At 40.7% G+C, this 72,089-nt stretch overlaps 1 protein-coding gene across 1 annotated transcript; it reads right to left on the bottom strand.

The window, feature by feature from the left end:
• Positions 1-1,031: 1,031 nt before the first annotated feature.
• HSPA9 (heat shock protein family A (Hsp70) member 9) lies at positions 1,032-23,849 on the bottom strand. The gene is made up of 17 exons (XM_083348897.1): positions 23,678-23,849; positions 21,335-21,393; positions 19,637-19,724; positions 19,364-19,545; positions 18,022-18,146; positions 17,058-17,131; positions 16,029-16,135; positions 15,338-15,500; positions 13,810-13,902; positions 12,092-12,301; positions 10,485-10,712; positions 9,787-9,891; positions 9,137-9,254; positions 7,829-7,923; positions 6,467-6,559; positions 3,507-3,647; positions 1,032-1,905 (listed from the first exon to the last, which is right to left on the bottom strand). The coding sequence occupies exons 1-17, from the start codon at positions 23,738-23,740 to the stop codon at positions 1,813-1,815; spliced, it is 2,037 nt and encodes a 678-aa protein (XP_083205023.1). The 5' UTR covers positions 23,741-23,849; the 3' UTR covers positions 1,032-1,812.
• Between the last annotated feature and the right edge of the window lie 48,240 nt (positions 23,850-72,089).

Genomic DNA, 72,089 nt, shown 5'->3' on the forward strand with positions numbered 1-72,089 from the left:
AATCCAGGTGCCTTTTGAAAAACACTTTTGGGACAACCATGACCTGGATGAGTGAGAATCTCCATAGACAATGGAGATTTTAGCTATTTTAATTTGCTAATCAATAATAGCAATAGCACTTAAACTTATTTCTTTCCACAGTGCTTTACAGCACTCTCTGGGCAGTTTACAATGTCAGCATACTGCCCTCAACAATCTTGCTTTTTTTTTAACCTACCTTGGAAGGACGGAAGGCTGAGTCAACCTTGAGCCCTGTCAGGATCAAACTCCAGACTGTGGAGTTAGCCTGCAGTACTCTAATCACTGCACCACCACGGCTCACTTCATAATGCTTATGATAGTCTGACATATTGGTTACTATCAAGTATACTCTAGATGCCATTTAAATTTCTGATCCTTGCAACATAAGCAAAATTTAAGCTCTTACCTCCACACCAGATTTAAATGGGATGTTTTTTCTACTTATTAAATTCTACAGATTAGTACACATCTAGGGACTACATGGCTACAGCAGTCTTCACTTAATGACTGGCAACTGTCACTGACAGGGTTGTCAAGTATCACGGGATGTATGACTTCTGATCTTATTTCCAATCTCTATTCATTCTACTTGCTAAAACCCAAACACCATATTAAAACGATAAAAAACTATAAAAACAGGCAATGGCCAACCACATCTGAAAAACCTGACCAAGAAAAATGCAGATTTGTTCAGGCAATTGCCAAGTGTCAAAATTGGCTTGAAAGTACGCACACACATGTGCATCTGCTTCATAAAGATACCCAACTTTCTTGACAGCCAGGCTTCCCTACCCTTCCTTGTCATAAATGCAGCACAAAAAATGTTGTCAGATACTTTTTATCAGAGCAAGTTGTATTAGCTCAAAATGTTTATTCTTTTCATTTAGTACATTTGCAAAATTGTATAGCAGATCAGCAACGAAGAATTTTGCTTTTTGAGACACACATTAACAGAGGTGAAATAACCCCCAATTTGTGTCTCATTTGATAAGGACAGTACCAAAGAAGCATGAAGGGCAATATAACTTTTATTTGGATTCTGCAAGATTACATTCATATACATTACCACCTGTGGGAACTACCTATGAAAATGTTAAAAAAATGTAACTTAGGTCTACAGCAGGCATGGTATCTAGGAACATTGGGGCAAGGAAACAAATTTTTACACAGACTTGGTCAACTGAGAACAATTTATTAATAGGGAATCAGATTTCCTGCAAGGAAAAAGACACTGGACAGAGCAGAAAGGCTACAAAAACAATGCATGGAGTATCCACGTTGTCTTGTGGTTGTAGCTATATTAAAATAAGTCACATTTTTTATATTAAAGCTAAGGTGTAGATCTGCTTATACTTTTCCCAAGTAAATTGTCAGGTGATGACCCCAGGTCCCAATATCATCTCTTCCCAGAAGCAGAAACCTGTTCCCAGAGGAGACTCCGTTATTAAGGATGGAATTCACAATTTAGCAGTGATGAATCCTACTCCCACTCTGAATTTGAGACATGGTTTCTAGACCTTCAAATTAAACAAGCCAATTCCTTCTGCTCAGAAGTAAGAGTGCCAGGAATTCTCAGTGAAAACTGTCACTGGCCTCTCAACGTTATCTTGCATTCATTTTTTTTAATCAGATAGCAATTTGACTAAATTTATACATTTCTGAAAGTATGTATAGAATACTGCAAAAACACAGTAAGACATAAATCAGTCCACAGCTGCTCAGGAAAGTCCTTTGGCTATGAAGCTGTGGAATAGTGTCCTCTTTCTGTTCCAGTCTACACAAGACTGCAATTTACTGCTTTTCCTCCTTCTGATCCCCAGAGCTTCCCGAGTCATGTGAGCCCGAGCCTTGTGAGCTTCCAGAACTTTCTCGCTCTGATGCCATCTGTGAAGAGAAGAAAGCACGGTATTGGTTCAGTTTTGTGAGTGTTCTTCTGCCCTAAGGGACAACTTAGGGCAGAAGAATGTGGGAAGAGTCGCCTCAACCAGCGTTCTCTTTTGAAGAGTATTATGCTTGGGATCCTCTAACAACAGAATGAAGACATCTGCATTTAGATATTGTGATACTACTATCACAGAAGCATTCTGCATTTTTGAAATAGAATTCAAACTTGAAGATAAATGAAATTTTAATACTTTAGTTATACATTTGACTGCTGATCTAAATACAAGGTGAAGAGTAATGCCTAGGATAGGATGGATGTTGAGGGTTGCACTTCAGCAACATCTGGAGGGACACAAATGCCTCAAGAACACAGGGACCAAATATATGTATGTTCAGTACTGCATTCTTAACTCTCATGCTGAAAAAGATAAACCATTGTTTTTACTCTGAGTGATATGCAACTGTCCAAAAGGGATATTAATTTTTATGAAACTGGAGATATTTTAAAACCTGTGAGCATGCGCAAGCCAGTTAACCTGTAACTGCAATTAATGTTAAGAGCACTGCTATGGCTCTTACTTTCCAAGCAAAAGACTATAAGAGAAAAAACTCCACCCCTAACAGCATGCAGTGAAAATGTGTAACTAACTGCACAGAATAACATAAAAAAGTATGTGCAGAAACTTATTCTGTGCTATGATTTATGTGTCCTGCCATGCTGTGCAGAACCTTACACAATAGCAAAACAAAAATGTATTCTAAGAATCATTAGTTAAATATGACTTGCTGAATAAATTACTGGCTCAATTTGCACAATAAGCTTGTATCGCATATTGAGTCAAAATCAAGCATGTTAACTACCGTGTTTCCCTGAAATTAAGACCTTGTACGAAAATAAGCCCTAGTTTTGGGGCGAGGCACATACCTAAAAATTAAGCTAGTGCAAGGGTGAAGCTGTACCACAGCCAGGCCTCTCCTCGCTGGCCCACTTCTTCTGTGCCCCCCTTTCCCCGCTCCAGGAATGCATTTCACAGTCAGGCCTTTCTGGAAGCCCTCTGAAGCCGAGAACCAAGTTATGGATTCAATCCATTGCTCAGTTATCAGCTGCAGAGGCCTTCCAGAAAGGCCTGACTGCGAAATGCAGGCCGGAGCTCCATTCTCAGCTGCAGAATGAAGCTGCTCCTTTGGTGGAGAAGTGGGTCAACTGGGCAGTGCTGCCAGTGCCAAGAGATGACTAGACAACATCCCCCACCCCACCCCCCAAAATAAGACCTGGTGCCTCTTTTGGAGACAAAAAACAAAAACAAAACAAAACCTCCGGGTTGTATTTTCGGGGAAACATGGTAACGATTAAGATAATGGACTTGAGAGAAGGCAGAATTAAAGATTATTAATACAATCTTAGGTTCTTAGAGAAAATATGAGATATAATTACTAAATTATCATTAGCTTAGCACATAATGATTAGCAGTGTATTGGCTGTGTTTACATTTCCTTCATTCATTTGGTGTTCCTTTTGAAAGTCATTGGCACACAGTTTTGGGATGTGAAGTTGGGTCTTTCTCTGCCCAGACAGATCCTTCAAGATGTTGTCCTCCTACCTTTTTGTAGGCCATTTCAAAAAGTTTCAGGGATGCTTGTTGCAGGGACATTGCTGCCTGCCGGATGTTTTCGCCTGTTTCACTATCTTTACGAGCCAGTAACTCCCGCATTTTTGCAATTTCTTCCTTCAATTTGCTGCACTATAAAGGAATTGCAATAAATAAATAAATAAAAATGCAGCTTTTAGTGGAATATACGACAAGATCATGTAATATGTATTAGCAAGACACAATCAACTTAAATCACTTTAGAAGGCCACGTAACTGATGATCAGGTGTCACAGATATATTCATAATTGGAGACTTCAGAAATAAAAACTCTTCTCTGACCGTGTCTAATATTCTGATATGAAGTTCTGATATTTAGTTCTTCCTGTTGATTATTGCAGCCCCAAACAGTTGGAAAGTATGTTTGTGAAAGATAAAACCAAAAGTAAAATGTAAGTCTAATTACTTTCAGTAGCCTACAGCTGTAATATCCATAGTAAATTATTGGTTTTGGATGTATGTGGCAGATAAGACGATATCTGGGAGCATGACTTGGGAAATTTTATTAATCAATTTTATAAAGCTGCCTATTCACCAAAGGCAACTACAGGCCTTTTAGGAACATTTCTCCTTTAGCACGTGAACAGCTTTCCTTGACCTACAAGGTACCACCACGCAAAGCCATCTCCTAGAAACACAAAGACTACTTCAAGATGGACAAAGGAACCACCATTCTTCATGTTTAAGAAAAAGCACAAAGCCATTCAATCCCAATTTCCACAGATGCAGAAAACTGAGGATGGGTTCAAAAAAGGCAAGCTTTATTTGCAATCCTGTTGACCGTTAACAGGAAGATTTGCGGATCACATGTAGCCTGTAAGATGGAAGCCCTCTCTCCTCCCAACTCCACCCTAACTCTTGGATACAAGGTAAGAGTCTGGAAAAGCACAGCTGCCTTCATAAATCTAAGCAGATGGATATCTAGCCATCTTGAGCAGTATATAATGGAAGCTCCTGGTGTTCCAATCTATAGAGAAAAGTTATAGATGCCTAATGCAGACCATCTGTTACACTGTAGTGGGTAGATGCCATTTTCCTTTTATTATTCAATGATTCACAAAAAAGGTAAGCTGTAAAATTAGCTTTCTTGGAGAAGCAGTATCAATTGTAGCAAGCATATTGCCTAATCTAATTAAGGTGATCAACCTGGGCTGCATGCCAATGTAGAATACAAGAGGGATTCATACAACAAAATGCTAATACAAAATGTTGATGCACACAGAAAATTAGCTTAACTGGGGAATTCTTCTAGAACATTTTTTCAATGTACTACTTTTCAATATTCTGCATATACATTCATTTGATTTTATGTATGTATGTGTATGTGTATGTGTATGTATGAAGGAAAACTCAAGTGTCACAGAGGATAGTAATCCCTAGGAATCAGTTCTTTGAAGGAAATGCTCTGGGAAAGAATTAAACAAAAAAAGAATTTAAAAAAGCAAATTGGAAATCTTAAGAATAAATTCATGAGTTCAGCTTTATTACAGGTAGTCTTCATTTAGTGACCACAATTGAGACTGGCACTAAGTAAAGCAGTCATTAAGTAGGAAACCGTGTGACTAAAATTGTGTTTTCCTTCTCTCTCTCTCCCTCCCCCCCCTCCCGTGGATGTTTACCCTGATACTAGGATAGTGGCTGGAAACTGAAAAGACTAATCAGTTTCAAATCTTAGGATTTGTTTGCCTCCTATTCACTCCACTGCTCTTTGGACTACTCCCACTAGTGCTAGAATAATTAACAAGGATAGAATTAATGTTTGTATTTACATTCGCTGAGGAAGAGGTTACAAGAGAGTAAGAAGGCACATAATAGGAATACACTGGTCTGTTTGGATAGCACAATTGTGGCTGCCTGTGCTTTTGATGTATATTCCCCACTGTGTACCTGCTGACTCTCTTGTAATCCTTTTTCTCCAGCCTCGAGCTGCAAGAGGGGAAAAAAATGAAAAACAGGTGAGGCATAGGGCAACATGTACTGTATAGCAGTGATGACATGACTGAGAAATGCTGCAAAAGTTGTAAATGTGGGCATTGGTTGGAAAGCTATTTTTTCAACACGTGATTTTGAACAGTTGCCAAACAAAGCAGTTGATAAGCAAGGACTACCCATACCATCAATACTTTTGAGAAAAAGGGCAAGCCTTCTTATCCTAGTTTCATCTGTGGTGAGGCTAAACTTTTGTTCAAGCCCAAATGCGATATAACTATACCAATGGTTTAAATCGGAAAGCTGTGTCTGACCGCTACGTTTCACTCACTTGCCTGATAACTGCGTTACCGCTAGCAATGCAGACTCTTTTGCTCCTAATGCTCTAGTAGCAGCAAAATCAATTAACACTGAGAAAATTATATTTCCTGATGTATTTGGATATCATCGTAATATCAAGATATTTGTGGTAGATAAGGAGAAGAATCTTTCCCTAAGAGAGCAGAAGCAAAGCAATCTGGTAGAAAGCTGGAAAATGGGTAGATGATGGAAAGATTCAGGGGCTCTAATGCTTTTTTTTTTTTTAAGAAGTGAGTCTTATCACCTATAGTATTTTATGCAAAATAAAAATGGAGGAAAACAGACATTGCCAATTCAACTGACCTAACCCATTACGATAGAAAAGCACTATATCTGCAAATATTTCCTTCTGATTTGAAAATGTGAGTTGTCCCTATGACCTTTCCTGTTTTTCTATTATAAGGTCTTCCTATGCACCACAATTTTATTCAATGACACTATCTTTTTTGAGATGAAAAAAATTGACAAATTAGTAATAAAGTAAGTTCCCTAAGTTGCATTCTCAAAACAAATTGAAGATGGTAGACTTACTTAAAACATGCCCAAGCAACACAACACATCCGTACATGTTCATTTTAGATTTTAAAAAAAAACCTTTTATAAAAAGGCAACATTATACTTACTTCATCTGCGGGCAACTGATCTTTAAACTCTTCCATCTTGGATTCTGTGTCGTGGATTATTCCTTCTGCCATGTTTACAGCTTCAACACGTTCCTGAAGAAAACAGTAACTTTGTAAGACGGAACATAAAAAGCCAGTTTGTACTACCTAAGCATCCTACCAACAAGACATTTATTTAATGTTTTGCACAATGAATAAACTCCTGAAAGGGAAGCCAAAACTAGCTAAACATGGCAAACACAAAATTCCATTGATGGAAATGTTTGCATAGTACCATACTACTATTTCCATACTAACCATAGTACTGTTTATTTTCTATAACTGCAGAATGTGTGTGGGGGGGGAGGGTATTTCTGTTTTGAAATTAAGGACAAGCCAGGAAAAGATTTTTTCAAAAATTTCCTTTTTGGGAGCAAATATATATTTCCATATTATTTTATATTATCACAGAAAGCATTAAAATTTCTGGTAGGTGTAAGAGATATTTTGGGCATTTTGTTAAAAAAAAAGTCCTGGGATACGTCAATATGTCATTACTTGGAAGAATGTATATTATTTTTGCTTCACATGGTTAAACACTAAGGATAAATAAAGTTGGGAGTATAAAATAAAAGGCCAAAAAATATTTCTAGGAGAAAACCCATCCTAACTTGCATGAAAAATAGCACCAATCTCTTCAGTTCCTCATCTGAATCACTTTTACTTTTCTTTTAAAAAGCAGTGACTATATAGTAACCCAGTTTGCAATTTGTGTTGCATTCAGCATCTGCATAAACAAGATGTGAACTGAAAGCAGTTCCAGACCCCTGAAAGAATATTTCAAAAGGATGGATATTAGCTTTTTTCATGTTGTTATAATCAGAAATTTGAAGGCTCTTTAAGTCACGTGATTTAGTTTTGTCTACATATTGCTTTGTTCCGGTTTCAAAATACTATATATGTCAATGCAATTTGAGGTAGAAATATTATAGCTAAGGAGTTCGATATGATGCTGAACTATATTCTTACAAGCATGGAATTTGCCATGAGTAATACTGGCTGTGATGCCAGGCACGACAAAGATTACTTTTACGTAAATAGAATCGTATCTTCCTGATTTGATGGACTTTTTTTGTTAGTTTTCATTTTTCATTTGTAACTTTCAAATTATTTTAACATTCATTGTTCCCTATGCAATTATTTCACCATTTAAAAAAGAACATTCTAAAAAAAGCCCAGCTAATAGAAACCAGTGTTCTTAATTAGTACAAATGCAGTTCAGATGATGTTAGCACAGAAGCCATTCTCCATGCTGCCCATAGGTGACTTTTATTTGAAATAAATTTCAGCCCAATAAGCTAGAAACCATCTTGGCAACATTACCTTTTTCCGCCTGTCTTCTTCTGCATATTTTTCTGCATTTTTCACCATGTTTTCAATATCATCTTTACTAAGACCACCAGAAGACTGGATCACAACTACAGGAAAGTAAAAGGATTTCCTTTTTACAGAACGCTGTCATTGAACTCAACACGGAACATGCAGCAGGATTGCAACATTTCATACTAAAGGATTACAATCGCACCTGGGTAAGATTTTATATCAGGAAAACCACCAGTTTGGGAATGCTACTCTAGGTTGACTAAACTAGTCTACATTAATGACAATCTAGGCTCCCACTTAAATCTATTTTTACTAGACCAGTGCTTCTCAACCTTTTCTTCCCCACGGACGCCCTTTTAAATACATTTTATGGCCACGGACCACCCAACTTATTTAAATCATAACATTTCTTCAAGCCTTAGCGGATTCTGTGACATTGCAGCCCCCCAGGGATCCGCGGACCACAGGTTGAGAACCGCTTTACTAGACAATTTACCTGCCAGTCTATGACTGTAGAATGTAAATTATGTAAATGTCTTTTATTATTTTAGCATAAACATAAGCCTTTGACTTATGATCACGATAGGGCCCATAATTTTCATCGTTAAGAGGTGTGATTGTTAAAGGAGGCATCATGTGGCTGCACCCAATTTTGCAACCATTTTTTGCCAGTCATTGAGCAAATAACTCACGATTGTTGAGTAACCATGACTTGTGACCTCCTGCCATTGACCTTGCTTTTTGGAATGCTGGGAAGGTCATGAGTGGGGCGACCACATGATTGCAGGGCAGTCGTATAAGTGTGAGATGGTTGTCAAGCACCCAGATTGCGATTATGTCATCACAGGGACACTGTGATGAACATAAGTGCGGGGACTAATCATAAGTCATTTTTTTCAGCACAATCATAACTTCAAGCAGTCACTAAGGGTCATTAAGCAAGGTCCACCTGTACTGTTTGGTTGCCATCTTTAAGAGCACTATCTATAATTTCAAAATTATACCAGTTATCCACCTCAGTGTTGTGCTCAGTCAAAAATCTTCCACACACTTTTCAGAATGATGTGTTGATAATTGCATCATAGCACACAAAGCTTGATTCTGCCCAACTACTAAAACTCAAAGATTGTATTAAGCACTTCTAGAAAAAAGAAAACTTGGCAGAAAATGCAATGATAAATTATTACTAAATTTTGGCAATTTACTGTAACAAACACTGCTGGATTTATCCTCCTAGCTGGCTTTTGCAATAGTAGGCTCTCAACAATGCCCTTCAATATTTAAAGCAGCAACAATCCAAGTACTCACTCTGTTGTTCTCGTCCTGTACCTTTGTCTTTTGCGGATACATGAACAATTCCGTTTGCATCAATGTCAAACGTTACCTCAATTTGGGGCACTCCCCTTGGGGCTGGTGGAATCCCAACCTGGAATCACAAGATGCAGCACTATTGACTTAGAGAAGACCCATTGGTGTAATCAACTGTCTTTCTGAGCAAACTAGAGTGAAGTTGCTGGTATGACGTATTATTCACTAAAGCAAAAGATTTATCCAATTTGAAGAGAAATCACAGCAACCTAAAGCAAAAGTTATCTTTACTCACTACATATTTCTTTACAATTCTAATATTTGTGCTCAGGAAATTTTTACTATATGTGCCTTCCTAGCACAAGATTCCATAACTTATATTAGAAAAATGTTATCAGAAAAGCATCATGAGGTGTAATAACAGTTAGTTTTTTTTTCTTTAACCAAATTAATGTTATGGCAATCTGCTTCCATACTTATCTGCCAAACCTAATAATTTAAAGAAATTTAAACGAAGAATTTTCATCAAATATACTGTCCTGTTCTAGGGAAGGCTTGTATTTTAATAGGAAAAGTAAAAAATTACTTTCCTTTCATTAATAACTTATTATTTTAGATTTAAAAATACATTCAGGAGAATTCCAACATACCAAAGTAAACTGGCCAAGTAGTTTATTGTCACCAGCCATTTCCCGTTCACCCTGATGAACTTTGATCTCTACTTGAGTCTGCCCATCAGCAGCTGTCGAAAATACCTGCGGAAGCAAAGAACAATTCATGCCATCAATGCTACCTAAAACAATAATATAACTAAGTAACATGGTAAAGTAATTTCCAGCAAGTAACAGAATGGAACCTCAGTACCTGCTCCATGAACTGTTAGAAAACACAGGAAATGCCAGAAAATCGTGAAGTTACAAGTGCCGCACCACCCCCACAGACACATAATTGCATTTCAGGAGTTTGACAACCGGTTGCAGCATCACACAGTCACGTAATCACATTTTGGAACATCTTTCTCATTTTGTGGCAAAAAAACATCCATCGGATAAATCAGATTCGGACTCACAACCATGTGGCTTACTTATTTACTCTGTGATTCACTTAATGACCACAGTGACTCACTTAATGACTGTTGTAAAAACACTTGTAAAATCAAGTTTGGTCATGTGGTGACTCAACTTACAACCTGAACAACTTACAATCAAAATTCTGGACTCAAATATGGTTGTAAGTTTAAGATTATTTATAATGGCAGAATGGTTAGCGCAAGAGAGAATAGGGCAGCAATGACTCAATTTAGATGAGTTTCAAATATTAAGAAACTTTTAAGAACACATCTTCTCACCTGGCTCTTCTTGGTTGGGATAGTTGTATTCCTATTAATAAGCTTAGTGAAAACTCCACCTAGAGTCTCAATTCCCAAGGAAAGTGGGGTGACATCCAACAACAGCACATCAGTGACATCTCCAGCCAACACTCCTCCTTGGATGGCAGCACCAATAGCAACAGCTTCATCAGGATTTACTGCTTTACTGGGAGAACGTCCAAACATATCTTGTACAGTCTGCTGTACCTGTATGGACACATTCATATTTATCAGCAATACTTCCAGAAAATGGTCACCGAGCACAGAATATGGCAGGTGGATTCAGCACTTGAAAGGAACAGGGAATTTGGAGACTCAAGATATAAAAGTATGCAAAACCACTGTAATATCCTACAGGAGTGTTCCTTTTGCCCTGCATTAGGCTAGATGCGGAATGTTTACTCTTTGACTTTGCAGTAAGCTATGCCCAGAATAACACTAGTCCAGTCAACAAAATTAATCCACATGAAAAAAGCATAATAGATGGCCATTTGTAAGAAGATGCTACATTCCTTCAGTGAAATTACTGCTCTTTCCCAGAAACTCAAGAAATAGCCCACCCCTTCAAGCTGAAAATCCCTTTTAATGCTTTAAATATCTTCCAGAATTTACACACTGAATAGATTGCTGATATACTGGCAAAAAAAATCCCACAAAAAATTTAAAAGATCTCTGAAGAAAGTACAGGTAGTCCTCAAGATACAACCACAATGGAACCTACGCATTATAGATGCATGTCCTGAGAGTTGTTAGGCATCTCATCTTACCACCACCCCCTCCCGTCACTGCTCTCCCCAATGAATTGCTAAACAAATGCCCAGGTTGTTAAGTGGAGAACAGGGTGCCTTAGTGATGGTGCCTTAGGCTCCTTTTGGGAGCCTAGCACAGGCCCAGGCCTGCCTGCCCTGGCCCTCCCTCAACCTGCAAGATGCCCTGTACTCCGCTTCCCACCCCCTTGGCTCCCCAGAGGCCTTTTCCCACTCCCACTGGTTTCCCACCCCACCAGGCCAAAGACTCTCCTCCTCACTTACCTTTAAAGAGCTATGAGACCTTCGAAAACACTGGAATGGATTGCTTTTTATGTGGCGACATGGTATGATTCTGGAAGCAGCCATTTTGTCATACCCACAAAATGGCCCCTGCATCTGGGTTGGTGTCAGGTAGCCTAGGGACAAACTGCTTAGTTTTGCCGCCTTACTGAGCTCTGCATAGTCCTGCGGAAGCTTGCTGCAGCGTTCAGCAGACCCTGTTAAGCCAGCAAAATGAAGCAATTTGTCTGGAAGCTGTGTGTCTGTTGGAACTTTGAACATTTGTTAACTAACCTGTTGTATTCTTGAGGACTATCTGTAAACTCATTATCCCAAAGCTATCGAATTTAGAAAGGATAACTGCAATTATGGAAAAATAGCATAATACTGCATATAAAGGGTTAAGGTTAGTTCTACACAGCCATCTCTACTGATTAACACATCTTTATTTTTGCGGTTTTATTTTTTAAGCAAGCAAAGCATAGTCCGAAGGGCACTTGGCCAAACTGCAATGACAAGATCTTCAAGTACACCAAAGTCAAAGGGGAATTATTGTACCTTTGGCATTCTAGTCATGCCACCAACCAAGATAACCTCTCCAATGTCACTCTTGCTAACTTCAGCATCTTGCATGGCTTTCTGGCAAGGCGCTATTGTCCTTTTAATCAGATCTGCCACAATCCCCTCAAACTGAGACCGAGACAGCTTCATATTCAAATGTTTTGGTCCTGAGGCATCCATTGTAAGGTATGGCAAGTTAATGTCGGTCTGCAATACAAAATTAACAATTGTTAGAAATAAGCCAGAACAATTAGAATTAGAATTATACTTATTCAAAAAGTATTCTGTGATGTAGCTATTATTTGATTTTTATCCCTTTGTAGCTTTATAAGTAACTCAAGGCAGTGAACATACCAAATACTTCTTCTTCCTCCTATTTTCCAAATAATAATAATGTCAGGATTAGGCTGAGAAAGAGTGAATTGCCCAAAGTCACCCAGTTGGCTTTCATGCCTATAGTAAACTTTAAGCAGTCCTCCACTCATTATCTAAGCCTAACATTTACCAAAATGCATGTCAGATGGTACTATATTCTTTATTCAATTTTCAAATGCAACTGATTATGTGTCATCAAATTGATGTAGACTCTGCATAGATATGCAACTGCATAGATTTTCTTCAGGTTATACTGTTCCCAGATTCGTCCTTCAGATCTTGCAAAGAATTACTGTTCATAATAGATATGGCAGCCCCCAAGTATAAAGTTTCTTTAGAAAGCCAATTAATTATCCAGAATATATTGTCTTGGTGTGGTTAAGTAAATCTCAATGGGAATAATTCCTAGTTCAGTATATTTTACTGAATGGCTATCAGTTTTTCCCAGAACTCAAAATCACAGCATTTATTACTGGAAAATCACAATACCATCTCACCTGTGACCGCCATCAGTATTTCAGTTTTCCTTTGAGTACAAGATAGCAAGTATCTAAAACCATTAGGGGTTACCTTTTCTGTCACGTATCTCTGAACACTATTTTATTAACTTTGAAAATTTGTATTTTTTCTACAGTATTACAACGGAGACAAGACTCAAAAACAAACTCAGTGGTTGATATATAATTAAAATGGAGTCAATTTTAATGACTAAGTGGGAAACTGCAGGCTTTTCTATTAAAAAGTTGCAATCTCAAAGTATTGATTGGGTCCAGGTATATCACTGAGATATCATCAGGAAAACCCTGTAGGATTATGGACAGAATCTGCGCATGTTCTAAGGGAACATTTTCACTTTTAAGCTTTGCATTATTGAGCTCTATACCCAAACACATTCATTTCTTTGGGAGGAGTGACAGTCATGTGAAAAAATAAGTACACCCTCTTTGAGTTCTATGGTTTTACATAACAGGACATAATAAAAACCCATCTGGTCCCTAGCAGTTCTTAAAAGTAGGTAAATGCAACATCAGATGAACAACAACACATGACACATTACACACAGACACAATCCAATAAAATGATATATAAAATATTCATTACTTACTACATAATAATTTTAAAAATATTAAAAACTATTAAGGCAGAACTAAAACAGAAAATGGAGGGATGTCAATAATAATAGAACCACCTCACAAGTGGTTCCCATCCCTTGCAGTCCTGAGGCCTACTGAAATAACCACCTCATCACCGAGGGAAGATGATTTCACAATGTGGACCCCACACCATAAAAAACCCGCCACTGAGGTTCCACCAAATGCAGCTTATTTTCAGTTTCTCACCTGGACTGAAGAAGAAAGTTCACATTTTGCTTTCTCGGACGCTTCCCTCACTCTTTGCAGAGCCATATTATCTTTAGTCAGATCAACCCCTGTCTAAAAAGAAAAGGACAAATGTTGATGTTCACTGTCTTCTATGTAGTCTCGATTAAACGTTAAATAAATCTGATCATTAGAATAAAAGCTTAATACAGATAATTCACAGCTGATCACACAATCAACATTCAAATTGATTCTTCTTGCATTCTAAGGAAGACAGATAACATCAATCCTTAACACTGCGTAGCCCATTGTTTAAGTGACTTTACAACAAATGTGATGTAACATGAAAGGTTTTGTCTTATTATGACAAATGCTACACATCTTTTTAAAATTCACATTCGAAGAAAAATATTTGAGCCTTACACTGCTCCTAATCCCATACTATGGTTCCCACTACTTATATACATTCCCACTCAGAAATGCTAGATAACCATTTCCAGTTCTATTCTACTTGCATTTGAATTATTAAATTGTGAGCATACAAGCTAGATTCAGAATGATCACAACTGAGAGAAGGTGGAAGCAAATTTATCCTTGCTACTGTATTAATAGTATGTACTGGATATTTTGAAAAAATAAATGCTTTCATTTATATAAATTGATAAAAGTCAAAACGCAAACACCTTATTAAATATCCAACAAGCTCCCTGTAAGTATGTATGCATTTCTCCTTCAAGCAACTTCTCCAAGTCTAGATTTGGATCCTTTTTTTTTCCTTAACAAAGGATAATTAAATGAACAGATAACATCCATAATGGTAGAGATCTATAAGTCTGGGCTGCAATATATACAGTTTAGATACAAAAATTATACTGAGTCGTGTCTTGACTTTACTTCATTACAGTCTGAACACATCTAGGGGAGGACACAAAGCACACAGCACGTAGGAAATCTATGCTACTGAATGTGCGAACACATTTCTACAGAGTAATTTCAGTACCAGTTGCCGTATAATCATCTTCTGTACTTTCCACAAAGGAACTGCATGAAATACTAAGGAAATGCACTATCTGCTTAACGGGAATGTTTTAATCCAATTTCAAAATGGGCAGTTTTGATCTTGTCTGAAGGGTTCTGACCTCAAAGGAGCCCAAACACCGTTCCCAGTAAGGTTAGAAACTGATCTGAACTCTCAATCCCCCAAATTTGAAAAACCTCCTGCATATCTTTGTGAAACTCATCCTGTCATGGAGAAAAAAAAACCCAGAATGGCTACTAAAGAAATCAACTGCTCTGAAGATTAAATATGCCACCTCAAAGTAATATTTATGAGGCAGAGGTAAGCTTTGCAAAATAGCTATTGAATTATACAAGCAGTATATAACGGTACAAAGTGAATACAATAGTATGATGAAAACCAGCAAGCTATTTTGGTTAAGTAAAACACAATTCTGAAATATTACAGTAGTACCAGAGTTTTCCTTTTCAAATTAAATTTACACTTGAAAGAGTTCCCTGAAGACCAGTTTAAAATATACAAAATGCTTACTTCTCTTTTGAATTCTTTTACTATATGCTGCAACAGGGCCTGGTCAAAATCTTCACCACCCAAGAAAGTGTCACCATTTGTGGATTTGACCTCAAACACTCCCTTCTGAATTTCCAAGACAGAAATATCAAATGTGCCACCGCCCAAATCATAAACTGCAATACTAAGGGGAAAAAAAGACACGCATTAGCACCAAATCTACACTTTAACAGAACATTCAATTCATACTAAATTCTTCCATTTGTTCTATTGAGCTATATTTAATCTTAGATTTTCAGAGTTCATCCATTATCATAGCATCTGATAAACTGATCTTAGAAGTTTCTATTTATGATACCTTATTATAATGTTCTTTTGGCATCAACAGCCTTCGCTCTGCATGAAAATGATAGGTAAGTATGTTCAACTCCTTTCTATCTCGTACACATGTTCAACTTTTTACTATGTCTGATAAATGTGTATCACTTGGTTTGTTAAGCAGAGAGGAATTCAACAGAAAATTTACCTGAAAGCCTTCCAATTCCATTACAGGTCTTAAAGAGTGCTCTTTATATAAAGCTACACGTTGAAGCTGGCAGCTAAAGGGATTAGCACATCTGCTGCTCCAGTAGGTAACATAAATCAATGAAGCACACACTCCCACAGGTTATGAAGTAACTCTGCAAATCGCATGGGGCTATTGTATACTTACACTTTGTCTTCAACCTTATCTAATCCATAAGCTAGGGCTGCAGCTGTTGGCTCATTAATAACTCTCAAAACATTCAATCCAGCAATCTGTCCAGCATCTTTAGTGGCCTTTGAAGAAAACAGCAATCTATTAGGTACTGCTTGTTCAACCAAGGGAAAATCCAACACAAGAGGCGAATCCAATTATTCTTGCTTGTGCAAAGGAACCTTTTGTTCAGTCACCTTCCACCCACAGCCAAATGCATTCTCAATCTATTCTAGGAAATTATCCAGAAAATTCTAAAACTATACAAGGATCTGCAAGAGGAAGTAGAATTACGGATTATTTTTACTTATGATTTTAGAGAAAAAAATTCTGATGTAAAATAGTTTTTTAAGAGATGAAGTTGGATTGCTGTAGATACAAGTTGTTATGTGATCTGTGTTCCTACAATATTTGCTTGAAGACTAGGTTTCCACCAACTCAATATGCAGTATTTCTAAAATGAGAGAATCGAGTTTGATTTGCTACAAATAGAGCATTAGAAACAGAAATATTTTCTATTTAATCACTTTTGTGGAAAGCCTTTTTATCGTCTTTCCTTTGAAGAAATACAGTATTTACTTCATACTGTTGAGCTCTCGATGGATGAGCTTTAATTTTACCCTATTTTGTTATATCTTGCTTGAATACTAATTTTTGGAAGAAAAAGTGGGATTGAATAAATAAATTGAATAAATGAAAACAAATACCTATTGTCAAGTAAAGCAAGCTGCAGTACATTCTGATGTCTGACAAAATATTTCCATAAGGGAACATATGTGGAAGTAACCAGTGAGTGGGATTCAGCCAGTTCACACCACTTCGGCAGAACCGGTAGCTAATTTTTTGTTGCCCAGGCCCAGAATGGACTTCAGGAAGCAGCATCCACACAGAGAACTGGTTATTCACATATTTGAATCCCACCACTGGAAGTAACTGTAAACATCTTTCCTTCTGATCTCTCTCCCTCCATCAAGAGAACTGGAACCCCAATTTCGGCAACCATACCTGTCTCTGGGAATCATTGAAATAAGCAGGAACTGTGATGACAGCATTTTTGGCAGGATGCCCCAGGTAATTTTCTACGGAAGAGAGGTCACTATTAAAATAGTCCCAAAATTTTAATCTGGGTAGAAATATAGGTAACTATACCTCAGAACCTGGAAGAGTATTACAGATTTGCTTAATATTTCGTTTCACTAGAATTAAATGTAATTAGGGTAGGGCTTCAAAAGAAAGATGCAAACAAGGCAATACTGACATCCACATTAGTGAGCATCAATAGAATATTTTGTGAAACTTATTTTAATTACAATATCAGTTAAAACTAGTATTTAAGAAAGACTTAGACAGGCAAGCCAATAAGAAGAGGGTCCAATTCTCAGGCTAGCCCTGAGTCTTTTACTTACATGTGCCAGAAAATCCCCCTAAAATATGGTAGGATTGTACAGAAGAAAAGCAGCCCTTTACAAGCACGGTACTTTAAAACAAGTTTAAAACTGAGAATTGGATCTGGAATCTTGCTGACAACTATTATAGCCAGCATAGTTGCTGACAACTATTATAGCCAGGACCTCTCGGACCCTGATAACAATATTTTATACTAATTGCAATGTTGAGCTTGCCCTCAAAAACTACCCCAGGCAAAATATATAGGAAGGATACCAGTCGAAAGTTAGCCAGTGCAAGCTCTAGATTTGCTTCTCCTTTGGAATTAGAATCACGATGTGTTTTAAGAACAGAGATTAATTGGCAGAAAAGATGCCACACCCATCATAAAAAGGTTATAGCTCCCCATTTAGTCCTTCAGACAAATCATATATCATGGCAGTTTTCTGCTGCAAATCAAACTAGCAGAACCCAAAATAATTTAAGTGTGAGTTTGGAATGGCATATCACATTTTACCCATCAGTAAGTTAATTGGATTAGAATAAAGGCTTAGACCAATCACAAAAATTCTGCTGTACAAACCTGCAGTCTCTTTCATCTTCATTAAAATAAAAGCACCAATCTGGCTTGGAGAATAGAGCTTCCCATGAGACTCTACCCAGGCATCACCATTGGAAGCACGTACAATTTTAAAAGGGACATTCTTGCTGAAATAACACAAGTTTTCAGAAGGTTAGAGCATAGCACTTTGTGACAACGCCTAGCTAATTCTGATCTGAAAAGCATAATCACAAGATGACTTGGGTGAGTAATTAAATGAAATTATTAGCAGAACTCCCAGAGCTATAGGCTAAGCCAAGGTTTTTCTTAGGCCACAGAACCCCTGATCGAGAGGGGGTGGGACTTCTGCATGTCAAATGACAAGCCCATCACTTTCTGCTTATCTTAGCAATGGGGGGGGGGTTAAATTTTTTATTCCAAGAATCTTTACTGTGATCCCGTGAAGCTTTTTCCTCCGCCCTCCCATCACTACAATAGTTTTTAAAAGGACTAAGGAATAAAAGTCTTCAGAAGAGATGAAGATGTTTTCCCTTTAGCCTGCAGAATCCCTCACCCCCTAATGCTTTGTGGCAAAAAATTACTGTCAGACCCCAGGAATCAAGCTTGAGTCAAAGGAATATTTACAATTTAAAACTGTCACAACTTTCAAAGAGTTGGACTAATATTATCTTTGGTAAAAGATCAAAGCTAGCAGGCTGTAAAATCTTAGCATATACTATTACTTTAATATTACCCCTAAACCCCGATAATAAATTTTCCCTCAGTGGAAAAAAAATAGCAAGCCAATATTATGTAACTCTATGTTAACTGCTTCTTTATGATCTCCCATCAACACTATTTAGGATTAAATCTGGAAAGCATGTGGATTTTGAAAACTCAAATCCTACTTACGAAAACTCTGGTTCCAAAACAGAGAAATAATAACATTCTGAGTTCCTAAAATTATGAAACTTGTACATGCCACCATGTCACCCAGATCATAACAGCAATGGCACTTAGACTTGTATACCGCTTCATAGTGCTTTACAGCCCTCCCTAAGTGGTTTATAGAATCAGCATACAATCTGGGTTTTTATCAACCTCAGAAGGGTGGAAGGCTGAGTCAACCTTGACCTGGTGAGAATCAAACTCATGGCAGTTAGTCTGCAATACTACATTCTAAATCACTACACCACCATGATTCTTAAATCTCCTTCCAGCAACTATCCCAACAAATTAGAACACAATTGTGGGTGAAACTTCACATACTTCAGTTACAACAACTCTTGTTTAACTTCCTAAGCATAGAAAAATATGGATCATAAGTACATGTAGTTCATTTTTTTTAAGAATTAAAAAAAATAACTCAAAAACATTTTCTCACATATCTTTCTGCACTTCTGGATCATCATATCGCCGCCCAATCAGACGCTTGGTTGCATAGAGTGTATTGTGAGGATTTGTTACTGCCTGTCTTTTAGCTGGCATGCCAACCAATCGCTCTCCATCACCAGAAAATGCTATAACAGAAGGGGTGGTTCTGGCACCTTCTGAGTTTTCAAGCACCTACGTAAGACAAAAGGAGTAGTTGATAGGGGCAACAAATCATCAAATTTATAAAAATCATGACTTGGATCAGCAATCTGATTTGACTCACTTTTGCCTGCTTCCCTTCCATGACTGCCACACAAGAGTTGGTTGTGCCAAGATCAATCCCAATAACTGCTCCTTTGATTGCTTCTGACCTGAAAGGGAAATGTAAGTGGGTTAAGCTTAAAAGGAATTCAGCACCTAGTTTTATTTCCACTTGCAGAGTAAGTGGTGTGTTTACCTTCTACTTCTAAAGCAGGGGTGACAAACTGCTGGCCTGCGGGCTGGTTTCATCATACTGAAGCCGTGCCTACCCCATTGCCGGCAATGCAGTCGCGATACGTCACGTGACAAGTTTGACACCCGTTATAAAGAATTCCACTGACATTTTTTAAAAAAACTAACCAATTAGGGCTCCCTTCCCAATACACACGTATATTAATTAACCAATTAGAACTCCCTTCCCTAACACAGTAATATCTGTCTGTCCATCCATCCATTCCCCTTGTGGTCATAAGTTGAGGCACCCACATGACCAGGCCTGATTTTTTGCCTGTTTTTAAGATGGTTGTTAAGCAAATAATGCAGTCATTAAGCAAATCCATTCTTCTGAATGAGCATCTTTTTTGCTAGAAATTGGTTAAAAAAATTGGCAAATTACTGTCTTGTGACCTCAGGATGCTGTAACCAAGCTGCACACAAAATGCAGTCATATGACTGGGGGGAGGGGCATTTAACAGCCAGACGTTTTACAAGCTGTAAAACAGTCTCTCCAAGGCCACAATCTTTAAACGTTAAACAACCAGTAATAGCTTGAGGACTACCTGTAATGCTTTGCCTTTAAATTTCTCTATTACCTTGCCATTCCCATCTGTCTCCTTTGACCTCTGCTTGCCCAAACTTCACTATTCCTAGCAGTACCAATGGCACCACCCTTTCTCTTGTTTTTTATGCATGCCATTACTTCCCGGACAGTCTGTGCAATTTCAAATACTTTCTGAAAATTCAAATTTTCTGCAAAGATTGTGACAAAACTTGTAAGTTTTATTCCCCACTGAAGATATCACTTCCATTTTAATTCTTTTGCTCCATTCATTCATCTTTCAGGTCACCTCAATTACAAAAACATTTATACTGAATTATACACTCCTAGTGGATGGTTTGCTGTCTTATGCTTTGTAAATATAATTGTAATAAATTTCATTTTTCTTTTAGATGTAATTTATAATCGAGTCATAATCTTTTGATATTAAATCTTTGTGTTATCTCCAAAGATTTCAGAAAGCTTAACATCAGCAAACTGAGTCATTTTTCAATTCTAGTCTTGAATTTGTATTTTATCAATGCCTTTTGTTTTCCCTTTCTCTACTATTGTCCCCTATTTGCTTTTGTATTTTCACATTTTATGTTATAAATGAATAAAACTTATAAAAAAGTACATTAAAAAGCATTTTTATTTTATCTTGTAATGTTGGCTCATACTCGTAAATACTGTGGAAAATAGTAAGAAAATATACAGATGCACATTTTGATTGGATTCAGTCAATTATATATTCATTCCCAGATTTCCAGTTCTATTCTCCTCTCCCCCTTTCTTACTGCCACTTCTCGAATATAACAGATTTTTTTCAGAAGTGTCATGGTTTTCACAAAATGAGGATAGAAAGCTTGTTTATCCATATTATGAGGTTTACAAAGCTTTCCTGAACAGCAACTATTCTTCATTTTAATATGTAAGAAAATAATTTTGAGCTTTATTACTTACGCATAATTCCTCCTTGCTACAGTTCTGAGGATATCTTGACTTAAACCATTCCAGATGACCTATAAAAACAAAAAAACCCCAATAACAATGTATTTACAAAGAGCAATTGCATTCTTCACTGATAATGCTGTCTTCTTCCAACATATTCCCATGCTTTATCTACAAAACATGCCTCTCCTGAGGAGAGAATCCTATTGAAAAACATTCAATTAAGCAAGACCCTTCCCTCAGCCTTTGGAAAGGGTATTAGAGAAATTGCTTATAGTAAAACATGGAGTACAAAACTTGCTCATGTTGAAATTCTAGAAATTAAAATAAACAAGCCTGAACACACTCACTCATAAAGAACTACAGTATCAGTAGATCTGAAAACCGTCATCAAAGAAACACACCCAAGAAATGCTACATTTCAATGAAATCTCTGGGCAACTGTTGTATTTTAAACAGCTCACGGACATAATTTCAGATACGTTAAGTTTTGGCACAGAAGACCTTTCACCTTACGCTATTTTTTTTTTTTAAAAAAAACAGCATAAAATTATACCATAAACCAAGATACCTTAAAGCACGGGTGTCCAACTTTTTGGCATGCTGGGCCGCACTGAGCGAACAGGAATGGTTTGGGGCTGCCTATTTTGTATACGTATCTAATACAACGTATATAAGTCGCACGTTGTTAAAAAGTTTACGACCCCGCATTACGCCAGCTGCCCAAGGGTCGCAATAAGGCCGTGTTGGACACGCCTGCCTTAAATAGAGCCTTGGTGGAGCAGTGGGCTAATGACTCCTTAAGTAACACCAGCTGCCTGCAATTAGTGCAGGTTCGCGTCCCACCAGGCTCAAGGTTGACTCAGCCTTCCATCCTTCTGAGGTAGGTAAAATGAGGACCCAGATTGTTGGGGGCAATTAAGCTGACTTTGTAATAATGCCGCTTGGGGTGTGTGTGTGTGAAAGCCCTAACAAGCAGGCATATACATAGAATGAAGGCTACTGCTAACCTTGTAAGCTGCCCTGAGTCTTCGGAGAAGGGCGGGATATAAATGGAATTAAAATAAAAATAAATAAATAAAAATAAATGTAACTTTACTGCCTTTACAGTGGATTTTTTAAGCACAAAAAAAATGGTTTGCGAAAGCCGAGAAAGAAGATCTCCCCTTCTGCCAGCCCACCGAATCCCAAGTCGCTGCTTCACCAGCCTACTGGGCTGAACTGGAAGCAGAGCACGTGCTCCTTCCGACAAGCAGCAAATGGTGCTGGGGCATTTCTAATCCCTCTAATCCAGGGGTGGGCAACCTCGGCTCTTTTGTGACTCGTGGACTTCAACTCCCAGAATTCCTGAGTCAGCACAGCTGGCTCAGGAATTCTGGGAGTTGAAGTCCACGAGTCACAAAAGAGCCGAGGTTGCCCACCCCTGCTCTAATCCTTCGTTCTTCAGCCATGCTGTCCCGGGGGGGGGGAAGTGGGGGGGGGCGCCAGGAGACCATAAAACCCAGCTCTCTCCTGTGAAAAAAGCACCAGACTGGGCAGGCCTTTCGGACAAGAAGTCATCAGAGGCACAGCCCCTCCAGGACCGCAAAGATCCTCTCTCATTGCATAAGGAGAAAGGGGGGAAAAAAAAAGAAAAATAAAAATAAAAACACCCAAGACCTGAAGCAATCCACGTTTCTGAATAAACGCCAACACTTCATTTAAATACATCCTGTTCTCTTCTTCGCAAGCCTCTAGTCCGGGGGGGGTCTTCAAACTCGGCCCTTTTATGACTCGTGGACTTCCACTCCCAGAATTCCTCAGCCAGCATGCCTGGCTGAGGAATTCTGGGAGTGGAAGTCCACGAGTCATAAAAGGGCCGAGTTTGAAGATCCCTGCGTCTAGTCTAAAAGGCGGCGGGGGGGGGGAGGGAAAAAGGAGAAATCGCCCCATCGCCGACTACCCATATGGGACCGTCGAAAACCCCCCCCCCGCCGCCTTCGTAGTCTCGCCCAGAGGCATCCCCGATGAGCATTTGTTAAGCTGCTAGCAAATTCAGACGGGTCCATTTTGTGCGGGGTTTGGGGGGGGGGGGTTGGCACCGAAATTATTCTGGGCCTCCTGACTGGTAAAAAAAAAAACCACGGCACAGTCGTGCCCCGCAAGCCCTAGTCCCGCGGCGGCGGCGGCGGCGTCCCCCGGTGGCCACAGGCTAAACGGGACACACAAGAGGGGCCGTTTAAAGCGGGTTGGGCTCCGAACGCCCTTGACTCCTTCCTTCCTTCCTTCGGCCGGGAAAGGAACCGGCAACTGCCGCTGCGCCGTCGTCCCTCTCCTCCTTCTTCTTCTCCCCCTCCCGCCGCCGACGGGCCTTACCTGGGCGGCCCCCGGGACTCCCCCTCCTCGGCGCAGCACGAGCACGCGGGCAGCGCTCAACATGGTGGCAGCGGGAGGAAGGCCGCGGAAGAGGCCTAGCAGCGGAAAAATAAAACACGCACGCCGCCGACTCAGGCTTTCTGGAAGTCTCCAGCCCACGTGGGTGAGAGAAAGGGGCGTGGCCGGAGGCCCTCTCTGAGCTATAGCTGTCCAAGCCAGTCGCCCGATTAAAGCAGACCTTCAGCGAAAACCCGGAAAAGTAGATTTTTTCCATGAACCCGGGACCTGAGATTTTAGACAGGTGGGTGTGTTGTTGTTGTTTTTTTCTCTCTCTTGCCCACTAACCCCTAACTTTCACCCCAAATCACGCTTATCCCACAACAGGCTTTTTCGAGACCAGCTTCAACTGGCCGCTGGCGGCAAGTCCCCAAGCTTCAAGGTCAGAAAGTGGAGGTTGATTGATGGATGCGTTAACCGGAAGGGCGGGGAGATGACTGCGCGTTTGCGCCGAAGCCTTTGAGGAGAGCCCCCGAGATTGTGCTAGAGCAGGGGTCTTCAAACTTGGCCCTTTTATGACTTGTGGACTTCAACTCCCAGAATTCCTCACTTCCAGAACTCCAGTGTGGCAGTCAAGCATGAAGCCACACTTGCAGTGAAATTCAAGGGGTTTTCATGCTGGCTGAGGAATTCTGGGAGTTGAAGTCCACAAGTCATAAAAGGGCCAAGTTTGAAGACCCCTGTGCTAGAGAGAAAGAGAGAGAGAGAGAGAGAGAGAGAGAGAGAGAGAGAGAGAGAGAGAGAGACTTCCGGAAATGACGAGCGCCGGCTGTTTAGAAGTGGCTGGTGAAATGGGTTGCAATGCTGCCGGGGAGGCAATGAGCGTTTCTGCCAAAGCCGATGGAGTTGCTCAATCAGACATTTGAAAATGAATGAAACCTGGATATAGGGTATTCATTCATACAGGGGGGAAAAGTAACACCCAAATGATGGCTTAAATAATACATGGATAACCGATACGGATAAATAAGTAGCTTTCATGATCGACGGAGCTTATGAATTCAAAAGGATCTAATTGTCTTCGTTGTGATGCTTCCTTCCTTTTTTGGTTTTGTTTTGTAGTAGTCTCAATGTGACTGGTTTTCCCGCACAATGCAGACTTGGCATTGCATCACGTGTTTTATCTTGTGTTCTGGCTCCCATGGATGCATACATATTTAGGGAAATTTGTTCCATTGTCCTATTCCTGGTATAACCCTTGGGTGGTTACCATTTCCTTGGCTGCTGCGCTGAGCATCAGTTCTGTTTGGGATAATCTTAATAGTTTGGGATGTGTGGTAGGTTTTGTTTTGGTTTCTTTTTTTAAAGGAGAGCTAACCCTAATAATAATAATAATAATAATAATAATAATAATAATAAGCCCTAATAAGCAGGCATATACATAGAATGAAGGCTACTGCTAAGCTTGTAAGCCGCCCTGAGTCTTCGGAGAAGGGCGGGATATAAATGGAATTAAAATAAAATAAATAAATAAATAACCATGTTTGGCATGAAAACAATGACATTCACCTCTGAAAATCAAAATGGCAATCATCAATCATGTAAGCAATCCGTAAACTACGCTATTTTTTTAAAAAACATATAGGTTGTTTTTGCTTCAGCAGTAGTTATACTAAAATTGGAGCAATACCAAAAAGATTAGCAAATATATGGGTTAAAAAGATTTGCATTGTATGAGTATAAATATACATACTATGCATAGAATAGCCCAAAGCACACATTCCGTTAGAAGTTCCCTGAGGATGGGCTCCAGCGTAAGTCTAAAATCTCAGAAGACTAAACTTCTGGTCTTGGTGACCAACCCAGATTGAATCCTGGGACATGTGTATTTGCCTTCACTTGTTAGAAATGTCAAGGACTGAACTATGGATATTTGGCAGACAAAATATTATCTTTCCCATTAAGCAAAGCAAGTAATTAACTGCCTTGTATTTCCACCTGGTTTTTTGTTTTTCAGCATGTTTATACAGAGTTCATCACTTGAACCATTTCATTTTCTTTTTCTACTCTTCTCTCCACCTTCAAATTTTTCACCACCTGGATTTTGCCCCTAATTTTTAGTTTATTGAACAATCTGTACTCAATCTGTATTCAGATTGTTTCTTGGTGGAATGGTCCTGTTCAAAATCTCAGTCAACGAACCATAACTTTTCTAAAAAATTAACATTCTATTCCTCTGCTCTCCCTTGACTTTCACTATTTTCATTATAGGCACATCTAGATTCACAAAAGGCCATGATTTGCTTTCACTTTTTAAAAAATCAGAGGTAAGTTTGCACAATATGCAAAACCATGCAGTTTTATTCTTAGCTTATTATACAAATCAAGAAATGGTCCCAGGATATGATTAAAACAGAGGCAATGTATTTCAAACTTAGTCATAGTCCAAATCTTGCTGTGGGGATTAACTAGTACCTTTTCAAGTTTCCAAGCATAAAGGTGCAGGAAAGGGGTGATTGAAGCCATAACTGTGTGCTGTTTCCAGTTTGGTTTTCAATCCTTATGGATGCATATATATATATATTTTTATCAGGTGAAGAAAAAGTCCACCTTCCCCAACAGATGATAGCTCTAGTTCATTTTTTCCATCATGTTCCTCTTTTTGTTTCAAATAAGGGACCAGGTTTGGATTTCCAGATCAAACCAATGCATGTGGGCATTATTTTCCCAGATTGATATGTTGGAAGTGCCAAACACGTTCAACATATTCTTGTACCAGAGGTACTGTAGAAGTGGATAAAGTAATGGCATCTAAGTCATCACATGCAACTTCAGAAAGTCTTCACGTACAGCTTCAGCTTCTTATCATTGCTTTTTGCCGTGGTTGCAATGATTTCTTAATTTGCACCACTAGAAACAGTCTGGCACGGTTAGGGAAAGAAGCCCATATGCTGGATTGTCGATATGCTACGTTTAGGTGTCTGGAAAGCAACATGGCTGACTGCAGTACTGAATTGAGAAGGGCTGGAAAGTTTGAATGCATGTATTTATGTTTTTGTCCTCATTCAGTTCTGTTTCTACTCAAGCTGTCCCTGGGAAATAAATGCAGAGAAGCACATGGTGTCCAGGAGAGGAGAAATGCTAGCAATTTTCTGTTGGTGAAGAGATTTGGAAGCACAGAAGCACAATGAAATTTGAATAAGTTGAATTAGATGTTCAGTTGTTATCAGCTTGACAGGAGAGTACAGGTAGTCCTCAAATTACAACCATCTATTTAGTGACAGTTCAAAGTTACAACAGCACTGAAAAAAGGGACTTTTCGCTGTTTTTCACATGACCGTTGCAGCATCCCCACAGTGACATGATCAGAATTTGGATGCTTGTCAACTGCATGTATTTATGACAATTGCAGTTTCCAGGGGTCATGTGATCACCTTTTGCAACCTTCTGACAAGCAAAGTCAATCGGGAAGCCAAATTCACTTAAGAACTATGAACTATGTACAACTGCAGTTATCCACTTAGCAAATAAATCATAAAAAGGGAGAGAAAAAATCTTTGAGTACGGTGACTTACACCTTAAGAGCTTTTCTCAAGCTGGTGTCTTCCTAATATATTGGATTAATTCTCATAATTCCCAAGCTATTTGTTATGTCTGCTTGGGAATTATGGAAGCTGAAGACCAGCACGTCTGAAAAATACCGACTGGGAGAAGATTAGTTGAAATAGTTATCTTATGTCCTTAATTTTAGGACTTTATTTTCCTACAGATTAATTAGAAGTAAAGATCTACCAGGTTAAGAAGAGCTACATCAAATCAGGGCTATTTCAAATCAAGAATTTATTTTGTCTGCACTATCATAATGTTGCTTACTCTGAAAAGGAATACATGCACACTTTACTGAGACAATGGTTTGTGAAATCCAGATTACAGAAGAAAAGGAACAAGGCCATAGACAGATAGGGTTCTTTATAGATAGCTTGAACTTTAGAGGGGGAATTTTCAGCGGTCTGACTGCTGTTGGGTCTTGGGATTATAGGAGGGGAACTAGGTTGTTTTTATTCCATGCAAATGGAACTGTTTCCTATTGAGAAAACCATGCTGCCTGAGGGCTGAAAATAGCCATTGCCTCTGGCTAAAAAGGGGAAAGGACATTGATGGGATTAGGACAGACATGTCAAACACAAGGCCCGGGGGGCCAGATCTGGCCCGCAAAGTGGTTTCATGTGGCCCGCGAAGCCATCCTGGAAACAGTGAGGGAACGGCCCCCACTGCCTTGGCCCTGGCCCAGAGACCTTCCTTCCGCCAGAGACCCTCAGATCTGTCCCACTCCCGCCCAGGCCCCCAGAGGCACCCTTGGTGCGAACGATGTAGAGCTGGCCATGCCCACCCAGTAGGCCATACGCACTCTAGCCACGCCCACCCAGCAGGCCACGCCCACCCGGCCCCCTGAGGGCAACCGCAATGCTGATGCGGCCCTCAGTGAAATTGAGTTTGACACCCCTGGATTAGGTGCTTGTCCTAAAAGACAATGAAAAGTTAAAGGAGGTTTGTTTCATGAAGTTGCATGGGGGGAAATCTTTGTTGCCTTAGTCAATTTTATCCTGCCCGCATGGAGACGAGTCATATTTTCCTTTTCTTTGGTTCAGAAATGTAAAGGGAGCTTTGTCTAAGATCCAGACAGGTCCTCTGGGTTTGACAGCATTATGCAAAAATGGGCAGCTGAACCTAGGTCCTATCACGTTTTCAGCATCTTTTGTCACAACACCATTATCAACCAGTCAGTCAGTCAATCAATCAATCAATAAAATCATATAAGAAGCCAAACAATTTGTGCAATGAATGATATCTTGGCCATTTTAAAGCTAAAGAAATTTCTCTCCCCCCCCCGAAAATTTGTCTGAAATTTATTTATTTATTTATTTAATTAGTTTTCGATACCGCCCTATTCCCGAAGGACTTGGGGCGGTTTACAGGGCAGCCTATAAAAGACAATATAAAAAGATAATATAAAATTAAAATGAATTAAATTAATTAAAGCCCAACAATTAAAACAATATTAAAAAGCTAAAACCCCTTCAGTCCAGGCCTGATAAATCAAAAAGCCAGGTTTTCAGGTCCCGGCGAAATGAACGCAGATCGGGGGGCGGTCCGGAGTTCTCCTATTTGTCAGTTTAAAAGACAGGACAATTTTTCTGCCCAGCATTAGCTGAACTTTTTGTTTAGTTTTTAGTTTAGTTTTATTGTATTTGTATACCGCCCTTCTCCCGAAGGACTCAGGGCGGTGAACAGGGCATACATAAAAAAAAAAAACAAGATACAAAAATTAAAAAAGAATTAAATAGTAGCCCAGCTAAAACAGTTGATAACAATATAAAAATCCCCATTAAAACCCCAACATATCCCCATCAGGCCAGGCCGGCTTGTTCAAATAGACGGGTCTTCAGACCGCGTCGGAAGGAGCGAAGGTCGGGTGCCATCCGGAGCTCAACCGGCAGCTGATTCCATAAAGCCGGGGCGCCCACAGAGAAGGCCCTCCCCCTGGGGGCCACCAGCCGACACTCTCTGACCGGAGGCACCCTGAGGAGGCCCTCTCTGTGGGAACGCACAGGGCGGAGGGAAGTTGACGCCGGCAGCAGGTGGTCCCCGAGGTACTCCGGACCCATGCCCTTCTGACCCCAGGACACCGCAACCATCATAAATATGAATTAGTTGCCAAGCATCCAAATTTTGATCGTGTGACCAAGGGGATATTGCAATGGTTGTAAGTGTGAAAAATGGTCATAAGTCCCTTTTTTCAGTGCCATTGTAACTTTGAACAGTCACTAAATAGACTTTTATAAGTTGGGGACTACCTGTTGCATGAGGGTTCTATATGTAGGAATTCATTTGACCTCAAGGTTCTATACATAAGATTCTTGTTAATGTAGACAACTGTGCTATCCTGCTGCTAAAGTGAAAAGAGAAAAGTTGAACCCTTCTGTTACAGGCATAAAAGTAATTTGTGATATACTGGCAAATCCTCAGAACAATAATGTCCATTGGATCACAGCTGAACGACAAAAACAATTGTGACCCAGCGTTTTGCTCCTGAGATAATACAAAACTCCATATTGAAGGCTAAATCACAATTGCAGGCCAATGTGAAATGAAACACACTTGAACCAGAGAGTGGCGTGAAAGAGCTACCCAGGACTTGTTCTGATTGCTCTTGTGAACAATGAGCAAGGGGAGAAAGAATGAAAAACAAATAGCTCAGTTCAAGTCACTGACAATGGCATGCAAATATTGGCAGACTGTAATTAAAGCAAAAGCATGCTCAGGGGGAAACTATCCCAAACCTTTGTTTATAACAACTCCCCTTTGTTGTCATTCCATTTACAAAATCAATGCTAGAATGAATGGATGTCAAACGTTTCAGAAAAAACGAGGGTTTAATTCTTGGCTCAGTCACAGGCACAGCAAAGAGCGCTATCAGCAGAGCAGCAGGCAAAATCCATTTCTTTTGCTTCCAGAGAGAGGCTATGTACTCTTCCCACCCACCCCCAAAAAGCAAGAGAAGAACAAACAATTTTGTAAACAGCTGTATGTCTAATGTGGATATCTCATTCTGCCTTTGTCATCCTTTTACCGGAATTCCTGGCTGATAGCAAAAATGTAGCCATAATTACTTCTCCAAAAACCTTGTGCTTTATTCTGTTCCAGTGAGTTCAATGAAAATTTTAATTTAAGTGAAGCCCAGCTTGTAATAAGCTTTCAGTTTGTGCACCACATCACTCTTTGCCTGCCCTGCACAGAACTAAGATTGCCCACGATGAACAAGCACTGAATCGGATAAAAAGGAGAAAAATCATTAGAGGTCAAGATTTTTCATCCGTGGTTCTTTAAACTGAGTTTCACCAGCTTCAGATTTTGAATGAATCAGTTGTATCCATGAACCAACTCTTCAGCTCCTTTTCTGATGGTAAATCAGAACGCTTTCAATGGTAAATCGTAAATTGCTGGTGGTAATTAAAAAAAAAGGATTTAAAAGGAATTTTCTGTAAGAATAAAGGAGAAAATTAGGAAGCAACATTATCATCACCATCACCATAGGTCTAACCCAATGGCTTATAAACAATATCAGCAGTTATTAAAACATTTAATATATAACACTGCTAATGTATGATTAAAATAACTTAGGCTCTTTCAAGAGGCAGTTGGTGTTATGGGTTTCCTAGGGCCTGGGAAGAAGTTAGCAATTTTATTTTGTTTATATATTTACATCCCACTTTTGTTATTTTTACAAATAACTCAAAGTGCGAACATATCCAACAACCTTCCTCCTATTTTCCCCATTTTCAGAGAGAGTGATTGGCCCAGAGTTACCCAGCTGGCTTTCATGGCTAAGACAAGACTCAAACCCACGACCTCTCACTTCCTAGCCTAGCAGCTTAACCTCTAGACCAGGGGTGTCAAACTGCCAGCCCGTGGGCTGGTTTCATCATACCAAAGCCAGGCCCACCCCATTGGTGGCAATGCAGAAAGAGTTGCGATACATCACGACATGGCAGCATCCGAGTACCACCAGTTGCCTGGCAAGGTGTCAAAAACTTGATGACACTGCCCCCCCAATAAAGGAAAAAAGTGATGAAGTACAGGTAGTCCTTGACTTTCAACAGTTCGCTTAGTAACTGTTCGAAGTTACAATGGCACTGAAAAAAGTGCCCCCCCAAGCCACAGCCGAGCAAGACACCTGCCTGCCCGCGCACGTTTTTCCTTCTGTCTGAGGTTTTCATTCTTGTGTGCATTTCTGTTGAGGATTGGCAGTGGGGGTTGGGTGGGAGGGTGTTTGGTTTTTATTTCCCCCCCCCATCTGCTGGGTGGTTGCAGCAGGTTTTGGTCACTTCACATGACCCTGGGACACTGTGACCGTCATAAATATGAATCAGTTGCCAAGCATCTGAATGTAAATCACAAGACCCTGGAGATGCTGCAACATTCCAGCTGATCTGTGCTTCTTCTGGGCTGAGAAGCACCAGGATCAGCGGTGAGCTCCAGCTGGAGCCTAGTGCTGATCCTGGCGCTTTCACTGAGCCCTGACAGCCCTGCAGCTCCAACCATCTCTCGCTCAGGCTTGTGTGGTGCTGCCACCGGTTCAGCTCATTCCCCTTCCCCGCTACCACTTTTCTAGGATGGTTGTGTACCACCTGCCAGGTGCCAATATACCACAGGTTGTACCCGTACCACTGGTTGAAAAGCCCTGCACTAGACCAAACTCTTTTACAATAATATTGTATTTAATACAATACAATGCAATAATGCAAAACTAGTTTATAATGATATTGCAAGTACCTTTACATACTCTATCCCTCCTTGATCAGGAAAATGAGTACATTGGTACCTTGGTACTCAACTGCTTTGAAACTCATCAAATTTGATACTCAATGCATTTTGATGTGAAAATTTTGTCTCGGTACTCATCGTTTGGTACTCGACGCACAAGCTAGAACTTGTCAGTGTTGGCTACCTTGTGACTCACTACACTACAGTTTTCCTTATGGGAAAAAATTGTTCGGTGCTCATCGTTTTTGGTCGTCGTGTCGCCTGCCGCCATCAATTAGCATTGAGTACCAAGGTACCATTGTAGCCATTTCTCAGATACATCAACAAGAGGTTAGCAAAAAGATCAAGAATATATAATTATAGTACTGACTTAAAAGATGTGTGGGATGCTAAATCCATGTATCCAGTTACCAAAATTTCCATAACTTAGTCTTTTATTTTCCCTTTCAAGAGTTCTACTATGATTGTAAGTAGTTGCTAAAGGCCCTATAGTAGTAGTTGGTGGCAAAGCCCTAAGGCAGGGTATTTTGTAGAGAAGAGAAGGGATGCTAATGGAAATGGAGGATGGAATTTTTTATTTTGGTTTTCCTGGGATTTCAAGAGATATTTGAGGTGTTTAACATTTTTTTAAGCTGTGGCATGCTTAAGATTAGCTTATATTTTTTATATTTTTAGTGGAAAACTATACCTTCAACTTTCAGCAATTGTAGTTGGAAACAGTTCCAAAGGGCACAGAAAATGGACATGGGGTTGTTAGGTAGTTTAGCCCTGTCTTTTGGGAAGGGAGAATTCAGCTAGAAGCAGGTTTCTGGATGGTTTTCACCTGATTTCTTCCCTTACTTTAAAGAGCTTGATCTAGAAAGCAGAACAAGACGTATGCCATTCATTGGAGTCCCCCCCCCCACTTTTTAAAGCTACTTATGAATCTGGGGGAAAAAGAGCCACAAACAACTTTACACAACTGATTTCTTAAAAAAAACCCAATATGACCACTTTAAGAATTTCATGGAGCTGGGCTGGGCTGGAGTGGGGTATTGGATTCACGAAGAACAGAAGATGGGGTTTGTGAAAAATGCAAAGCACTTCTTCCAAACAAATTTCACAGTTGGCATAGCCCTAATAAGTACAACTCACAAGTGCAGTGAATTTGTTTTGCTGCTCTTCTGAACGATATACGATATATGCAGCCTTGCCAAAGTAGTGAAGGAAGCTGAGGAACTATTGTTGACAATAGGAAAGGAAAAGTGGCTCATGGTCCATCGAACTACAAGGGTCAAAGAGAGAAAAATTGATGGAAAGATGCAGTTCTGCCCTTATCTACTTTCCCCAGGGAGCAAAATCATCACACTGGGTTTCTTTGGTACTGATTGCCTCATTCTCTGGATTCAGGTAAAATGCCATACCGCATGAATGGAATAATATTCAAAGAAATATCATCCTTCCCCCCCCCTCCAAAACAAACAAACAAACCAACAAACTTTGGATCAAATGAACAAATTAAATTAGAAGGATTTAAATTCTACGTGTATCACTTTTTAGTTGTTTTATGATTAATTTTATAAACGAGCGAAACCTCTAATTGATGGCATTTTGGCCTATGCCATGCTGTCACATCCATAACGTTTGGATGTGAATTGCGTTATTTCATAAAGCATGGGGAGAGTAAAATTAGTCAATTGTTACACTGAAGATGCTCAAGAAGCCAAAGATGCAGAAGAAATCAAAGTTCCTTATGAACTCTCTGATACTAGCAATGCAATGGCCAGGTTTGAAGGGTAGAAGTTCATTGTGACAGTCAGTTATGTATGATATATGCAAGTGGAAAGGACTCAGTATCTTGAAAGAGAATGGGAAGTTAGAGAATGGGAACGTGCGAAAATGTGAAGTTAGAGATAAGAGCTTTCTCTGCTAATGCAAATAGGATCTCTCCTATTTGCATTAGTAAGTACATTCAGAAATACATGAAGACATTTTAAAGGAAACTAAAGGTTGAAGTTTTATGTTAATGGCACAGGGTGGCAATATATTCAACAGTCAGTTTATTAGATTAGATTCATTAGATCAACATAACTGCAATCTTAAACATAGATACCTGGAAGTAAGCTTCATTGAAAGCAGTGGTGCTGAATTTGGTGCAAAATCCTGGCTATCATGATGATTATTAATTTGGGGGGGGGAAGGAAAATTAAAAAAAATATAAAGTCCTATGGGGCAGGAAAGCCTTGCAAGCGGTGAAGAAAGTTTCCATGGATACTCACAGTATACCTCATTCATTATCTACTCCAGGGAAGATAAGACTTTGAACAGAGCACTTCTTGTTTAGTCTTAAGAATAGGTAACATGTTTAGGCAATTCATTTTGGGGGGAAGATGTTTCTTGCAGATAATTTGATATTTAAAGAATATATATTTAAAGAATTTGATTTTTGAGAACAAAATCCAAACGGGAGACAAAAGAAATTGGATTGATTCATGTATTCAAGGCTTTATGTGTTTAGCTTTTAAAAGTCTAATTTGGAATCTCTGTATATGCAGCCATGTTGAACTGACTCAAGGACTGTGGGTCAGAGAAGGGGGAAGAGAATGTTGAGTCATTACAAAAAAGATATCTCAGTCCTTGGAAAGTAGAAAATGCAAGAAAGAAACTCGAAACAAATTTCTATTAGGCCTAGTTCATGGGTAGGGAACCTTGGCTCTTTTATGACTTGTGGACTTCAACTCCCAGAATTCCTAAGTCAGCATGGCTGGTTCAGGAACTTTGGGTATTGAAGCCCACAAGTCATAAAAGAGCCAAGGTTGCCTACCCTTGGCCTAGGTGGAAGTAGATAGGGCTTTGAGAGATTTTCAAGGTTCTCTTGCAATATTTTATCACATTAAACTACATCAGTTTGTAGTATTAGCTCTGTCTTTACTGTAAGGTTATGTTAACAGAATCTTACAAGTTTGAAAGTGTAATGTATTGGCCTTTTTCTATATGTGTAAGTGTTTGCTTATGTTGCACTGCTTGCTAATTGCTTGAGTTCAATTGCTAAGTGCTAGTTCATATGTATGCTTGTAACTGTTGCTAGCCGGCCCAGACTGGTTGTCTCCAGCCGGCTAAGTAGGTCTTGGGCGGGAAACCTCTGCTTTAAATGTATTGGTCGCCGCCTACTGGCCAACCGTATAAATAGCTGTGCAGCAGCTCACTTGTTGCTTCTGTTATGTTCTGACCTTCAATAAAGCCTGTTGCTGTTTTGAACCTTCCATCTCACTCAATGCCTGCAAAGAACCAGCTACACAACAGAAAGTACATTTCTTCCCTTGCCTTTATGCTCCAAAAACCCAGGGAGAGTTTGACATGCCCCTGTTGCTTCTGCGGCCTAAGCTACCTCTTGTCTGACTTGACTGCATCTCTTCCACCTGTCTCCCAAGGTCATTCCCAAGTGCCATTACACCTATTCACTCCTGTTCTCCTGTTGCTTTGTAGACTGAACACCCACAATTTTCTGCTGGTTGCAGGCTCTTCTGCAAGGTGTCACAGCATAGTTTTTCTGCTTTGTGGGGAGACTCTGCAGATGTATGAAACATTTTGCCTATCTGAAGTTCTTTTTAAGGAAACAAAGATGGAAAAATGTGTCAAAAATAGCCTATCCTAAATGCCATTTCAGCCTATACATATAATTCTTCTAAGAGAGTTTTTATAATCTATCAGGAGTGCTGACCCCTCCCAAACTCCATGAATTTATCAAAAAGTGGAAACTCCTTGAAGATAAAGGTCTGAGGCTGCCACAAAGCATTCCTTTCATCTACTATTACTTTTTGAGTTTCGGTGTACTGGTAAATGTATTTTATTTATTTATTTTAATCCCATTTATATCCTGCCCTTCTCCGAAGACTCAGGGCGGCTTACAATCTAAGCACAAACCAATGTGCTTAGCAGTAGCCTTCATTCTATGTATATGCCTGCTTATTAGGGCTTTCACACACACACACACCCAAGCGGCATTATTACAAAGTCAGCTTAATTGCCCCCAACAATCTGGGTCCTCATTTTACCTACCTCGGAAGGATGGAAGGCTGAGTCAACCTTGAGCCTGGTGGGACTCGAACCTGCACTAATTGCAGGCAGCTGGTGTTACTTAAGGAGGCATTAGCCCACTGCTCCACCAAGGCTCCTTAAATGGTCTCATGATATATTTCAAATGAAACTCAAGAAAAATAATATCTGTGGATTCAGGCTAAAATGCCTATGCCAGGTTATTCTACCTGTGGACTTTAGTGGAACCACCATTTCTGAGCTGCAAAACTATTAAAGTGATCTGCTGCCATCTAGGCATTGCCCTAAATCTCATCCTTATTTTCTGGCAGGCTCACACATCTCACACCTCTGGAACTATTAATGGTAATTGTGAACTAATGAGTTTTTCCCTTCTATGACATGCCACATTTTAGTTTAAACTATGAATTCTGTTAAGTATTGTCAGTACTAGCATTATCTTTATCTCTCTTACCTGATTTTGCCCACCATACTTTACTTGTATATTTTGTGATATCTCTGTATAGGGATTTATATAATGTCTGCATTGAAAATCACTTCTATTAGTAAATGCAATGTCTCTGTTCTTAATATGTGTATAAAAATATGGCCTCACAATATGCAAATAATATTGCCAACCAATTTTGGGGGGTGGCAGGGAAACAAGTATATTGTTCCTAGGTTTGTGGTTGTCATCAATTATGCATGCTAAGACAGACTGAAATTCTACCCACATTTTCTCCTCAGTAGCTTCATTCTTCTGGAGAAGAATCTATATCTAATCCCTATTTCTCCTTTTTAGCGTTTCGAAAGTCAAACCGAAAATACACTATTGAATACATAAAATATATAAATGTGAGAGGGGAAGTGAAACCTGTAACACTTCTTTAATGTGAATTGAGCATCTCAATACATCTTGAAGCAGGTGATTTAAAAGTGAAAGGTTTATTTTTGACATACCAACATTTATATATTGATGGCATTTGTGAAAGTTCAGGGTTTTCTTTTTTTTCTTATTAATTGAATTGCTGTTGTTCTGAGATAGAGCAGCAAGCAATACAATAGCCAGAGGGTGTAAGAAGCATATCATTCACACATTTTCTCTTCTTTGGATCCAGATAACTAGCAAAACTGCCTAGAAAGCCACTTTCAGGGGGAATTTTGGGTATTAAAGCCTATCTAGTGAGCTGGGACCAGTAGTGAGAGGTTCACAGATAGCACTAAACCTGGAGTGATGTGCGGCCTGTGGCTCTCAAATCCCCTCAGATTTTGCTAGCTCTAGAGGTGCCTCTGGTTGAAAACAGATGACGTGATTTCACATCATTTTATTTTATTTATTTAATTTAATTTAATTTTATTAGATTTATATACCGCCCCTCTCCAAGGACTCGGGGCGGTGTACAGGGCAATTAAAACGCTAACAACACACAAGGTATAAAAATTAAAATAAGATTAAATCAATAGCCCTAAGTAATAAATACATTCTAAAATTTAAAATTTTTAAAATTTAAACTCTAAAATCCAATCCCTCAGTCCAGGCCGGCAAGTTCAAACAACCAAGTCTTCAGGTCACGGCGAAACGAGCGAAGGTCGGGAGCCATCCGAAGCTCAACTGGAAGCTGATTCCAGAGGGCAGGTGCGCCCACAGAGAATGCTCTCCCCCTGGGAGCCGCCTGTCGACATTCCCTGACCGACGGCACCCTGAGGAGGCCCTCTCTGTGGGAGTGCACAGGGCGATGGGAAGTTAACGCCGGCAAGAGGTGCTCCCGTAAATAACCCGGACCCATGCCATTTAGGGCTCTATAGGTCATCACGCCTTCTGATGATTTTAAGGTGGATATGTCACCATGACTAGCAGTCATCTCTAAATTATATTGTATACAAATGCAATATTGGATGAGGGGTCCTTGGTGCTCTCTGAGCTTGCTTGTTTTCTTGCTAACATTTCATTACCCTAACTAGGTAACATCATTAGTGCTAGTAAGGAGTGCTAGTAAGGAGTGCTCATTTCAACCCTGAGCTACAAATATTCTCATTCATTGGCAATATTGGATATTGTACATCCAATCCCAGCTCCATCTCTAGGGGTGACTTAAAAGTAAGGCTTTCCTATTTGTAGATTTCACTTGGAGCTAACATACTTTTTGAAGAGAAAGAGGCAGGAAATTCTGTAGTCTCTTAAATACAGAAACTTGCCTAAGTAATAATAGAAGACTGTGGTGGTGTATTGGTTAGAATTCAGTATTGCAGGATGCTTCTGCTGACTGCCAAGAGTTCGATTCTGACTGGCTCAAGATTGACTCAGTCTCCCATCCTTCCAAGGCTGGTAAAATGAGGATCCAAATTGTTGGGGTGGGGGTGGGGGTGGGGGGACGGCAGCGGCGATACACTGACTCTGTAAACTGCTTAGAGAGTGCTGTAAAGCACTGTGAAGCAGTATATAAGTTTAAGTGCAATTGTTGGGTCAGTGGCATTAGCAAAGACAGTTTCTCTTATCCACCTTTCCCCATTTACCCTACTGATCAAGTTCCTACATGCAAAGAGACAGTGCAAGTCTCTTTACAAGAGTCCTTGGCATGCCTTCTGATGATTCCTGAAAACAGACATCTTTCGCTCCTGCCATTTTGAGAGAAACCTGAAACCCCTCCCCCCACCTCCAAAATCTTCCCATACTGTAGAAGAATTTAGCTTGGGCTATGAGATGGAACAAGGGGAGGGGAAATGCCTTACCTCCTGAGAAAGTAGGAAATGTAAGAAAGAGATTCAGAAGAGTTCTGCCTTGAACTGGTTATCCTTAAAAAGAGGGCAGGCTTTCAAGCTCCTGTTAATATTACCCTAGGGCAGGGGGTGTCCAACCTTGACAACTTTAAGACTTGTGGACTTCAATTCTTAGAATTCCTCAGCCAGCAGGAGGTGATTCTGGGAGTTGGAAGTCCACAAGTCTTAAAATTGCCAAAGTTGGATACCTCTGCCCTAGGCTAATACAGTAGCATTTCTGGAATCCCTGCAGTAGCTGTTCCTTAACCTGGCTTACCTCAAAGGGCCAACATTTGCCCGTATGTACTGAGTCAAGGTTGACTCAGCCTTCCATCCTTCCGAGGTAGGTAAAATGAGGACCCAGATTGTTGGGGGCAATTAAGCTGACTTTGTAATAATGCCGCTTGGGGTGTGTGTGAAAGCCCTAATAAGCAGGCATATACATAGAATGAAGGCTACTGCTAAGCTTGTAAGCCGCCCTGAGTCTTCGGAGAAGGGCGGGATATAAATGGAATTAAATAAATAAATATGGTCCAACCTCACCCAACTTAAAAGTGTTTAATGCAGTCTTTGACAACTAAGATATTGTCTATTGTGTAGTGGGTTGTGGACCGCATGGCAATGAATGAATAGATGAGTACCGCATGTCAGCTCTTTATTAGTGGTAGGCGCATACTGAACAAAGGGGGTTACTTGGACCCCTTATATACCTAGCCAGGTGACATTCTGGCCAATCCATCCGTCCGTATCTCCCGCCAAAAACCCTTCAGCCAATCTGGCCACAGCACAGCGCCACCTGGTGGAACCCGCAGAGCTGCTCACACCCCATACATAACATTGTCCCTTTCAATTATATCTGTGATGATATTTAAAGGAGTCCTTGAAATCAATAGGATTTACCTCTGAGTAGGTAAGAACAGATCCAATTCTTTAGTAAATTCCACAGTCATGTCAAGCACAAACAGTAATTTGGTGGAGAACCACTCTCTTGAATATAAAACATCCAGCAGAAAGCCTAAACCAAATCAGGTGCCTATCAACACATATATGATATTTTGCCCTCGGCTCTCAAGCTCTTTTCCTTCAGAAATATCTTGTGGTGTTTCCCTAATTGCTTGAAAGCAATTAGGGAACCCAGCATTTAAAACTACAGAATTTTCATTTGAGGGATGTTGCTAGGGAAATGTGCATCTAACTTATTTAAGCCAAGAAATAAAATAAAATAAATAGCCCAAGTTTGGGTACCATTCTGTTTCTTTGTCTAGTTTCTATGAAACTGAACAAAAAAAGCAACAAAAAATGAACAGGAAAGAAGGGATGAGAATCCAAGCTAGGTGTGTCTATAGATAGAACAGTAGATTAATGTGTGTGCTAGCAGCAATGGCAGCAACATAATTACCGTATCTGCAATGGTTAAAAAAATAAACCCCATAGTCTTTTCTAGCATCACCTGCAGGTAGGAAGTATGGGTTTCACACTGATGTGATCTACTACACAACAGATACATTGCAGTGCTCTTTGTCATAGCATATCCTTACCGAATACCATTTTGGAAAACTATTGCCTGATCACTTAAAAGAAAAGTCCCAGTAAACTAGCCATAAATCAGGAAACTGTCAGGATAGGTGACTCTACAATTTCAACTTTCAATGTTCTGGAACCTTGGACGATGGGAAAAAGATTAATTTTTTAGAGTAAGACCCCTCCCAATGTTATGGGAGTGTTTTGATGGCAGTCCAAATCCAGAGATACCAGCTCTTCCCTTTCTCATAACCCATTGACCACAAGAGAGTTATAGATTTACCGTGATGCTTCTTTACCTGCCACCCTGCCTGCTCTTTTTGTAAGGCAGTGCTGGGTTGGACTGGAGGACCTCCGGGGTCCCATCCAACTCTAAATTATTCTGCTATGTTAGTCGGTTATTCTTTCTATGATCACATGTATCCAACCCATCAAGCCCCCCCACCCCACCCCCCAAAAAAGTCTGGAATGGTATTGGATCTCCTGCCCTGTGCAGGGGGTTGGACTAGAAGACCTCGAAGGTCCCTTCCAACCCGATTGTTCTATGTTTTATGCTCAACTTCAGCAACTTCAAGATGTGTAGACTTCAACTCCCAGAATTCCCTAGCCAAAGTTTTTGAGGCTGAGAAACACCTCTGTGAAGGATTACCAATCTGAAGTCAGTCCTTGTTGCCTTTCTTCACACACACACACACACACAGAGAGAGAGAGAGAGAGAGAGAGAGAGAGCTCTTGGCCTCTGGTAGGATGTGGTGATGTGGTTTCTTATTTCTATAATGTTTTTCCTGTAAATAAGTCTGCTGTAAATCATTAACCAGGTGAAGCTCGGATTGCTGTTCTCAGAAACACTGACACCCACAGAAAGAACTTTTCAACCTCCCATACTTTAAAGCAGAGCCATCTGTGGCAGATTTTTTCCCCCTTTAGTAAAAATTTTTAGACTCATTCTTACAGCAAGAAACTGATCTTGAAGAGGCAGAACAAAGCGGAACCTCCTGTTGCTTGCTACTCCTATTGTGGTTGGCTTTTTTTCCTCTGTATTTCACTCTAGTAAGATCAGTCCTTAGTTTTGACACTGGAGACACTGAAAAATGAGGTTTATAGCTTACTCTTTACAGATCATTTAAATGTTTTAAAGCAGTTCCTTCAAAATATGAACAAGGTGCCCAAGATCTTGGCAGATGTACATGCTGTGATTCTCTAATGGCATTTTTTTGCCGGGAACAATCGGCTTTTTATCTTTAGCTGCTGTCAGCATTGATAGAAAATTTATTGTATTTTCTCCCAATAAAAAGTAATGCTTTTATTTTACTTTTATATCAATGTAGCCTTATTTTTGAATTATGCCAAGGGACAATCACTAGTCTAAGCTGAATATAGAATATCACCTCTCCTTCTCTCTCTCTCTCTCTCTCTCTCTCTCTCTTTTTTTTCCCTTTGATTTCCTCTCTCACATTTTCTAACCTTAATTCTATTCTGTGTTACCTTTGCTGGCCACAAGAAGCTTCCCCATTTTCCATAGCGGAAAAATAAATATAGAACTTCATTCATCCTGATGAAAAACTTGATACTTCAAATAGTGGAAACAGGACATAATCTTATAGGAAAACAGTTACTGATCTATCTTACAGCTAGGCACAAATGGATTTTGAAAGTTAAATCTAGCTGCGATTTTGCAAGGGCAAGGCTCACCATTAAGGGGTAATTGTTACTGTCCTGAAAAAATAGCCACTGGGAGGGATTCCTTCCAGAGTTGCTTTGCCAGTAGCTGGCCATTGTCATTTAAGGAAAAGATGGACCACAGCTGTGGAAAGGAAGATCACATGTACGCTTTACTGAGACAATGGTTTGTGGAATCCAGATTACAGAAGAAGAGGAACAAGACCATAGAAAGATAGGGTCCTTTATAGATAGTTTGAGTTTTCGAGGGGGAATTTTCAGGGGGCTGACTGCTGTTGGGTCTTGGGATTATAGGAGGGGAATTGGGTTGGTCTTATTCCATGCAAATGGAACTGTTTCCTATTGAGAAAACCATGCTGCCTGGGGGCTGAAAATAGACATTGCCTCTGGCTAAAAGGGGGAAAGGACATTGATGGGATTAGGTGCTTGTCCTAAAAGACAATGAAAAGTTAAAGGAGGTTTGTTTCATGAAGTTGCGTGGGGGAATCTTTGTTGCCTTAGTCAATTTTATCCTGCCTGCATGGAGATGAGTTGTGTAATGTATTGGGCCTTGTTTTACTGAGTGTACCACGTGGGGTTGAATGCTGGAAGGTTGCTTAAGCAAGGAGCTGGCTAACGGCTCCCAGCTCCTCAGACAACCCGTCTCCGGAGCTGCCATTGGCTGCCTCTAGGGTGGCAATAGGTTGCTTTAAACCTATTGGCCGCCACCTAGAGGCCAGGATATAAATAGCTGCATTCGCAGCCCTGTTTCTCAGTTCAGTTCCTGCTCTACAATAAAAGCACGTTCCTGCCTGAATTCACTTGCCTCGTCTCTTCATTCAAGCAAAGAACCCAGTACACAACAAATCATATTTTCCTTTTCTTTGGATCAGAAATGTAAAGGGAGCTTTGTCTAAGATCCAGACAGGTCCTCTGGGTTTGACAGGATTATGCAAAAATGGGCAGCTGAACGCAGGTCCTATCACGTTTTCAGCATCAGTAAAGAATGTTCTAAGAGTATTTTCTTTGCCACAACACCATAATCAATCAATCAATCAATCAATCAATCAACCAATCAATCAAATCATATAAGAGACCAAACAATTTGTGCAATGAAAGATATCCTGGCCATTTTAAAGCTAAAGAAATTTGTGTACACTCATGAAAATATGTCTGAAATTCTCTCCTATTTGAAAGACAATTCTAAAGCAACTTCTCTTTCATCCAATTAAATTGTCAGGGGAAAAGGTAGGAGAATTTTTCTGCCCAGCGGTAGTCCATCAGTACTGTCAACTGTACCTCTTGAAAAGTACATATAGAGTTTTTCTAGCTCTGCTTGGAAATGTTGGGGATTGAATCAAAGACTTGCTTACAAAGCAGGCATTCTAACACACACACACACACACACACACACACACACACACACACACAAATAGTATTTCCTTTTTTACAGTTCCTCACTGAAAACACTAAACCAATGTTTTTCAAACTTAGCAGTATGCTGGCTGGGGAATTCGGAAAGTTGAAGTCTGCGCACATCCTAAAATTGTCAAATTGTGCTAAACAGGAAACTTCTGCTGTCAATTTCCCTCCTTACAGAGTGATTCCATGTGCACAAAGAAAAGCCAGAGTGAGTTGCCCGTTTCTGTAACAAACCCCTACAGACACTGATTACTGATGCTAAGTGGAGGACATTTAAAAGCAACCCATCCTTCACAGTCACTTGGAAAGGAATGTTTTAATTCCTATTTTTGGTGGGACATTCTTCTCCTTGCTTCAACACCGCGTTGTGTGGCAAGACATGATCAGCTGTTCTTGCTACCTCCAAAAGCAAAGCTGCTTTCCATCTGCTACATGCCATTGTGGCATGAAATTGCTGCCAAGGCCAAAATGCTGCTCTGTGATTAAAAGTTATTTCATAGCATACTTGCTGGCACTGTGCCAATGTCCCTAAGGTGAGCATCAGGAGTTTGAAAGGTGAAACATATCTTCTACCAAGAGCTTACACTCTTGTAATCTTCAACTTACGACCACAACTGAGCTCAAAGTTTATGTTGCTAAGTGAGACACTTGTTAAAGTGAATTTTGCCTCATTTCACAATCTCTCCTGCCACATTTGTTAAGTGAATCACTTAACTTACCTCTGGTAAGTTAGCAACACCGTTGTTAAGTGAATTTGGCTTCCCCGTTGACTATGCTTGTCAGAAGGCTGCAAAGGTGATCACATGACCCCAGGACACTGCAACCGTCATAAATATGAGTCAGTTGCCAAGCGTCTGAAGTTTGATCACATTACCATAGGGAAGCTGCAATGGTCTTAAGTGTGAAAAATGGTCATAAGTCACTTTTTTCAGTGCCATTATAACTTTGAAGGGTCACTAAACAAACTGTTGTAAGTAGAGACTACCTGTATTTTCCCTTGGCCTGTTGTTACAGTGCTTGCCTTGGGTAAATAATATATATTGCTTGCAAACAGTTACTTCCCCAACCTGCATTTCTGGACTGAAGCCAGTGGCTCTAGGACCCTCTTCCCTTGTGGGGAGGGGGGTGTATCTCGTGGTTCAGGGCTGGATCAGTACCGTTATAGAATATTCTCCAGGAGAAAGTAGAGTAAAGAAAGCTGATGACTGGCAAAGAAAAGAACCAGAGGATATGGATTTGATTTTAATTTGATTTTATTGAATTTATATACCGCCCTTTCCCGAAGGACTCAGGGCGGTTTACAGGGTATAATTTTAAAACATTAATACAAAAATTAAGACCAATTTAAAAACGATTAAACTAAGTCCCTGCAACATATAAAACCCCATTTAAAACCCAATTAAAACTCAGCCTGAGCCGGAAAGCTCGAAGAGCCAGGTCTTCAGGTCTCGGCGGAATGATCGAAGGTCGGGGGCAGTCCTAAGCTCCGCAGGCAGCTGGTTCCAGAGGGCAGGCGCCCCCACAGAGAAGGCCCTCCCCCTGGGTGTCATCCGCCGGCATTCTTTAACTGGCGGCACCCTGAGAAGATGACAATAATCTGTGGAGGCCAAACAGAGAATAAATGCACACTGGGTAAGACTTACTGCAGTGTAAATAGAAATGCAAGGCAGCTCATCACAGAAGGGGAGATGATTATCTGGTGACCTGTGTCTCTCTTGTCCAGGAAAAGGTGTTGCCAGCCTGGAGGATGGAAATAATCTACTGTTTCATCGTAAGCCCATTCACTTAAAATTCTAAGACGAAGGATTTAAAACCATAGTTTGTGGGACAGGCTGCTTGTGGCCTGATTGCATAGCATGCTAAACCATAATTGCTGGTTACACAACCCAAACAAGCTAATTTAGAGCAGGATTTGCACATGGCCTCTAAGTGACTCCTGTAGGCTTAGGAAGTGGGGTCCCCAGAAGATTTGTAATCCCATTTCACGTGTTCAGAATTAAGACAAAAGGCAATTACAATGTCACTTTCCAGTCATTATCTTCCTCTGTCAAATTACTAGACGCCAAAGGCACACGGAATGCTGTTACCTTCCCACCGTAGTGGTCCCTATTTTTCTACTTGCATTTTTATGTGCTTTCGAACTGCTAGGTTGGCAGAAGCTGGGACGAGTAACAGGTGCTCACTCTGTTACGCGGCACTCGGGATTCGACCCGCCAAACTGCCGACCTTCTGATTGACAAGCTCAGCGTCCTAACCCACTGAGCCACCGTGTCCCTTCACGTCTTTGTAGGAGCCCTCAAATATTGGAACACTGCTATCATGTCCTCCCTACTAAAATAGAGACTCCGAAGAATCCCATCAGGAAGGCTGGATGAGACCTTTGCTCACATCAATAAATGAGAAAAAGCTAGACAGGCCTTCAGAGGAGCACTGTGAAGCAGGGAGGATTTGCTTTCATGATTTCTGTTTTAAAACAGGTGTGCCTCTCAGGTCCCTGAAGGAACATCTATCTGGAAACTCAGAGCAATAGCTTTATAGAACTTGGAAAAGCCTTTGAGGATAAATCAACTGCCCTTGAAAACAAAATCAAACAGCTGGAGCTATTGGCATAAGGAACATGAGCAACCCCATCTCTTTACAACAAATCTATCAACCACAATGGCAAAATAATTAATTTTAAACCTATCTGGGCTAGCTGAGCTGTTTTGCAGAACAAGCATGGTTGCTACCAACGAAGTAGCTGAAAGGATTGTGGAATGATTAAATTCTCTTGGAAACAAGGGAGATTTTTAACAGCCATATTTATTGTGTTCTAGTTTGTAGGATAGATCACAACTGCAATTCCAAGGAATGCTATAGGTTTACACATACCTCGGGCACTGAAACCAATATTTTTAAATCTTCTGAAATACATTCACTCTTAATTCTGACACCATGGGGAGCACACGGTGTTTCACTTCCTCACATATTCAGATGATCAGAAACAGGATTGGATCCATTGATCATGTCTTCTGAGCACAAGTTCTAGCCATGTATCCTGCTTGCTTGGCAGCTGTGTGAAGGAGCAGCATGTGCGTATCAATAAAATATGCACATATGTGTCCTCCACCCTCATGCTTTTACTATCTGATGAAGGTAGTAAAGGCTTCCCCCACATTAGCAGACCCCTTCCAGAGCTGAACCATCAGAGGTCAGATGATGTGCAGCTATGGTGTAAGGCACGGGTGTCAAGCTCGCCACGTCACGTGACGTGTCGCAACATATCACAACTCTTTTTGCATTGCCAGCAATGAGGTGGACACAGTTTTGATATGATGAAACCGGCCCATGGGTCGGCAGTTTGACACCTCTGGTGTAAGGTATCATCCATTTTGATTCCCCACAATGTCCCAGTAGAGGTACTGTGGAAAATTTTTAATCATAAATAGCAGTGGCATTTAGGCTTATATACTGGCCCATAGTGCTTTATAGCACTCTTTGGGTGGTTTACAATGTAGAAGCATTATTAGCATATTGCCCCCAACAATCTGGGTCATCATTTTACCGAAGGATGGAAGCCTGAGTCAACCTTAAGCCCCGTCAGGATCAAACTCCAGGCTGAGGGCAGTCAGCCTGCAATACTGCATTCTAGGTGAAATGTTAATATATATTCCTAGACCATACATATGGCATACACTAAATAAAATAAATAACTGCATTCTAACCATTGCACCACCAGGAAGCTGTGGAGAAGGATGGGAAGGTTAACATCTGCCCCAGGAAGACAAACCCAATGCCAGCCAGCTTCCTTCAGCAAAATCCATGTTGAAGCTGAGTGCAACTTATTTGCAGTTGCCATTTCAACTTATTTGCTTCTGCTCCCATCACTCCGAAAAATGGCTAAAACCTTCAGTAGGGCAGCTTGATATATTGCAAGGTATTGTGTCTAATCTCCTCCATTTGTGAGAGATTATATTCATGATCCTGCCAAAATTACCAACCACTCTGAAGAATTATGAGGCCAAAGAATCTAAAACAGACCCAATGAAAAAGATAAGCGCTTCTCAAATCTGCATAATAATTGAAACCAGACTTGAAAAGGAGAGGCTTTTGGAGTCAAGAGACCGGTAGAAACAGCTCCCAAGCAAAACAAAGAGAAGGGAAAACCACCTTTTGGCCAGTGCACCCATTAAAAAGATATCCCACCTATTAGTGAGGTGTGGTGGTGAGTGCTTGTGAAAGAGGGAAAAAAATATCAGTGTGGTGAATGTATTTCAGGGGTTGAATTTATACTGAAATAAATTCCGATTTGCATTCTGAAGTTTTCGTCTGTTCAAGGAAAAGTCTTCATCAGGGCCCAGTCCAAGCTGAGAATAAACAACATGGCGACTGCTTTAGAAAGAAGGTTGTAGTTTATTGAAGAGAAGAGCCAGACAGAAAGATGGCTCTGGAAGAAAAAAGTGAGCACATGTAGTAGTGAGTGGGTTTTTTATACCCTCTTGGGCTTTTGTTTGGAGTCGTTTCCTGTTCCTGTTTGAAGCTTTGTATTTCCTATGTCATGTACTTTGACCTGAGTCTGAGTGTTTCCCTTTGGCATCTCTGTGTTAATCCTATTATGTCCTGTCTTAGAGTTTGGGTGAGGTATGTAGATTTTAGGTGTCTTTGTGTTCCTAAGCTTCTAGCTGGAGGACTCCAACATTCCTGAATGGATTATTACATCTGTATTTCTACAAAGCTAGTTTCTGCTTGGGGGAGGGAGACTTAGGGCTATTTAGAAAAACTGGGCATGCTTTTCTGCCTCTTTAAGATCCTTTGAGGAAATATAATATTCTGCCCCTTTAATATTTCCTTGGCGGGGGCTGACTTCCCACATGTCTTTATCTATGTTTGGAGTTGCCCACTTATGGCAACCACAGACATGTTGTCCCAAAGACTTTGCATTTCCTCTGCATCTACAAACTGACTGAGTCTCACCATCTGGGGAAGAATTGCAGCCAGGTGAGGTCAAAAACAGTCAGGCTTACTTATTTGCAGCTGTGAAATTTCCTTCTGTCTCCTAATCCAGTATTAACTTAGCTTTTCAAGATGAATCAGGGTTCACCAAAGATTGCAGTCCAACAAACTGCCCTGATATACTCTGACACATGACCATCCTATTCCCACATAAAGATCCAAACAAAGTTACATTAAGTTTGGACACCGATAAAACTGGTTGAAATAAATTAGTGCCAAATAACCTATTTCATCATAAGTCTGCCTCTTTATGAGCTCCAGCAGTGCTGTGCTGAACAGTAACATCAAAATGAATATTTAACAGCCAATAGAGGCAATTTTCAAAGCTAGCCTTTTCAGCAACTCGTTCCTTTGATTTACCCCCAGTCCACCAACTTCTTTCCCCTTTCTACCCGACTGAACATTTTTTGTTTCACTGTAATATCCACAACTTCAAATGGAATGTTTCCAATACCAATATTTCAAACATGGTGGGGAAACAAGCAACTTTCTCTATTCTTCACTTTTCACTTGATCATTTGAGTTCTGGGCTAATACTAGTGAGATCAATAAACTCCAGTGTCTTTTTGTACTGATGTGAAAAAAATCTGCTCTTATTTCCTGTGTCTCTCGGTCCATTTCACTCTGTGGTACAGGTAGTCCTCGACTTATGACCACAACTGACCCCAAAATTTCTGTTAGTAAGTGAGACATTTGTTAATTTTGCCCAGTGGTGAGATTCAACCGGTTCACACCAGTTCGGCAGAACCGGTAGCTAATTTTTTGTAGCCCAGGCCCAAAATGGACTTCTGGAAGCCGCATTCACACAGAGAACTGGTTGTTCACATATTTGAATCCCACCACTGATTTTGCCCCATTTTACAATCTTTCTTGCCACAGTTGTTAAGTGAATCATTGCAGTTGTTAAGTTAATAACATCGTTGTTCAGTGAATGTGGCTTCCCCATTGACTTTTCTTGTCAGAAGGTCACAAAAGATGATCATGTGACCCTAGGACACTGAAATTGTCATAAATATGAGTCAGTTGCCAAGCATTTGCGTTTTGATCACGTGTGACCATGGGGATGCTGCAACGGTCGTAAGTGTGAAAAATGGTCATAAGTCACTTTTTTCAGTGCTCAAACGGTCACTAAATGAACTGTTGTAAGTCGAGGACTACCTGTATAAATTTTGGAACAAGCAGCAAAACAGCTTCTGCAAGTAACAGAATATTTGCAGGCAGGCCAGCAGAGGGAGCAATGTCCTTGCTGAATCTCTCTCACATCCAAAGTTTTATGGACAGAGATGAGAAGTTAGCACAGGGGTATTAATATAACTCAAGGCCAATTTATACAGAGCCACGTCTAGATTTAGAATAATAGAGCTGGAAGGGACCTCGGAGGTCTTCTAGTCCAACCCCTGTTCAAGCAGGAGACCCTACACCATTCCAGACAAGTGGCTGTCCAGTCTCTTCTTGAAAGCCTCCAGTGATGAAGCACCCACAACTTCTGGGAGCAAGCTGTTCCACTGGTTGTTTTCACTGTCAGAAAATTTCTCCTTTATATGTGATTTCTGTCTTTTCAGGAAAAAAGAGGCATGAGGGTTTTTTTTTTAAGCATCTCTAGTCAACGGCTGGGATCTTTATAAAATTCAAATGATCAACCTTTTACTGAATTATACCCAAGAAGAGATTGAAGATAAGGGCTAATTGCTTGAATGCTGAACAACTCTGCACATCTGGAGAGAGAAGAGCAAGAAGAACTAATCACTTCCATGACCTGGAATTTCCTCTTAAACAAATTCCTTCTAGTTTAAGCTCAACTCCAGTGACCACACAAATATACGTATTTATTTAAAAAATTGCCACACTATTGAAGTAATTTGCGACTGCATTCGTTCATTCATTCATTCATTCATTCATTCATTCATTCATTCATTCATGTCTAATTTACAACCCTGGTAGTTCCACATGGTCTTCCATACAAAAGTTAACAAGAACTGACCTTGTTTAGTTTTCCTGAGATAAATCAAGATTGGCTAGATGCTACCACTTGCCCACATTCAAACATAAACAGTAATTGCCTTGTAGGCTACCTGAAATAGTACTGTAACTGAAGTACTTACTCCTACTGAAAAAATATTTAGTAAAATTCATTAAAAAAGAGGGTCTCCCCCCCCCAGCATTCTGCAAAGATGGCAAGAGTAGCAACAGTAGGCATTTCACTGTCCTGCTTCCTGCATGCACCTACAAAGAAAAGAAACATAGATGTCGGGTGTCAGCCCCAATATTTAGCTATCCAATAATAGTCCACCTCTTGCTTTTTCCATCATCTGTCCTCACTGTCTTAATTTCCTTTTGGTGAACCTCTGAGCAGTGGGGATGAGACCTGTTCCCACAAATCCATCTTTAGCAGATCAGAACTAGCCCATTTATTAGACGACGTTTAGGCTAAGTGGATGGAGAGCTATTTTAGCATGACAATCACATTTAAGGGGCCAGGTTTAGCCCCTGAATCTCCAGTTACTGAGAAGGTACAAAATCATCCCAAAACAACCAGATGTTAGCTTCAATCCAATATATAGGAATATATTAATAGATTTCAGTCCACAAGAGACTTTTTAATATTAGTTTTAAAGAAGCTGGGCATACCCAGTATATAGTTTTCCTTGTGGAATGTGGGTGTACATATTTTCCCTCTAAGATATATGCAAATAAAAACTTAGTCTAAAGGGAATCATGGTTTATTTCCAGGAATTTTCAGCTCTAGGGTTTGTTTGCTTTCTTGCCTACATTAGATTTATGGCAATTAGTTCCATGAGATAATGTCATCAGACCACATGATTATCTGGATCAGTCAAAATATTTGGTAATTTTTATCCTTTAATCTTAGGCTTAAGCCTTCTTCACTTTGTTTGACGAATCACTCGAGAGATTTTTTTTTTTTGCCTCTCAGTTCTGGTTGTTGTGAGGTCAACATCAGGACAATAGTTTAAGAGTGTTGAGCTAGGACTGTAGAGATCCATGCACCAGCCACCATGTTATTGGGAAACCTGGGGTAGTCGCTATATCTCAGCCCAGCTGTCCTCATCGTAGTATTGATACAAAGATGGTGGAAGAAAGAAGCACGAATGCTGTAAAACATAGAATAATAGATTTGGAAGGGACCTCAGAGGTCATTTAGTGGTCCAACCCTCTGCTTGAGCAGGAGACCCTTTACCATTTCAGACAAATGGTTGACCGGTCTCTTTTGGAAAGCTTCCAGCGATGGAGCACCCATCACCTCTGAAGGCAAGCCATTTCATTGGTTGATTGCTTTGACCATTAAGAAATTTCTCCTTAGTTCTAGGTTGCTTCTCTCACTGGGTAGTTTCCAACCACTGTTTCTTATTTTGCCTTTTGGTGCTTTGGAAAATAGTTTGACCCCCTCATCTTTGTAGGAGCCTCTCAAATATCGGAACACTGTTATCATGTCACCCCAGCCCTTCTTTTCATTGCACTAGATCACACATGTCAAAGTTGAAACATCACGTCACGTCACACAACGTATTGGGACAGTTTTGCCATTGCCAGCAATGGGGTCGGCGCGGCTTCCATGTGATGTGTCCAGCCCGCGGGCCTGCAGTTTGACACCCCTGGACTAAACATACCCAATTCTTGTAACCCTCCTTCATACATTTTCGCCTCCAGCCCCCTAATCATTCTTATTGCTCTTCTCTGCACTCTTTCCAGAGTTCCAACATCTTTTTTTTATATTGTGGCGACCTGAACTGGATGCAGTATGCCAGGTGTGGTCTTACTAAGGCTTTGTACGTTTACGTTTACGTTTTATTTAATTTGTATACCGCCCTTCTCCCTAGGGACTCAGGGCGGTTCACAGGGCATATAAATAACAATACAATACAATACAATACAAAAGTTAAAACAAAGATTAAATCAGTGCCCAATTAAAAACAATAATGCAATTCTAAAACAACAATTTAAAACCCAACTCCCCCATCAGGCCAGACCGGCTAATTCAAATAAATGGGTCTTCAGGCCACGACGGAAAGTTCGGAGGTCTGATGCCATCCGGAGCTCCACCGGCAGTTGGTTCCACAAAGCCGGGGCACCCACAGAGAAGGCTCTCCCCCTGGGGGCCGCCAGTCGGCATTCCCTGACCGGAGGCACCCTGAGGAGGCCCTCTCTGTGGGAACGCACAGGGCGGAGGGGAGTTGAAGCCAGCAGCAGGTGGTCCCCGAGGTAACCCGGACCCATGTCATGTAGGGACTTAAAGATCATAACCAAGACCTTGAACCTCACCTGGAAGACAACTGGCAACCAATGCAGCTCGCGGAGCAAAGGTGTAACATGGGAGTACCGGGAAACTCCCAAGACAACTCTCGCGGCCGCATTCTGTACCAGTTGGAGCCTCCGAGTGGTCTTCAAGGGAAGCCCCATGTAGAGAGCATTACAGTAGTCAAGGCGAGAGGTCACGAGCGCATGAGTGACCGTGCACAGGGCATCCCGGTCCAGATAGGGCCGCAACTGGCGCACCAGGCGAACCTGGGCGAAAGCCCCCCTAGTCACGGCGGTACTAGAACTTCACGTGATCTATCCCTCTATTAAGACAGCCTAGGATTGCATTAGCTTTTTTGGTTGCTGCCGCACACCGTCCTATCAGAACACTAAAGTATTCAGTGAGTGAAGAACAAAAACCCAAGCTATCATGGATCTCCCTGTTTTTGGGTCCTGATTCAGAAAAAAACAAAAATCCTCATACAAGCACATTGTTCTGACCCAGAGCTCCAGCAGGATTTGGGACTTTACTCCTATCACGATTCTATATTGTTCTGACATTGCTTTGACATTGTTGTTCTCCTGACATTGGCTCACTTCAAGTCATAGTCAGGGCAAACACCCTTTGCCTGCCATTTACATTTATTACAATACCCTCCCCCTCCCAAAAATTCTTACACATTTCATGAGCCATTCAGTTGGACTATGAATCATAGGGCGCTAATAGGAGCTTTTTGATGGGCTGGGGACGAAAACAGCTACCAAACCACTGAGAGGTTGCTTAGTGACATGGTCATTGGAAGGCGAAAACAAAAGAATGCATTCTTGTTCAAAACGCGTTTCCCCTGCCGTTGCAGCGAGCCTGCTTTTCTCGAAAAGAAAATGCTCATGAAAATGAAAGCAGACCGCTGTGAAGATCTTAATGGCACTTATAGGGTTCGATTGTTATTAATTCCCTTTTCTCCTTTCTTTAATTTGCAAAACGTGCTTCATTATACACACACACAGGATTCGGAAGGGAAGGGAAAGCTTTGCATTTAGTAAAGGACATCCCACTAGCCTTTCTCAGATATACGCCTGCTGAGAAATAAATGAACTTTCTCCCGTGCCTTAAATGAAAGCAGAGCGCTAAGAAGAATGGCAAGGCTTAGCTTTCAATTCCAGAGGGGAAACGGTGGGTATCTAACAGCAAATTTGGTCACAACCAGGCTTCACAAAGGGTTGTAAAGTCCACCTTTGTTTCTGTAGGTATAACGTAACTAGGGTAAAAGTTAGGAGCATTTTGGAGTGCTCGCCACTAGCAGGTTAATTTTGGTTAGCCTAAATCTAGAGAAGTGCTCCAGTCTTAGCGTCACACCCTCCATGAATTGGACCATTTATTTATTTATTTATTTGCATTTTGCTCTAACTGGCTGTCAAACTCAAATCATTACCTTAGAAAACAGAGCCTCAACTGCAAGACAATTGCACCATTGGAATTCTTTAACAAGAAGAGAGGCATAAGTATAATAAATCTTCCCTTTTGAAAAAGGAATAAGGGAATTTCTGTGCCTTACCATTTCCACTCTTTTTTTCCCCTCAAAGGAAATCTTCTTTGACTTGCCAACCTTGAAACACTGAGAGCAAGGAATGGTGGCCTTGTAAAGTTTTTTGGATTAAAATTTGGTGGAATATGCAGAAGATATTTAAGAAAAAGATAAGGTTTACCCCACAGTTATTCTTACTGGGTATTATTACAGATTGTACTGTTATAGAAACCAAATTGATGTTGAATTTAATAACGGCAGCAAGACTTTTGGTTTCGCAATATTGGAAGAAGGAGGAACTGCCTCCGATAGAAGACTGGACTTTAAAAGTTTCAAACTTGGCAGAAATGGCAAAAGTTTCAGCATACCTGAAAGAACAATCGCAACAGAGATATATTTCGGAATGGAGAAGATGGATTGACTATATTCAGAATAAATATGGGACTAAAAATTTTCACCTAGCATATGAATGAATATTAGAATTATAAGATGTACTATTATTTACCTATGTATAAGGGGAGTTAGCAGGGATGCGGTGGCTCAGTGGGTTAGGACGCTGAGCTTGTCGATCGGAAGGTCGGCAGTTTGGCAGGTCAAATCCCGAGTGCCGCGTAACAGAGTGAGCGCCTGTTACTCGTCCCAGCTTCTGCCAACCTAGCAGTTCGAAAGCACGTAAAAATGCAAGTAGAAAAATAGGGACCACTACGGTGGGAAGGTAACAGCGTTCCGTGCACCTTTGGCGTCTAGTCATGCCGGCCACATGACCACGGAGACGTCCTCAGACAAGCGCTGGCTCTTCGGCTTTGAAACGGAGATGAGCACCGGCCCCTAGAGTCGGAAACGACTAGCATGCATGTGCGGGGGAACCTTTACCTTTACCTTTAAGGGGAGTTAAAGTGTGATAGGATTTAAAGTGTATTCACAGTTGGTTAGCATATTTTAGTTTAAGCTTGTTAGAGGCAATACCCTGCTTTCAGCTCTGGGAAGTCGGGGGGGGGAGGGGGAGGGAGGGGGGATGTGGGGGGGAGGGGGAGGGATGGAGTATACTTAAAATGTACTGTAAAACTTTTCAATAAAAAAAACCAAAAAAACACCCATCCCAGCCCTATTTTTGGGCTGCCATGTTCCGCAGTAACACACATTTCCTCATCCCTACACAGTGAAAAAGCGAAAGGAAATAAATTGCTTGCACTTTTTACTTCCCACTTGTATCCTTAGCGTATTTGTGTGCATGTTTGACTGGGTGTACAATGAAAAAAAAAAAGTCCCAATGGTTCCTATGAGGGGGAGGTTGAAGGCATCAAGCTCCCATTAATCTTACAAGAGTTCCTTGCTTGTGGTGTTAAATACAGGTAGTCCTCGATTTATGACCACAACTGAGCCCAAAATTTCTGTTGCTAAGTGAGATGTTTGTTAAGTTTTTCCTCATTTTACAACCTTTCTTCCACAAATGTTAAATGAATCACTGCAGTTGTTAAGCTAGTAACACAGTTGTTATGGCTTAAACCTGGCTTCCCCATTGGCTTTGCTTGCCGGAAAGGTTACAAAATGTGATCACATGACTTTGGGACACTGCAACCATCATCAGTACGAGTAAGCTGCAAAATTTTAGAAATTTTGATCCTGTGACCGTGGGGATGCTGCAACGGTTGTAAGTGTGAAAAATACTTTTTTTTGAGTGCCGTTATGATGTTGAATGGTCACTAAATGAACTGTTGTAAGTCGAGGATGACCTGTACATGGATCAGCTCCAGAGAAAGTGGCTCGTTTTTTGAAACCAACTGACCTCATGAGATCGCAGAGCTTGCTGCTGTCAAGCTGTTGCTACAACATTGGCGTTGTAGCAGGAACAGGTGTCAATAGGAGATCAGGGCTGTGCATGCATTCTTTGAAATAAGCCCCATTTTGTTCCGAGGAGCTTAGTTTAAAGTCAGTGCTCACATCAGCATCTCTCACATCCAGTCTCTAACCTTGAATGCAGTAAAGGTTAATGACAAGGTAGCTTTATCTGGTTTGTGCTTCACTTACCTTAGGTGTTAATCAATGGCAACCTTCTGACCAGTGGTTATGTTTGTCTTATCATGCTTCCCTGGAACCCTCAGTGCCACCTTCACTCTCACCCATGAACAGGATAAGTTCTTCATTTAGCATCGTATCATTGCAACTTTGAGATGTTCACTAGTTTTAAAGAGCCCAAGCACATTTTGGTCCATACCTTCTGGGCCAGTTTCACCTGCGTTCAGTCAAAACTCTGTTCTCTGATTTTATGTGGATTATCATTTTGGAGATTTTCAGGACATTTTATGGGCACACTCACAAAATGGTTGCTGGGCAAAGGGGCTTATTTGTTAACAAAACACTAGCCCTCCTGACTGTGGCTAGGCAGAAGGCACCTGACTGTCAGAAGGCACACTCTGGATTTGCTTTCTACTATGCCTTAATGTGGCTTCTAAGCTAGCCTGTGGAAGCAGTCAAATACACTTCCCCATTGCTAGTTTGATGATACAGCATTTGCTCATGGCATAAAAGGAGGTACCCTCTTGTTTTAATTTCAGGCAGCAAAATCTCACGGGCCAGCCCTCATAAAACTGAACTGTGCCGATCTTGCGCCGATCTTAAGAGTTAGGAATCATTCAAGCGGATGGTGTTTAATGGGGACATCTAAGTCACTCCCCCCACCCCAAGCTTGCAACAATGTGCATTCTCTCCTATCAAAAGAGGCAACCCCAAGTTTTTAGCTTCTATCAGAATGATAACATCCTCGTGCCATTGTACTGGAAGAGTTCATCTCTTTTGTATACGCATGCAAAACTCACTGCTTGACCAAAAGGGATGGGACCTGCAAAATTGCTTTTGTCATCATAAAGAAGATGGGGTCAAACTATTCTCCAAAGCACCTAAAGGCAGGACAAAAAGCAACGGATGGAAACTAATCAAGGAGAGAAGCAACCTAGAAATATAGGAGAAATTTCCTGATGGTTAGAACAATTAATCAGTAGAACAACTTGCTTTCAGACGTTCTGGATGCTCCAACATTTGAGGTTTTTAAGAAGAGACTGGACAGCCACCTGTCTGAAATGGTATGGGTTTCCTGCCTTAGCAGTGGATTGGACTAGAAGATCTCCAAGGTCCCTTCAAACTCTTGTTATTCTGTATTCATTTGCCCTCTTTGTTCTCCATCCTCCCCTGCAGCGAGAACTCTGCCTGACAGCATTCTTTCACAGATGGTCTTTGAAGACCATGCATCTCACTAAAGTTCCTCCATAGTATAACCATGGTTTCCTGGACTAGCCACAAGAAACTGTATGCTAGAAGATGCAAAGCTTATTAATCCTCCTTCCCATGATATTATTAAGCCCAAATTAAACCAGGCTCATTCTGTTCCCAGCCCGTACATCCATCCTTCTTCAGCACGACCCAACGCAGGAAAACAGTGAGAGTAAAAGGAGGGGATGGAAGCGTTCAGCAGTGAATCCTCCGACTTTGCTTTTCCTGATACAGCAGACAGTGGATCATTATTTATGTGCAGAGCGGAGCAGCCTTGCCATTGCTGCGGCAGTTCCATTTATTCTGTGGCGTGTGGCATGAAATTAACAAGATATTCTCTTGTGTTTCAGTGGTGCTGGATTTATGGTAATCAGGAATAATGGGAAAGACTGGTGAGGTGGGGTGGGTGGGTGGTTGGGCATAAGAGGGAAGAAGCAACTGGAGTCGCCGAGAGAAAGAACGAGGCAGATGTGGCTCTACCTGTCTCTTTTGCCTTGTAGGAAAAGTTGAAATTGGGTGCCCTTGGTTTTCCTTTCCTCTCTCTGCGATGCTGACTGACTGAAAGATCACGAACTCTTCCCCAAGGGAGAAACAGGTTCTAAGTTAAACAGCAGACAGTCTTGAATAGCAACAGCCATCCTTCCGAGGTAGGTAAAATGAGGACCCAGATTGTTGGGGGCAATAAGCTGACTTTGTAATAATGCCGCTTTGGCCCCCCCCGAATGCCCTAATAAGCAGGCATATACATAGAATGAAGGCTATTGCTAAACACACTGATTTGTGCTTCTTAGATTGCTAGCCGCCCTGAGTCTTCGGAGAAGGGCGGGATATAAATGGGATTTAAAAAAAAAATAGCACTTAGACTTATGTACCACTTCCTAGTGTGCTTTACAGCTCTTTCTAAGCAGTTCACAGAGTCAGCCTATTGCCCCCCCTCAAAATCTTCACTGTACCATCCTTGGAAGAATGGAAGGCTGAGTTTTATAGTAGAATATATGCTTCGGGTTTTTTTTGTTTATCGTGCATCAAAATGAACCACGATTCATTGCCCTCTGATAGGGTTTGATTTATTCTTCTGACACTCAATACCAGTCAGGATTGAATTGCTGGCAGTGAGCAGTGAATTAGCCTGCAAAACTACTGCATTCTAACCACTGTGCCGCCACAGCTAGTCATTCTCCACGCCCATCCCTATAGTAGTGGAGCCCCCTGTGAGTTTACCTTGGCAGTTAACTTGGTGTGTGTGTCTGTGTCTGTGTCTGTGTCTCTCTGTGTGTGTGTGTGGTGCAGAGAGTTGTAATGCAAATCAGGAAGGGGGAATGGAAACAGATTTTCCCGGAGTTCAAATGGAAATTCCCCCCCCCCACATTCCCCCAAAGACTGCATTGCAAAAACAGATCCTGAGATTGGGGGTGCAGAAGCAGATGTCACAGTTTTAACATGCCTTAGATCCTTTGGCTAGAGGTCTGGAATGGTAGATATATTTCCACCATTCCTGCTAGGCTGCTGGAGTGTCCTAGGGGCAAATGCTGACGGAATGGCATTGGCTGCCAAGGAAGGAACAGGATTATAGGACAGGCATGGGAAGCACAGAGAGGGAGCTCATCCATCACCTGCTGGTCTTTCTTTCTATATTCAACACAACTCAGAACCTGTCCCTATCCCCATGGGCTCTGGGGAGCAAAGGAGGACCACAAAGTCTGTGAGCCAGATCCACAAAAGTAAAAGGAATACAGGTCGTCCTCGACTTACAGCTCATTTAGTGACTCTTTAAAATTACAACGGCAGTGAAAAAAGGGCCTTGTGACTGCTTTTCATACCTACAACTGTTGCTTCATCCCCATGGTCACATGTGCAAAATTCAGACACTCAGCAACTGAGTCGTATTTGTGATGATTGCTGTGTCTTGGGATCACGGGATCACCTCTTGTGACCTTCTGACAAACAAAGTCAATGAGGAAGCCAGATTCACTTCACCACCGGGTACTGACTTAACAACTGCAGTGATTCACTTAACAACTGTGGCAAGAATGCTTGTAAAATGGGACAACATTCACTAAACAAATGTCTCATTTAGCCACAGAAAACTTGGGGCGTAATTGTGGTAATAAATTGAGGACTACCTATACCTCCTCTTTCCTCTGATGACCTCTGCAGCCAACTCAGGCCAAAGGCCTGAAGAAACAAGATGGATATTCTCTGAAGCACCTGAAAAGCAGGACAAGAAGCAACGGATGGAAACTAGTCAAGGAGAGAAGCAACCTAGAACTAAGGAGAAATTTCCTGACAGTTAGAACAATTAACCAGTGGAACAACCCGCCTCCAGAAGCTGTGAATGCTCCAACACTGGAAGTTTTTAAGAAGAGACTGGACAGCCATTTGCCTGAAATGGTATAGGGTTTCCTGCCTGAGCAGGGGGTTGGACTAGATGACCTCCAAGGTCCCTTCCAACTTTATTATTATTATTATTATTATTAATAATAATAATAATAATAATAATAATAATAATAATAATAATAATAATAATAATAATATTTCTGAAAGGTAGCCAGCTTGGGCCTGTAGAATGGTGTTCCAGAGAGGAGTCTGTCACAGAGAAGCCTTCAGCCAACTCTGCCCGAGCTTGGATGCAAAACACTGTCCTGTTGTTGGCAGGTAGATTGGGGAAAAATATAATCTCCTGTTAATCCCCAGCAATTGCAGCATTTTTGCAGTAGTGGGGATCATCCTTCCCCCCCCCCCAAGGCTCTGTTTCTCATGACAGCTTGTCTAACAACTGTAAAAAGAGTAGCCGATCAAAGGCAGCATCTTGAGTCTCTCTGCCTGAAGGCCTTCTAATCCAACTCTCCATCTGGCCGAAACCTGACAGGCAGCTTAGCTCCACAATGTGATGATGCCCCAACACCATTTTAGTTTGGCCAGATGTTTGTGCAGGCTCAGCCTGTGCCGTGCCTTTCTACCCATAGCCAAAGCCTTCTCAGTGCTTTGCATGGGCTCTTCTTGCAACAGTCTTATTTGTCATCCCTTAGTTCATCGTTTAAAGCCCCTTCCCCAGCAAATTGCTCTCCTGCAGGATGGCTTTGATGATGGCTCTTGTGTCTAGGTTGCCCCCCCCCCCGACAATTGCCACGGTTGCCTTCCTCTTGAGCCATCCTTTTGTTTGCATTGCTTTTTCTTTTATTTGTTTCCATATGTTGCATTGATGTTGTCGAAGACTTTATTTTCCTTGGCAACTGATCTTCAGTGACTTCGTTCACATTATTTTTAATGAAATTATGCAGGAATTTCTTACTGACATTTCTGCTCCCCCACTATCTTTCATCTTGCCAGAATTTGTGCATTTCAGTGACATACCGCTTTTCAGACAATGACTGTGTGATGTTTCTCATTAAAAAAAATAGATTAAAGGAATAAATGAGGCCCACCTAACTAGAAGTGGGTCCCATGCAAGGTTTTAATTTCAGAGTAAACATTCAAAACAGCAATAGAGGCATGACATAACATCTCAGTTTCTATTCTGAGAACTTCAGGCAAGATGAGTTGTATACTATTCTGATAGTCTCTAGATAACCCTTCTAGATATTCAGTAACTTCAGGACCTGGATAGATGCTAAATCTAATGCTCTGTATATAATCTGAAATGCGCAGCTCCAAACCAGGATGGTTGTGGTCCTCCTGGTAAGAATCATGTAAAACCTCATACAAGAGGATGTGAGTTAATGTAACATCTGTATCCCTCTGCTTTGAGAGTTTAAGGAAAGAATTGTACATTTCATTTTGATATATCATGTCATTGAAAATAATTCAGAAAAACCTATCTGATGGAGTTGAACTGTGGTGGCGCAGTGGTTAGAATGCAGTATTGTAGGCTGACTCACTGCTCACTGCCAGGAGTTCGATCCTGAATGGCTCAAGGTTGACTCAACCTTCCATCCTTCTGAGGTGTGCAAAATAAGGACCCAGATTGTTGGAGAGGCTTCCGGTTCTGCACAGTAGTGCAGCAGCCAAGGGATCATGGGGGTCTGCACTCTATGCCCAATTTCTGCCTGCTAGGGAACTCTAATTGGGCCTGAAGTTGCCCCGTAGAGGCAACAAAGAAGGAAGGAAGTCCTGCCAATTATGGAGATATGGCAGTCGATCTGATTGGTTTGGGAAAAGCCTTCCAGAAACAAGCAGGAGAAAGGCTAGCTTAACTTCAGAGTCTCACCCAAGCTACAAGCAGCTGAAGCCCAAAAGCTCTACTTTAAGCTGACTGTAAAAAAATATGTTTGGAACTGGATAAGAACAGTAATTTTCTCTCTTCTACTTGAAAATTGATTTCCTGGAAAAAAAAGAGAAGAAAAACCCCAAGAAGCAAAAAGTCTTTGAAAGTGAGAAGGGGGGGATCTTTGCCCCACCCTCTTACAGATGGAAGGGGAGAATTAAACTTTTCAGGGGGAACAGAAATATACTGAAATGAAATGAATATAAGGCTTAATTTGGATAAGTTTGAAATCGGTGGAATCTGTAAAGATTTTCCTTTTAAATCATGAAAATAGAAGTAAACAATTGTTTATTACTGATTGGTGCTGACATGTAGTGGTGGATAAAACAACAGCACTTTGCTTTATTACAGGGACTGGCAAAGCCCAGTAAAAGATAATTAGTTTTTGGTGACCTTCAATGTCTTAATAACAGAGAACAGCTGTGACAAAAAAGCACATTTTGGGCTATCTACAAAGTGAGTATTATAAACACTTAAAAAAATAACTGACCTTTCTGGATTACAAATACCAACTCAAATGTGACTCTAAAGCTGTTTGCAGAGAAAGGAAAACCCTGATTTTTAGCTATCATGGAAAACCAGAGATCTGCAGAAAGAATATACCAAGAAAAAAACAAATACTTTCCAGAAGGAGATCTATGCAACTAATCCAAACAACAATGATCTCAAACCATGAGGAAATTAAAAATAACTTTGAAAATATAAATGAACACATCTCCAATTTACTTTTACAACACAAAAATTCTCAGAAAATAAAAATAGAGTGAGCAGAAAAAACAGACAACTGAATACAAGACAGAGGAGAGAGATTTTAAGATGGAACTTAACAATAGAAGAAAGTATGACTTAGCTCATATGGAAAAAAAACTTAGAGGAAATACTGGACATGGAAAAGGTAACCTATACCCTTAGATTACAAAATAAGTTTGAGAACAAGAAAAAATATTTGACAAAATGGATTCTGCCAGGAGAACTACGAGAACTTGTGAGACAAAAAATGATAAATAAAATCAAGAAAGAAAGAAAGGGAAAGATTCTCAATGAATACAAAGGGGCGAAACCTTCGTACAAAAACATCTTACCTGTTTTGCCTTTTGTACCTGCAACAACATATTTAATATTATAGAAAGATTCTTTCATTCAGCAAAACATATTGATCAGGAAAGATGTTTGGCAAAAAAAAGGCTAAAATGTGAATTAAGAAATTAGATGATGGGATTTACCAGAGGGAATATTCAAAAATTGAACATCTGTTTGAACATGGTTAAAGAAATAGAGAGATTTTGGATAGAAATGAAGATTAGTTTAAGATGGATGAACCCCTCAAGTAACATAGTATTTTTTTCTTTGTGTTTTGTTTTTTGACATGAGAAATATAAAAATGTTAGGATGGTTTATATAAAAGAAATGTTTTCTCTGTTTTCCCGCCTTTTTTTAAAATATGAGAAATGTAAAAGTTTTGGGAAGGCTTGAATGAGAAATAAGACTTAAATACTTAAGAGTAACTAATTTCAAGAAAATCTTAACCAGTAAGAATGCTTTGAATATTGTGGGAAAACAAATTTAATTAAGAATTCTGTAAACAGGATCTATGACAAGGCAATTAGAAAAGAAGCTATATATTGATATGGTTATTATTAGCAGAAACATGAGAAAAATGTCTATATTTAATTGTCATTTATTCAAATAATAAGAACTGTATTAATTTAAGGTTGGCAAAAGAGAATATTATTGGAAGAAGAGAAAATCAAGCAAAGCCATTATATGGACTATAGAATTATAGAAATTAATTGTTATTGATTGTTTTTAAATACTAAGCCAGACAACATGTTGTTTACCAAATATTAAGGTACTTATGTTAAAAGTCAATCAACCATATTTAAAAAGGACCCAGATTGTTGGGGGCAATATGCTGACTCTGTAAACCACTTAGAGAATGCTATAAAGTCCTGTGTGAAGGTGTATGTAAGTCTAAGTGCTATTGCTAAGTGCTATTGCTATGGAGCTAGCATGGCTTTGAAGAAAGAACATTTTTGCTGCTACTATCAATTGTTTATCTCTTCAGTCTTTTCTCTTAATAGATTTTCTGTGTAAGAAAAAAAGGGGGAAGGGGGAGAACATAAAAAGTTATCAATACCAGCTGAGTCCTCTGTACAGTGAGTTTATGAATGTTGCCTGCACCGTAAAATTCTCACACAGAAGTACTGTATCCTTTCCAAATTTAATTAACCTATTAATACTTGGCTTGTTTGGATTTGGCAAAGCAGGTTGAGTGGACCCACCTATTGTGGCTTATAAGCAGTAGGTTTACAAAGGCATTGTGCCACAATGGTTGTAATCCACAAACCATGATTAAAACAAACCATGACAAACCACAACATAAATTCAATACTGGGTTCATACATTGGACTGTGACCAAATGAAGCAAATCACATTGTGGATTTATACAATACAATACAGGTACTGTTATTCACAAACCTGGTTTCATGTCCTTTTGGTAAGCACAATTGGGTAGACTTATTGAACAGGTGGTGCTTGACTTACAACTTGTTGCTTAAAGACGTTCATAGCACTTAGACTTATGTACTGCTTCACAGTGCTTTATAGCCCCGTCTAAGCAGTTTACAAAGTCAGCATATTGCCCCTAACAATCTGGGTCCTCATTTTACTGACCTCAGAAGGATGGAAGGCTGAGTCAACCTTGAGCCAGTGAGGATCGAATTGCCGAACTGTAGGCAGATGGCAACTTGCAGTACTGTATTCTAACCACTGTGCCGCCATGGCTCAGTGGTGATGGGCCTGGAACGGGTGCTTTATGGCTCCTAAAGTCCTTCTGGCTATTGTAAAATGTCCTGCCAACTATCTGCCTCCTCAGTCATGTGACCATATTTCAAGCACTTGGCAACTGGCTCGCCTTTATGACTGGCTACATCCCATTGCAATAATATGACTGTGGCTTGCAACATTTTTTGCCAGTTTCATGATTCATTTAACAACCATGGTGATTCACTGAACAACAGGTGCAAAAAATGTTGTAAAATTGGGTCATTACATAAGTAAGTTACCATAACAACTTACGACTGGAAATCCGGTCCCAGTTGAGTTTGTAAGACAAGAACTACTTATAAAGCATAAATTGCAGTGACATGATTCTAACTTAAAAACCAAACAATCCCCATGATGATTTAGCAGGACAGAGGAACCAAACCAGTATGGTTTATTCAGCAGGCTCTGGATAAAACAAAGCATACTTTCGTGTGATACATGAACCCAGTCTATCTCTTTTTCTGATTACATCTGTTTTTCACCAAAATTCCTGATATGTCTTATTTTGGAAGTTTTCGACTAGAGCTGTTAATGGCCTATATATCTCTGCTCAAATACTCCCTGACATTACACTGGCTTTGATATTTACATTGGCTCAGATTCTGTGCTATCTTTCCCTGAACAATTTCTCACGCTGGAGTTAAAGTATTATCGAATTGGCAGACAACTATACTGGCATAACTTTGCTGCCTCTGACATGTCACCCCAGTGATGCTGCCAAATGTTGCTATCCTTATTTGTTGTGAGTAGAGCAAGTCAAGAAAAAAAATTGGTGAATTCTCTTCCTTCCTTTTCAGCAGGCTTCAGCAGCAAGCAGAAAGTCACTGCCCTTCATAGGAACTGGGACTGGGATTGAAACTGAGGGCAATGACAAATTTTGGTAGATATTTGGACATATGGACTTAGTCGTCTCTCAAAATCTGGTAACACGTGACTTGGTACCGGATTTTGTTGCTCCTGCTTTTGTTGCTTGATTTGACATTGTCCTGTTATCCAACAGATCAAGCCTTTCTCTACCTCCCCTATATCCAGTCCCAGTCCTAGAGAGAGAAAAGGGAACCAGTACTGGTCCTGGATGCCGCTCACCTGCCAGGTGTTTCTCCCCATCATCTTTTCCCCTGACAACACAGCCCCAGATTTCTTAGTTCCTTTTCTGAGCTCAGATGGCTTGTCATCGTCGTGTCTCTCTCCGTCTGCCTCCATCCTTGCCAGCAATTGGAGCAAAACTGCAACTCCTGGAGAACTGAAAAACCAGTGCTGCTCAGGAAGGGCAGGGAAGGTCACAAAATGGACTTTGAGGGTGGAGCTCCAAGGGACGAGTTGCTTTCTCAGCAATGAAGTCACGGCGGCAACAATCTGCAAGAATACATCGCAATTTTATTTCCCCTATCTTACCAGGTGGCTTGCCCAGATCTCAGGAGAAATTAAGAAGGGAGAAGAAGATCCCGAAAAACTTTCAGAGGTACCACCCTCTTCCCTTCCCCCATAGTGATGCCCAATCAGCAGATGACCTGAAATCAACCAACTGTTCAGCACAGGATGAGCAATCTTTCAAGAGAGTATTCAATCTGTCCTTCAAAATGGGTCTTGCACTCTTTCAAAAGAGTACTATATCCATGTTTATAAGGAAACCCTGTAAGGCCTGAACAAGTTGTTTGGGAAGCAGAATCCAGCCATTTATGAGTCACCTCTATGGAAACCTGGTGTCCCACCTTTCCTGCAACCTAAGCCCAAATGGCCACAGTGGGAGACCCTATCAACTGGGGGGGGGCAGGGTCTGCTTGCAATCACCGACAGTAGCCAATAGGAGCTGGGCAAATCTCAAACTTTTTTTGCAGCCACTTTCTTGGTAAACAGTTACAGATCATATCCATGGTGAAAATTGTGACAGGAGAAGAGGGAAAACACACCTTCAAAATTGAAACGCCTGTGGATGATTTTAACATGCCTCTGTTTATAAAAGCAATTTCATGAGACCAGAACTGCTAGGAGGGCATGTTAGTGAGTCCTAAGTCATATGGAAATATTCAAAAGTGATCTGTCAAAGACAATAGTGCACATACTGTATTCCTGTCAGATGCTGCCATGCTAAATTAAGCCAAAGGAAGCCACAGACAGGAAGGGAAGCTTTTAAAAAGGTTCAGTACATTACGCTCAGTTTCCCTAGCAAAATTCCTTTTATTAATGCCGTGATTTTTAATCAGTGAACTCCCAAATTGCAGGGAAATACATTAGTCTTATCTATATAATGCAGGTAGTTTGATTAACATTTTTTATGATAGATTCACAAACTGTGCAAAGCATTAATGAGGCCTGCTTAGTTTTGTCTTAGCATACTGTGTAAACCCAGCCATTATTGTTTATAAAACATGGTTCATGGTATAATATGAACCCAACTAATTGTGGCTTATTCAACAAATCAGGGTTGTGTGATTCCAACTGTAATTTGCTTCTGAAAAAGAGAATTGGAGAGAGAATTAGATCATTGTATGTTAAGAGAATAAAACGCATTGTAAAGGGAGATGAGACTGCAGGAGAAAAATAAATGAATTTTTGGTCTTCTCTAATTAAAAAAAATAGGAAAGTTCTAATCAACTTCATTGATTTTGGGGAGAGATTTCTCTTGATTAACTTTTTCAGAGAGAGATTTTGAAGAATTGAGGGGAATCACAGAAACCTTGAATTAATTTCCAACTTTCACTAATACATTTTCATCACCATGTCTCTAAAAATTCATAAGTGAAATTGGTGATCTAACAAAAAAAAAAATCTAACTTACCTTTTCCATCAAGTTTTGTACCACTCAGAGGTCTGAAAGTAGGCTATATAGTAACAGTAATTTGAAGAGATCTTGCAGACCTCCATGAAATTATAGACCACTTAGCTTAATGTCTCTTCCAAGATCTTTGGTGGAAGGCTGGCCAGCCAAAACAGCTGGTGGGGAAAACAGGTTTATTTATTTATTTATTTATTTAATTTAGATTTAGGGCAGCACCTGGCCTTCGCACTGAGCGGCTCTTTTGTGCTCCCTTGTAAAGACTGTAAAGATGTAAAGACTGCTCCATTTTACCTGGTAGGAAAGATAGCATGTCACTTAAGTTCTTTTGCTATTATTTGCTTGCCCTGAGGAAGGTGTGGGAACCTCTATTAGCCTGTAAGCTGCACTTTTTATTCAGCACGAGGGCCATGGGAGGTGTTCAGTGAGATGACAACAAAACCAGAAGGCAGAGATGAACACTTCCTTCCTTCCTTCCTTCCTTCCTTCCTTCCTTCCTTCCTTCCTTCCTTCCTTCCTTCCTTCCTTCCTCTCTCTCTCTCTCTTTCTTTCTTTCTTTCTTTCTTTCTTTCTTTCTTTCTTTCTTTCTTTCTTTCTTTCTTTCTTATAAAATTAATTTAAAAATTATTTATTATTGTATTTATTTATTTATTGGCTCTTATCCTACCTTTATAATATAATATAAATATAAGCTCATGCCCATTTTGAGTGTATGGGGGAGATTAAAAATAAAAATGGATATCTTTTGCTCAAGTCCACTTTTATTTTAGTAATTGCATCCAAAGAGAGTTCCGCTTGTTTGAGGCTGTACAATAAAATGCTGGCTCATTGTTAGAGGAAGAGAAAGAAGAAGACTAGAGTGGAGTATCCTGTGACTCTTAAATGCAAGCAGTCCATATTACAAGACTTCTTTGCAGATCCTATTGGTACATATATATTTTTTACAGCAAGGTACAAGAACAAATAATGAATTAAAATAGAAAGCATCTTTCAGCAGCAGCAGCATTTTGCACCAGAGAAACACTTTGGGGAGGTTTTTTTTTAGTAATTATTATTATTTGCTAGAAAACATGAAATGATTTGTCCAAGAGCTGTCAACATTACTGAGCCAATGCAAGAGAGCTTATCCTATATTTCCTACTAAAGCGGCCAGTGTATTAAATCTCCGCATTAAAATTCTGACTATGCTTGCCGGTAAAGAGAATTCTTTTTCAAAGAACGCCGTTTTTGTCTCATCCTCGGCTGGATTGATTTCCCCATTACAGCCACCCATTCTTCCAGATTGACGATAAAGAATGAGGCCATTTTGGAGGGCCACGCAAGTGTGACAGTGAAAGAAACGTTTTCTACACCCAGAGCAATTAATTGATCTCCGAGCATCAATATGGCCACGGAGCGGCTGCTTGGCAGAGAAATCAGACGACACACTGCAGCTGCGGAGCGATGGGCTTTACTTGCTTCTGAGCCAGTGAGCTGAAGAGAGAGGACAACCTCAAATTGAGAATAGCTATTAGCTGTCATTGGCAGCACGGTTTTTTGTTTTAATAGGAAACAAAGCAGTGATTTCTAAATGGTCTGCATTGTCGGGCTCTTTAGGGTCAGCACATCTTGCATTCAGCATGTAATGCAGAGAGCCTGTTTGGTGTAGTGGGGAAGGTGCTGGCTTAGAAACCCGGAGACAGTGAATTCTACTTTCATCTTAGGCTGGGGTCTTCAAACTTGGCCCTTTTATAACTTGTGGACTTCAACTCCCAGAATTCCTCAGCCAGCAGGAAAACCCCTTGAATTTCACTGCAAGTGTGGCTTCATGCTTGACTGCCACACTGGAGTTCTGGAAGTCGGTGAGTAAAATATTAGATGGTCGAAGCTTGACCCATCTGTTGCTATGGCTGCAAACGTGCCAAAGGGTTCCGAATGAGATGATGGACACAGCTGAGCTGTGTCCAGTTCCATTTTACATAGAACTCCCTTAAGTTCGACCTGCAGTCACAACTTCTGCTTAAGAGGTCGGTGGGCACCAGTGCAGAACACGCTCCTACGACTGGAGCAGAACCCTACTCGTTGTTGCCCTGGGGCCCTGGTACCTCTCCCGAAAGGCTCGTCCAGCTTGTGGTTCCTCTGGTGACCTTGACACACAGTGGCAATGTGGCCTGGTTTCCCACACAGACGGCACATGGCTGTTCTGAAATGGCAATCTGCGCGTTGATGGCGGCCTCCGCAGCCCAAGCATCTCGGGAACAGAACTGCCTTGTCAGCTGGCTTTGGTCCCCTTTCCTGGTGCCTCTGTATCTTGTTGACTTTGTGGTCAGAGTCGGTGTCTTCCAACCGTTTGACGTCCTTGTGGTGGACGGTTTCTGTGTTTGGATTGCTTTTGGAGGGCTGTAGTGCTTTCATGGCCCCTCTGGCAGCTTTGTCTACCATGACCTCCTTTAATTTCTTTATTTCTTTATTATTTAAATTTATATACCACCCTATTCCCGTAGGACTCAGGGCGGTTTACAGGGAAAATTAAAAAACATAGCATACAAACATTAAAATCAGTCAAAACTATTAATTAAATTCCAGTCCCTGAAATTAAAACTAAAACCCAATTAAATTAAATTAAATTAAATTAAAACCCCTCAGTCTGGGCCAAACAGCTCAAAGAGCCAAGTTTTCAAGTCCTGGTGAAATGAGCGAAGGTTGGGGGCAGTCCTGAGTTCCGTGGAAAGTTGGTTCCATAGGGCCGGTGCGCCCACAGAGAACGCCCTTCCCCTCTTGAAGTGAGAGAGTCTCCTTAGTGAAGAGTTTTTGTTGGAGCTCTCTGTTCCTGAGTCCACAGACTAAGCGGTCTCTTAGTCTCTCTTCTAAGTCAGTGAAATTGCAAAGTCGTGATGCTTGATGAAGCGCTGTGATGAATTGCATCACTGACTCACTGGGTTGTTGTTCGTGTTGCTCGAAGGCGTGACTCCACAATATCACGGACAACTTTGTCTTGATGTGGTCATGTAGTTTTTTCTTTAAATCAGCATACGTGATGGTCTCCAGTATTGCCGGGGCGAACAAGTTCTCGGCGATATCAAAGGTGGCTGGGCCACACACGCAGAGGAGAGTCGCGGCCTTCAGCCCATCTTTGCTGACTTGATTGGCACGGAGGTAGTTTTCCATGCGAGAAATGTAAGATGACCATCTCTCTGCGTGTGTCACATTGAACTCTTCAAGCTTTCCAACCTTCGCCATGGTTCATAGTCTTCGTGGCTTGAGTCTCACGTTGCCTTATGATGCTGGCTTCTGCGTAGGCCCTAGGATGGATCCTTAGGGCTGGGTGGTTTCCAGCATGGCTTGCTAGGTAGACCTGGGGGAGGGGAAACGTAGTTCCTGCCAGCTCTGTGCTGGCCTCACCCCCCCCACCGTGACTTTAGGCTCTTACGATGAAGCAGTACATCCCATCCTCTTCGCCAGAGTTGTGTATTCAGTTCTCGCAGGCATTGAGCAAGACGGGTGGTTCAAACAGCAACAGGCTTTATTGAGAGTCAGAACATAACAGAAGCGATCTAATAGCTGATGCACAGCTATTTATACGGTTGGCCTTTAGGTGGCGACCAATAGATTTAAAGCAGCAGTTTCCCGCCCAAAAACCTACTTAATTGGCTGGAGACAGCCAGTCTAATTTGGCCCAGCAACCGTTACAGCACATGCAAGTGAATTCAGCCATTAGCAAACAGTTTAAACATAAGCAAGCATGTAAGGCCAGTACATACAATTTTTAATAAAATCCCAGTTGAAAGCTAAAACCCAGTGGAGACTAAAGCCAGTATGAATAGTTGTAGGAACTGGGGGTGTCTAGTTTAATGAAGAGAAGGCTGGGGTGACATGATAGTAGCCCTTCAATATTTGAGGTGCTGTCACAGAGAAGAGGGGGGTCAACCTATTCTCCAAAACACCTGAGAGCAGAACAAGAATGAACAGATGGAAGATCCAATCTAGAATTAAGGAAGAATTTCCTGTCAGGGAGAACAACTAACCAGTGGAACAGCCTGCCTCCAGAAGAAGTGGGTGCTCTATCACTGGAGGTTTTAAAGAAGAAATTGGACAACCAATTGTCTGGAATTGTTTAGGGCCATGGTGGCAAACCTATGGCACGCGTGCCACAGGTGGCACGCAGAGCCCTCTCTGTGGGCATGCGCGCCATCGCCCCAGTCTTAGGTCATCAGCTGGGTTTTATAAAACCTTTTCGCTTTAGGCCTCCACCACCATGTGCAAAAAAAGGTTCAATCAATCAATTTCAACTTGTTTCAGGGAAAAAAATATCTCGCAAAGTTGGAATTGATCGATTGAACTTTTTACTCCCACCCAGTCTGCCGTTACCACCCAGTGGTCCACACCCACCCAATGGGCCATGCCCACCCAGCACCTGACGATAAGTGGGTTTTGGGTTGCAGTTTGGGCACTTGGTCTCTAAAAAGTTCGCCATCACTGGTATAGGGTCTCCTGCTCAAGAAGGGGGTTGGACTAGAAGACCTCCAAGGTCCCTTCCAACTCTGTTATTCTATATTCTGTAAATTGAGTTTGACATTTCATGAGACTTCCCAGCTCAACTTGTGACCAGAACTGAGACCAGAATTTCTACTGGCAGTTGTTAAGTGAGTCACACCCAATTTTACAATCATTTTTTTGCCATACAGTAGTTTTTAAATGAGTCACTTGCAGTCATTAGGTTATTAAGTTAATATCATAGTTATTAAGTGAATCTGGCTTCTGGCTTTGCTTGTCAGAAACCATCTGGGAAAGTTGCAAATGGCTATCACATGACTCTGGGATGCTGCAACTGTC

Source organism: Vipera ursinii, assembly GCF_947247035.1.
Source record: "Vipera ursinii genome assembly, chromosome: 1".
NCBI lineage: Eukaryota > Metazoa > Chordata > Lepidosauria > Squamata > Viperidae > Vipera > Vipera ursinii.

Coding starts and splice junctions, on each gene's coding strand:
- HSPA9 (XM_083348897.1), bottom strand. CDS start 23,740: ATGTTGAGCGCTGCCCGCGTGCTCGTGCTGCGCCGAGGAGGGGGAGTC. Junction 13,903..15,337: donor TAAAAGAATTCAAAAGAGAA/GTAAGCATTTTG, acceptor TTTTCTTTTTAG/ACAGGGGTTGATCTGACTAA. Junction 12,302..13,809: donor AACTTTCTTCTTCAGTCCAG/GTGAGAAACTGA, acceptor TTTGTATTGCAG/ACCGACATTAACTTGCCATA.